Source organism: Rhamphochromis sp. 'chilingali' (assembly GCF_963969265.1).
Source record: "Rhamphochromis sp. 'chilingali' genome assembly, chromosome: 13".
NCBI lineage: Eukaryota > Metazoa > Chordata > Actinopteri > Cichliformes > Cichlidae > Rhamphochromis > Rhamphochromis sp. 'chilingali'.
Genome location: NC_137940.1, coordinates 35,022,984 through 35,092,533, shown reverse-complemented (window position 1 = coordinate 35,092,533; position 69,550 = coordinate 35,022,984). Strand labels below are relative to the sequence as shown.

At 39.8% G+C, this 69,550-nt stretch overlaps 7 protein-coding genes across 10 annotated transcripts in view; 3 read left to right on the top strand and 4 right to left on the bottom strand.

The window, feature by feature from the left end:
• The window catches only part of atp1b4 (ATPase Na+/K+ transporting subunit beta 4), a 5,883-nt gene extending 557 nt beyond the window's left edge, over positions 1-5,326 (top strand). Inside the window, exons 1-9 of one of the 3 annotated variants that reach the window (XM_080901405.1) lie at positions 1-99; positions 233-289; positions 808-1,024; positions 2,549-2,677; positions 2,798-2,902; positions 3,241-3,440; positions 3,946-4,002; positions 4,102-4,194; positions 4,291-5,326. The exon at positions 1-99 is cut by the window's left edge and continues 64 nt beyond it. In XM_080901405.1, coding sequence (XP_080757531.1) covers positions 236-289; positions 808-1,024; positions 2,549-2,677; positions 2,798-2,902; positions 3,241-3,440; positions 3,946-4,002; positions 4,102-4,194; positions 4,291-4,452 — 1,017 coding nt within the window. In that variant the 5' untranslated portion in view covers positions 1-99; positions 233-235 and the 3' untranslated portion in view covers positions 4,453-5,326. The remainder of the gene's footprint in view (positions 100-232; positions 290-807; positions 1,025-2,548; positions 2,678-2,797; positions 2,903-3,240; positions 3,441-3,945; positions 4,003-4,101; positions 4,195-4,290) is intronic. The other 2 variants (XM_080901403.1, XM_080901404.1) reach the window with 2 other exon arrangements.
• A 4,926-nt stretch (positions 5,327-10,252) lies between these two features.
• On the bottom strand, positions 10,253-20,908 carry lamp2 (lysosomal-associated membrane protein 2). Of its 2 annotated transcripts, none has more exons than XM_080900390.1 (9): positions 20,753-20,908; positions 17,899-18,011; positions 15,986-16,196; positions 15,726-15,887; positions 15,278-15,636; positions 15,070-15,180; positions 14,680-14,734; positions 14,426-14,593; positions 10,253-10,905 (listed from the first exon to the last, which is right to left on the bottom strand). In XM_080900390.1, exons 1-9 carry the CDS (start codon positions 20,790-20,792, stop codon positions 10,763-10,765), a joined length of 1,362 nt encoding a protein of 453 aa, XP_080756516.1. In that variant the 5' UTR covers positions 20,793-20,908; the 3' UTR covers positions 10,253-10,762. The 2 variants fall into 2 exon arrangements, with proteins under 2 accessions (XP_080756516.1, XP_080756517.1); XM_080900391.1 differs by lacking the exon at positions 10,253-10,905 and adding an exon at positions 11,117-13,338.
• Positions 20,909-22,116: 1,208 nt separating this feature from the next.
• cul4b (cullin 4B) lies at positions 22,117-39,095 on the bottom strand. The gene is made up of 20 exons (XM_080900259.1): positions 38,134-39,095; positions 34,696-34,811; positions 34,503-34,606; positions 34,348-34,417; positions 32,894-32,967; positions 32,642-32,804; positions 32,339-32,428; positions 31,471-31,553; positions 31,320-31,387; positions 28,421-28,539; positions 28,138-28,330; positions 27,920-28,024; positions 27,726-27,836; positions 27,529-27,614; positions 26,507-26,614; positions 26,305-26,418; positions 26,108-26,213; positions 25,844-26,016; positions 25,611-25,763; positions 22,117-23,260 (listed from the first exon to the last, which is right to left on the bottom strand). The coding sequence occupies exons 1-20, from the start codon at positions 38,597-38,599 to the stop codon at positions 23,165-23,167; spliced, it is 2,598 nt and encodes an 865-aa protein (XP_080756385.1). The 5' UTR covers positions 38,600-39,095; the 3' UTR covers positions 22,117-23,164.
• A 2,455-nt stretch (positions 39,096-41,550) lies between these two features.
• Positions 41,551-44,888, top strand: mcts1 (MCTS1 re-initiation and release factor). The gene is made up of 6 exons (XM_080900698.1): positions 41,551-41,736; positions 43,178-43,330; positions 43,823-43,920; positions 44,026-44,159; positions 44,258-44,325; positions 44,415-44,888. The coding sequence occupies exons 1-6, from the start codon at positions 41,726-41,728 to the stop codon at positions 44,494-44,496; spliced, it is 546 nt and encodes a 181-aa protein (XP_080756824.1). The 5' UTR covers positions 41,551-41,725; the 3' UTR covers positions 44,497-44,888.
• c1galt1c1 (C1GALT1-specific chaperone 1) lies at positions 44,484-52,750 on the bottom strand. Its single transcript, XM_080900697.1, has 2 exons — positions 52,598-52,750; positions 44,484-48,289 (listed from the first exon to the last, which is right to left on the bottom strand). Exon 2 carries the CDS (start codon positions 48,276-48,278, stop codon positions 47,325-47,327), a length of 954 nt encoding a protein of 317 aa, XP_080756823.1. The 5' UTR covers positions 48,279-48,289; positions 52,598-52,750; the 3' UTR covers positions 44,484-47,324.
• Positions 52,751-59,749: 6,999 nt separating this feature from the next.
• Positions 59,750-62,621, top strand: urp1 (urotensin-related peptide 1). Its single transcript, XM_080901153.1, has 5 exons — positions 59,750-59,875; positions 60,071-60,199; positions 60,301-60,341; positions 60,569-60,674; positions 62,397-62,621. Exons 1-5 carry the CDS (start codon positions 59,773-59,775, stop codon positions 62,426-62,428), a joined length of 411 nt encoding a protein of 136 aa, XP_080757279.1. The 5' UTR covers positions 59,750-59,772; the 3' UTR covers positions 62,429-62,621.
• Positions 62,622-62,673: 52 nt separating this feature from the next.
• On the bottom strand, positions 62,674-68,266 carry clic2 (chloride intracellular channel 2). The gene is made up of 6 exons (XM_080901152.1): positions 67,973-68,266; positions 65,823-65,932; positions 65,156-65,281; positions 64,964-65,064; positions 63,985-64,166; positions 62,674-63,316 (listed from the first exon to the last, which is right to left on the bottom strand). The coding sequence occupies exons 1-6, from the start codon at positions 68,024-68,026 to the stop codon at positions 63,155-63,157; spliced, it is 735 nt and encodes a 244-aa protein (XP_080757278.1). The 5' UTR covers positions 68,027-68,266; the 3' UTR covers positions 62,674-63,154.
• Between the last annotated feature and the right edge of the window lie 1,284 nt (positions 68,267-69,550).

Genomic DNA, 69,550 nt, shown 5'->3' with positions numbered 1-69,550 from the left:
CCCAAAACTTTTTGACAAATAATATTTTTTTTCCTCTGGGGGCCAATAGGGTTTTCGACTTATTAATCCGTGTTTTTTTAATTGAAAAGAGAACTTCAGGTATGTCCGACTTTTCATTCATCGATAGAGCACAGATTGTGTATTTCAGATAGCTTGGCTTTGAATTGAAAAGTAATTTAATGGACACCGTGGATTGTGGTTGGTTTAACTGGCACCTTTTCTTTCTGCGAAGAATATGGAGCCCAGTTCCACAGAGGGAGGAGCTGAGGAGAAGCTTGTTAGAAGTCTTGTGAGTGCTGAGATTATTTTATTCTTTTTTTCCCTCTGGCTCATGAGCGTTTTTGATGAACCTCAAAGTTATCAACCCCGCTCCCATCCTCCCGTAGCAGCAGATTCTTATAAAGGCCTCTCTCTCGCAAATGATGTGTCCCGTGGCTCCTCTGGGATCTGTGTGTCCTGGCCTCTGGATGCTGAGACTCAGTAACAGCTGGCTGTCAGAGTGACCCTCCAGTTCTGCTGTCTGCAGCTGCTGCTCCAAGCAGGAGGGTCCACTCAGAGGAGGTCAGCTCTCCCAACGAGTGCCACAAGGTCACCAGCGGGTTTATAATTTGCAGAAACGGAGGACAGGACCATCAGTTCATTAATATGCAGAGCGCTGTCTGGCAGTTTATGTTATCGGTCATACTCAGATCAGGAGGCATGCCATTTTTTTCCTGCAGTAATTTGAAAAGCAAATAGGTTTCACTGTAGAACTCAGCAGTTTAGAATATGTGTGGTGAGGGCTTTTTCTCTTCTTCTTTCCACCAGCCTCACAAAGTGATACTCAAGCATGGCCAAGAGCTGGAGGAAGAGCAGGAGGAGCTGGCCGAGCATCAGCCTCTAGAGCAGGAAGACCTCAACTTTGAGAGATGGAAGCGCAGGCCGATTCCCAAGAGGACGCTCCACCAGAAAATAGACGACCTGAAGACATACCTGTGGAATGCAGAGACCAACGAATTCATGGGTCGCTCTGGGAAGAGCTGGAGTGAGTTGATGAAGAAAGAAAAATTCTCTGCTGTTGGGTTATGGGGAAGGGACATTTTGTATCATATATTTTTTAGTGCATATGACCATAACAACACTTTTAATGTTGAGTGCAACACAGTTAATCATCCTAAATAACATGCAAATGTGATGGTTCAGTGTGTGTGTGTTTTTTAAGATGCACTCAGCGATAGTTTTAGGGTGAGAAATGTCTTTCCAGTCCAGTGACTGAGCTCACTGTGCTGCGAGTGTGTGTGTGTGTGTCCTCATGCTCAATGTTTACATAGGTGCATGGATGATTCAGAGTGTCCCGACAAAAACAGACTGCCTGGGGACGATTCCCCAGCGGGACGCACTGTTCAAGGCCTCACATTGGCCAGGAAACACATTCCTCTACATCTTACCATGCTCTCCACAGCCTCTTTCCCAAAGCCTTGGTGACCTCATTGCTGAACTTAACATGCTTGTGGCCTCTCAGTTGCAGTAAAACACGTAGAGGTGTTCATGTTCTTTTCCCCCGCCCTGTAAATCTAACTGCCAAATCGAGCTTTGGGCGCTGGAGAACTTTTTTGGCATGAGCGACACACTGGACGAGTTTGTTGAGTCAATGGTGATGGAGCAACCTCTTGGTATAACCAGGGTAGTTGCTATGTGATGCTGTTGAGCCCCCTCTCTTTTCACACAATGGCAAACACGATCCAACTGTGTGCAGAAAGAACTTCTAAGGAAAGTGTGTGTTACTTGCATAAGCTGCAATGCCGGATCCCCGGGCCACATAACCAGTGTGTGTGCACACTTGTGGAAGAGTGGGGCCCATGTGTCTGCTGAAGAAAGACCCCGAGTTGAAGTCTGTGCTGCGTGTCCTGTGAGACGAGTGTGTAAGAGGGGACACAATACCAGAGTGGGGTGATTGGGGTTCCTTGGAGCTGGCTGTGCCTCTATGGCTGCAAAAGGACCTTCACTACGATGGCAACCGGAGGTTCACTGTGTTCCTGAGTGAAAGGACAGCTGGGAGAATTCTCACTGAGCTCAAACAGAAAGGCCTTTGTGGCTCAGGGGATGCAACGCTGGCTACAGCTAGTCCCCTGTGAAATTGCCCACACAGCAAAAGCCATTTTATTTAGGACACGTTTAGCTTGATTAGTAGCTAATGGACTGTTAATTGAAAATTGCAGACCAGTGCTATTTCTCAGGATTTCTTTGGCACAAGGTCCGTGCTTTAGCTAAGTATGGGTTTCATACCAAAGCCAGTGGAGTTATTCGCAAATGCAGACACGAGGGGACCACAGTGCTTTTTTTATTCCTAAACAAATTAGTGACCGTCCTGATCAAGGACAGTAGCTGGAGTCCAGACAGACCAAATGGTTTGCCTGAGCAAAGTGGGAATTGTTCATGGTTCGTTATTCCCCTTCACTCAGATCAGATGTAATTTATCAGGAGCTGTGTTGTCTGTTATGTAATCCACATTTGTGCAAGTACTCCCTAATGCCTCTTTTTATTTTTTTCCTTCACTCTCACCATTCAGGCCTCATCCTACTCTTCTATGCTGCACTTTATTTGTTTCTTGCAGCCATGTTTGGCGGCTGTTTGTTTTGCCTCATGTGGTCTATTAGTCCCTACCACCCCACCTTCAACGATAGAGTGATGCCACCAGGTAACTATAACTCCAAACTCAAACCACCTCCTCTGTTCTCTGTCCCTCTAGCTGTCCTTCTGTCTGTTGCTTCTCCCTGAATCTCAGCACAGTTGACTGTCTCTGCGTCTCCACTGGCAGGTATGACGATGGCCCCGCACCTAGAAGGCCATGAGATTGCTTTTAACGCATCTGATCGCAAATCCTGGAGGAAGTACGCCAGGTCTATGGAGGAATATCTAAGACGTGAGTGATGCGATCGAGGTGGGGTGGTCAAAGCTGGGAGGTCTGACAAGGTTGTTGAGTTTGTTTAAAATGAAGAGACATGGAATGGGTTAATCCTCATCTTCACTGCCTTTGTCCCTCTTTTTTCTATTTGGTCCTTGCAGGGCATGCTGGGAAGGGAAGCCTCTTTGTGGGCAGAGGGTTGCTATTCAGTCCTGGGTGTTTTTTTTTTCACAATCATCTTTTGTCAGGCTTTCTTAATCAGAGGCCTGCGCCTGGCAGGGCACTGCAAAGGTTTATTTATGCCCTCCTCTCTCTCTCATTCTCCCTCCCCCTTTCTCTCTGCTCTGTACTTTCAGCGTATAACGATGCTGCTCAGCAGAGGAAGAATATTCCCTGTGATAAGGAGACATACTTCATGCAGGACGACTTGGACGAGGCTGCAGAGCGGAAAGCGTGTCAGTTTAAACGGTCCTGGTTGGGGCAGTGTTCAGGGCTGCAGGACGCCAACTTTGGCTATTCTCAGGGAATGCCATGCATCCTCCTTCGAATGAACCGGGTAAAAAAAGATGGATTTTAAAATATCAAAAATCCAGATTACTGTACTGTGAATCAATTTTACTATCAATTTACTGTGTGAGTGACATCTTGTGGTCATTCTAGGTAAGACAGAGAGAAAGCCTTTTGTCATTGGGTGCTTATTTCATGCCTAATTAGAAACATTTTTGAATGTTTTCACATATTTATTTGTGATTTTTCTTGCAAACAGAAACAGTCGGTGCCCCACAAAGAGGGCAAAGGAAACTCACCATCAGCTGTGCCTTAAAAAAAAATCTACTTATCTAATTCAGTTTGGGACAAAGATGATACATAGCGTGTGCATGCAAACAATGCAGGATGGAAAAACTACAAGAGAGAAAATGAGGCTTTGGCATATTAAAAAAAATGGAATATTTCACTTTTAAATGTAAAGACATTGTCAGATGAATCCACAAAGGTGCATCTTTACATTTGTGCTTACAGAGTGAGACATTTTCCCTCTTACTCTTGTTCTTCTTTAATAGATCCTCGGTTACTTACCTGGTCAGGGGAAACCGATAAATGTGACCTGTGGCGTTAAGGTAAAGTTTTTCTTTCTTGATTCTTTGACTCATGACTGAAAGTGTATAAAAATAAGTAAGTCTGTAAAATAGACTTACTATTTTAAGTTTCTCTCTCAGAAAGGACCACCAGAAGTCTTGGGAAAAATTGAGTTTTTTCCCAAAAGCATTTTTGAAAACAAGTATTATCCATACTACGGGAAGCTGAGACATGTGAGTGAAAGTTTCATGATTGTCGGGGAACTGCTGCAGCAGCAGTCGAATTTAAAACACCCGTCGGGTCTTAATCTTCTGTCTCTCGTCTCTCAGGTAAACTACTCTTCACCAGTCGTGGCTGTACGTTTTACGGGCGTGCAGCAAGGCGCTAACATCCAAGTACAATGCAAACTGAACGGAAAGGGCATCATTAACGATTCTCCCACTGACCGCTACCTGGGCAGCGTGACCTTCTCCTTGGAGGTCGGAGCGTAAGGCGAAGGTGTCGCAGGACGCTCACAAGACGAGGCAGGAAAACATTCACGAGACAAGATTTATACTGAACCGTTATTTTCCATGAGATATGTAATTTGCCCCTGTCCTCGTCTTTCACTTAAATATCTTCTGCTGTGAAACAAAATCCTCAAGAAGTAGGTATTTACTCGTGTTTTTTGTTGTTTCTTTGTACCACGAGTGTGCTACTGGCACCTGCACCCACAACAAACAGTGCTGAGCACAGGAACGAGTGCCTAGAGCGAGTTATTCCTGTTCGATTCCTGATATTTTGTAATGATTAGTGAGATTAACCGCACTAAATTACACTCTGCCCATTAGTTAGAGTTTCTGGCTATGCAAATCCAATTATGAATTAAACATTAATAGGGAACTAGAGTTCTTTCAGGTTAGATCGTACGTTTTTGTGCACATTTTTGTGCGACCAAGTGTACTAATTTGTTTTGCATTATATTTTTCAAACATGTATATTGTAAGAATTCAAAGAACTATCATGCAAACACTGAAAGCAGGACTTGTACTGTACTTACACAGTAAAAAAAAAAAAAGACATAATAAATGCAAATACATGATTACTATATTTTTGTTGAATAGAGCAGTATTATACATTTATGATAAAGTATCACTTCTTCTTTTGTAAAAAATATTCGCTTTGGAAAATGAAATACTATACATGACTGATCAATAAAGAGACGCACTGTGCTGTGAAATAGTTTGTCAAAGGTCTGCACCGTTTTAATTATGCTATAACTATTTTGTGATAGTATTAATCATGCCTGAACTGTGCTACTAAACTTGGTATCAGTGTTGTATTTATTCCTATTATAGCTCTTACAATAAATACAGTGTTCTGGTATGTACTGCAAGTTTTCTTCCACATCACTAACAGCCTGCACAGACTCTGACATGTTGCTACAACATCTAAATTGATTTACTGCAGAAGTCTCATATTTTTAAAGAATGTCGTATTATACAGAGGCAGCTGCTATAAAACAAGGTTATAAAGTAAACACTTAATGCTTCCCTAAGAAGTAAGATGCTGCTGCTCAAATGTAAAATGCACTTGATTAACCACAAACCAAGCAAGAAAGACAGCAGCAGTGATCTTAGAGAAGTAATTATTGCTGCCCATCAGTTTGGGAAGCGTTTCTAAACAACTTTAAATCCATCATTCTAGAGTGAGACTGATTACGTACATTCAAATTTCCAGTACCAACTTTATTGGCATCTCAACAGCTGTGTTTTATGCTGGTGTCGAACAAAGAGGCCAATCAACACGCTTACCATCCACTGGAGGGTAAGTGTAAGGAATCGGTTCTCAGACTTTTTGAATCGTTAACCACAAAAATTTAATTCTAGTAAAATGTGTAATTGGAGGTATAATGAGGACCCAAGCACAGGACATGGAAGCAGGTTGAAACATTGGCTAAAGAAGCCCTGAAATGGATAAGGGTAATACAACTGCAGGCATCCAGGAACTGAAGAGTAATAAGAGATTAACACGAGGGGGCTCTACCAAAGGGAGGATCGTGTTTTCATTTTATACTTCGCTCTTAGCTTTTCATGCCCCAGTGCAGCAGCTCTTTGTCTCTCTTTTTGTCAACAACACACTGTGTTGTTGACAAAAAGAGGGGGTACCACTCAAATGTTGTGTCTACATTTTTGCTTCAAGTTCAGATAAACTGTCAGAAACCCATTTATACAAAGTCAGCATTGATACTCGTCTCCATATCAGTTCAGCATTGTGCAACTCCAGGGTCAACTTGTTTTCATGTCAGTAGCTGGCATGAGAGTCACGGCTGTGCGTGCTTGTTACAGGTCATAAAAAGCAGGTAGCCAATCAAAGTCAAATGCACAGTTTAGGCCATTTGATCGTTCAGCAGTGTAAATGTTTACGCCCGTTAACCTTTGAATGCAGTTTAGTCGCAAGACTCTCGAGCTTGTAGGGAAAGTTCCTACGACACTGGCAATAGTCACCTACAAGTTCTAATGATGTTATCGAGCACATGTTTTAATTAATTATTCAAAGAACACAGAGAGGGTAGATTTTTTTCTTTATATAATGTTCCTGAAACGTTAAAAGTTAAACTAAGACATTCTCCCTGCAGCATGTTGAGCATGGCTTGGAGTACCAGATTATACTCTAATCTTTTATGAAACATTCCCACAATGATATTAAGGTGGGAAAACATCCTCCAAACAACCTTATGAAATGAAAATGAAAATTAACAGATTGCGTTAGAGCAGTGGTGTCAAACATAAGGCCCAGGGGCCAGAAAAGGCCCAGCAAGAATGCCAATCAAGCCCACTAGATGGCTTTCTATAGCATTATAAAACATTTTAAATTTTATAACATTTCTAAATGATAAAGGCCTCCACCCTTACTACACCAAAGTAATTAACTAAAAGATGATCAATTAAAGGAAAGAAAATTTCCAGTTTTTCTGAAAAAATAAACATTTTTCTGTCTGTTAACAAAAAAAACCAAACAAAAACGTTCTATTTTATGACAGGACAGTCCGGTGAATGAGCAATTTCACACATTTATTTCTTAGCAGCAGAGATGATTTGCATTTCTTTTTCGTGTGTTGAGATATCTCAGGGATTACATTTGAAGGTAAACATCTTAACCTGACAGAAAGGAGTGTTTTGCTGTTCTGGCCCACTTAAAATGAAAGTGGGTCGTATGTGGCCCACGGTATAAAATGACTTTGATATCCCTGCATTAGAGGTGAGTATTAGAGTAGCAGCTCATCAGGTTCACAGGTTATTTTAATTTCTTAAGTACTAAAAGTAGAGTAACACGTTTTCTTGTCACCGGTTGACAAGAAACTAAACTAAGCAAAATTACAACCCACTGACAAATGTGACCTTAAGCACAGGTTGGGTGGAGACCCATTAGGTGTTCAGTGTGTCTGAGGTTAAATGAATCCTGACCATGAAGCCATGGTGGTAGACAGGTTGACTGATGAGGTCAGGCATGAGTCTCTGTGGACTATGATGTTTGCAGATGACATTGTGGTCTGTAGGGAGAGAAGGCAGCAGGTGAAAGAGCTTGGAGAGATGGAGGAATGAAGGTCAGTGGAAGCAAGACAGAATACATGTGTGAATACGAGGGAGACAGGTGTAACAGTGAAGCTGCAAAGAGTAGAGGTAGTGAAGTATTTGAAATACTTGAGGTAAACCATCCAAAGCAATGGGCAGTGCATGAGAGAGGTGAATAGAGTGCAACCAGGCTGAAGAATATCAGGGCTGATTCATGACAGAAGAGTAGCGAGACTAGCTCTGATGCATGGTTTGGTGATGGCGGTACGGCCAAAATGACAGGAAGCCGAGCTGAAGATGAAGGAAAGCGCAGGGTGAGTGACTCTGAGACAAATTTAGAGAACAAAGCTGAGATGGTTTGGATGTGTGCAGAGGAGGAACAGTAGATATATTGGATAAAGGGGGTTAAAGATGGAGCGACCAGCTAGGAGGAAACGAACGACCACAGAGAAGATTCATGGATGTAGTGGAGGAGGACATGCAGAGGGTTGGTGTGACAGAGGTGGAAGATGCTCAGGTGATCCGCGGTGGCGATCCCTAAAGGGAGTAACTGACAGGAGGAGGAGGTAATGTTTGGCAACGTTGTGTGAACATTTTCTGAAACATTTAGTTTTGCATGATTACGATGGAAAAAAAAAACAAACAAAAAAAACCCCAACTCCCCAAACATTTAGAGGCCTGATGTTTATGAAATGCTCCTCTAATTTAATATTAACCTAGGTAGAGTGCTTCACCTGAAGTATTCTGAGGATGCTGTCAGGCTAACAAATACAACATGATCTGGTTTCACATCCATCTTTTAAGAGTTTTGAACTAAATGGTTTGATTATCATAAAATGTGGACTACCAATCCATCCAGAGGGTTTGCAAAGTCAGCTGATAAAATGTTAAAACCATCAGAGCATAAAGTAGAACAACATTATCACTGAAGATTTTTTTAAAGCAGGTTATCACCAAAGACTTTAAAGGGACCCTGCTTTAAGCATCAATAGGACAGCAGTCAGGAGATGAGTTTTTCTAGCTAAGTCTGCACCTTGACAAGTAAAGCGAAGTAGAAACAGTTAAGAAAAAAATAAATGACAATGATACAAAACAAGAACCAAACTTTATTTAATTTGTTCCCCACTTGTGTCAAACAAGCTCATCACATCACATTCTTCATCAGATGGAGACAAGCTTCAAGCAAGCAACTCGAGAGGTGCACAACAGAAAGGCACGAAACTGTCGGGGAGTGACCGGACGCTCAGAATCACATGAACGAAACGGTGCGACTCGAGGAAACGTCGTCTTCACACCTGAACTTCACCTGTCGTTAGTGTACTATGACATGGACGGGGTAGTATGCGGTTTGATCCGGGTGATCGGTGTAAGCCTGAGTCTACTGCGTTTGAGCTTTTTCAAATATCACAGGGTTACGAGGGGACATCACCATGATTAACTCACCAAGTACTCATGTGTAAACAAATGTTCATTTCAGGAAAATATAAATCTCCTACCGTGAGTGAGAAACAACATTAAACCAGAAAAAACAAAACAACTAAACAAAAGGTGGTCCCAATGCTGGTTAAGTGTCCTGTTATCGTCCCTTTAATTGAGCTACAAGTGACCAAGTGTGTGCATCAAAAAAGAGGTTCATGTTACATGGAGCGTAATACAATTAGAGACTCAGTGGAAAAATATGAATGTCTGGGAAATTAATGACAGTGGCTCTATTAGCTTGCTTGTACATTCATGTCATCAAAAATCAGTGTCATTCATTCTATACAAGAGTAATTTACACATACTATTATACAGCACAGAAACCGAGAGCAAAAAGCCTCTCTGGGGTGGCGGAGGGAAGGGAGGAGGAAGTGGAAGGCTAATCGCAGCCATAAATTTAACTTTTAAAACATGCAATCTATAATCAAACGATGCAATATCGATCATAAATGTTTTGGTACTCTATTCAGTCACTGGCAATAAAGCAAAACGGAGGGGATAAATTTGAAAGGGGGTTTGCGAAATAAGCTGAAAGGTTATTTTATTTTTTTAAGACGCTGTCTCACGGGAAACTGAAGAGAGCATAAATCTGGGCAGGAGAGTGCTGGGAAGGTGTTTTTTTTTTTTTTTTTTTTTTTAAAGAGCTGTAAGGGGCAGAAGACGCAGCGGGGTTGAATTATACGGACTGGTAGCCAGTGCGACTCTTCCTCCGACCAATCAGGTAAGAGATAAGCACAAGGATGATTAGGAAGCTGAGTGCCACGCCAACTGCGATGGGCACCAAAAAGCTCAAATCAGAATCCAGGAAGCACTCTTCAGCTGACAGAAAGAGAGACACAGAAAGGACAGGTTAGTGCTTTAGGAGGAAAAACACTCAGAGGAAGTTTGGGTTAGAAATGCAGCAGGAAGCAGTGAGAAGAGGAAACCGCAATCAGCAACATTACAGTAGTGTTGATTTTGGTGGTAGTGGGGATAAATACGTCAACACAAGGATTTGAGTCAGTGTAATAGTTATTAAAGTGAGTGATGGAGGTTTGGAAGATACACAAAAACGCCTTTTTGCCAAATCCAATTGATGCCGCTCTTATACAAAGCTGGTCAGCACAGCTTAGCATAAACACTAGAAACTGGTCATGTCAGCATCTTTAAAGTCTGCTCATTAACAGGTTAATCTGAAAAGACCGTTAATACAACCTGTGGATTTTAATATGTACAAGTTGTTTGTTGCCATGAAGAGAAAAAAAAAATATATATATCTCTATCTATCTATCTGAATCTAACCACCGCCAGCCAAGAAATTAGTTCAGATTTATTCATTCTGCTTAATTTGTGCATCTTAAATATTTAATTTAAAAAACATTTTCTGCAAGAAATGGTGGCACTACTGTACTGCCTGGTTTACATGGCACTCATGGTTACATTAGATCAACATCACAGCCTTTATTCTAAGGAGCTGGCAGTCTCTGCATCAGCCGAAGTGCGGCCGAGTTCAGGGTAGGAATCGTGTAGAAAACCAGCTTAAGTGATCTTTTGAGCTGCTGGCACAGACTTCAGTTAAATCTAAAGATGCAGTCTCAGCGTTTCCAGTCTTTACGCGAGGCTAAACTGTAGCTTCAAATTTACAGACAGAACAGCGTCAATTTGGCTCTCAGCAAGAAGAGAATCTGAACACCTATCAACACTACATAAACACAATGATAGTTTTTCCCCCACAATTAGTCAAAGGCAGCAACTATCCTTTGTATAGCTGAAAGCTCTAAATGAGAAATTAGAAAGACTGATAGCCGGTGGCCATGCTTCTCCTTCTTCCGATGAAGTAGGCCAGCAGAACAATAAGAATGAGAACAAGCAGGGCAACTCCGACAGCTATGGGAACAAGGAAGCTCTCCCCATCAGCCAGGCATTCCTCAGCTAAACAGGAGTGAAGAGAGCAGAGAGGTGAATGTCTCACAGGCTTAACATAGGACATAAACATAACATATGGTTACTGAAAGGACAGCCGAAAGATAGAAGTGGTCTGACACGTAAATCTCCCAGGTATTAAAAGCATAAACATTTACTCAAGTGGTTCAACAGCACATTCTTTTATTTCTGTAGAAAACACTAAAAAGCTCAGTTGACACAATTTGAAATCCAATTTATTATAGCTAACAGCATGAGAGAATGCAGAGGAAATCAGTTGCATCCACATAACACACAACAACTGAGATTGTCTTGCAGCGCAGATTCCCTTTATGTGTGTGCGCACGTCTCCTCCACGAGTGGAGGGAAATTAAGCAGCCAAACATCACGCAGCGAGTAAGCAGTGAGTTACTGAATGCACAGGACAAAGTTATTGAGCAAAGCTTGTTAGATGATTTGACAAGTGTCTAATTAAAACTCTTGATGCTGCAAAACCATCATCATCAAGGCAACTTGTACAAAGCTGAAATACAAACTGCAACAATCACAAGCAAAAGTCAAAGCTCTTAAGTGCCATTAACTATACGCATATACAGTGACCTGGAAAAAGCAGAATTTCACAAGCATCTTGGGAAATAAAAAAGTAATGATTTGTGGCTGCGACCAAATGAACAATAAACAGTACTCTGCTTGAATTAACATACAGCTACTGTCGTGTCACACAGCCTGCCTGTCATTACAAAGAACACATTCTGTGGCCTGCAATACCCGACTGCTACTCTGATCCAACTCCCTGATTCGAAAGGTCCTGAAAACTTACTTTCAGCCTCTTTAAAAATCCATTTAATGTCAAGTTATCACTAATTTCAGCACACCAATTAAAGTTATCCTGGCAGTTGTGTGGTTGTTTGCACATTTATTAGAATAATCGGATTAAACTACAGCCTGAGGTCTTAAAGAGACAGGTAAGCTGAAACCTAACAAACAGTTTGGCATTTGGAAAACTGGACTGACTTTAAGAGTTGTAGCACACAGATTAACCAAACATGATATGAACGTGTCAAGTTGTGAGCTAGAGAGATGCACGAGAATTGTGCAACACGTCAAACCATTCCTGCACCATTTGTCGTCATTCCTACTCAGTTTCGTGACATATCTAAAGATGCAGAGCTCTGAACCCAAAGTTTTCAGGGGCTTTAACACCCACTGATCCAGCAGCAGCCACCTGTAGAGCTCAGGCCAAAGCCCAGAATTTTACACAGGTGAGATCATGTGACAGCAGAGTCAACGTAAGAAAAATATAAAGAGTGTTTAAGTGCATTTACATGCAAATATCCCCATTTCAGAATCATCTGTGCTGAAAGTGAATATCTACATAATAGTATGATCCCTTTTCTAAACACAATGCCAAAATGTCTTCTGAGTGAGGAAGAGAGAAAACTGCCCCACACAACTTCCGGTTTGAACAGAGCATGTGCAAATTTAATGACTAATGATGGCTTCATCACAATAATCTGTTGGTGAGCCATTGTTAAAGTAATTAGCGCCATGTGTGCTTTTATATGTTCAATGCCATAACCAGGACAAATATCTTATGTTTCTCCTGCTCTACAGGGGCAAACATGGACTAAGGCATATTCATCTACAGCCTTTTAAAAGGAGCAGACATTCATCTGTGTTAATGAACTTCCAGGGAGGGGGGGGGGGGAAAAAAAAAAAAAAAAAAAAGCTGCTGTGACATTGAGGTTTTCAATTGATTTCCACAAATTCTCAATGGGGGTTAAACAAGAAAAATGTTTTAAAGACAAAAACAAAAAGGGGAATGTCTGCTGAGCGAGTGCAGGATCCTACAGAAACCAATTACATGGTCACATCTTGTGCTAGAAATGTGGAAGACGTTCAGGGGGCTTCGTTTATGAAAAGGTAGACTTTGCATGACCAGATATCCAATTTGAACAAATGCTTGATAGATCTTGCACTTGCCCATTAACCAATAAAAAAACAAAACAAAAAACAGAAAAGACATTCAGGTGAAAACAAAAACATGAGGAAAACAAAAAGACACCACAAACACTTGGGGGGTAAACAAGTCTGGTCCTTGAGAGAAAATCCTGCATCTTTATGAAAACCAAAACTTTACACCTCAATGATCAGACAGTAAATTTTGAGTCCCCTCCACACTGATGCCATTTCACAAAACTGTAGATTTAGTTTTAGACCAACTCCTGAATGTGAGACCATGAAGTTAAAGGACCAGGCTTGGGAACCCCCATAACATCACAAGATCGACTGCAATATGAATTTAAAGAGTCTGATATCCAACGTAAGTCTTTCTTCGACCAATCACATAAGCAATCACTACAATGAGAATCAAGCCAGCCAGAGCAGCGCCAACAATGATTGGGACTAAGATGTTTGGGTCGTCCACTGAACATTCATGGGCTGCAGATAAAGAGAGAGTCAGTCAGCAGGTAGAACAGTGCGTTTGTGATTTAACAAACATTGTGAGACAGACATGTGACGCAGCAGGACAACAGGTCAGATTATCTGTAGTTTGTTTTTCGAGCACACGACACCAAAATCTCATCTCTTTCAACTCAAGACTTAATGACAGATGTTATTGCAGATGTTTATGAAGTAATTAGGTGGATGAACCAGACCTCATTTTCATGATGTTTAGTGCTTTAATTTAAGACTACAAAGGCAATAAAAAGCACAGCTTCCTTCAGTGATGTCAGTAAACTGCTTGCATGTATAAAACTCTGGGGCAACCTGATATTTAAAGTGCTAGCATGCCTGTAGTTCTCAAAAAGAACCGATATTGATAGTATTTACTATTCGATATTGATTTGCAACAGCACAGAGCTTTACCTCCTCCATCTGGAATTTCAATGCAGTCACACAGATGTTAACCTAGCCAGTGCACACATGTTTTATAGTTGATGGTTAATAAGTCATTCTGTTACAATGAAGAGAGCAGCAATGGCTAATCAGCAGCAAACATGTGCAACAATGAGTGATAAATTAACAGGATAACACAACTGTGTCTAAAGGTGCTGTGTTTCTCTTAGATTGGATATGTTAAGTCTTCCAGCAATTACATTACCTCAAACATTTTATCAGCAACAAAAGTGCAATGCACCAAAAGAAAAGCACTGCACGGGAGATTTGTCAGCACTATGAAGAGAACCTTACAGAGGCTGCCCCTTTTTTTTTTTTAAATTATGCAAGACAACTTTTGTTTTAAAGTCACTAATCTTATGAAATTGAGGTCTGGGTCCAAACTCTAACAGGTAAAACTAGCATGTCACAGATCCACAACTATGCACAGTTGTGCGAGCCTGGTTTGGGAGAGGATGATTACTGAACAGTTTAACACCAAATAGAATTTCTTTTTTTAATGTCTTCCCTAAATAATAACCTGTTAACCAGCACTGATAAATCCATTAAAAAAAAAAAAATTCTTGCCTTATTCTGATCATGATCAGAGCCACTGTCTGTACACTAGGAGATTTCAAAAATAACCTACCTGTACTGAAAACACCTTTGTTCACTCCGAAGGGCTGCACATGCAGGCTGAAGGTGTGGATGGAGAGTGCGTCGGTGATGTTGAAAGTCTGCTCCTTGTTACACATGTAGGAGCTGCCGATGGATGCCTCCCACAGATTGAGGCTGGAGTTCTCCACAGAAAAATTACCTTCAAGGAAGAAAGACAGCACATAGTTTGCCTTCTTCTCAGTGCATTGCCTGGTGTATGTGATTATACGAGAATCGTTTAGTTACCAGAGCTCGTGCTGACACTGATGTTCAGATCATGCAGGCGGAATTTCTTTGTGTCCTGTAAAAGTTTAGAAACAAAACGGGAAACTGAAGACTTCGTTTAAGTCAACGGCATTACCCGTCACTGACACGGAGATTTAAAATAAAAGCATTTTAAAAGCATTTTTCCTCTTTAATTAATGAGTTGTATAACTTTAGGTTCTCATACCTCCTGTCTGAAGTAAATACTCATAATACAAGGTTACATAACCACCTTTTACTTTTTTGTTTTCCTGGAAGTGGAGTTGTCATGTTAAGGACAGTAAAATGGCTAAGTATGTGCAGTGTGACCCTTGGTAAGTTTGGCAACATTATTTACCACATAGATAAATGATTTTACCTCTGAGGACTTACATTGGTAAAGGTAAACCTGATAGTCATTTTTTTAGATGCCAAAGTAAGCTCACTGCTGTTGACATGACATGATCCAGAGACATTGGCCATATTGGGATCCAAATTCATTTCCTGTAAATTTTAAGCCAGACAGAACAGAAGCAAAATCAACAAATGATAAATTATCTGTCAAGGGGGGGGGTTACAAATGTGAGTATATGAAACCTACCTCGCCCTTAATACCAATGCGCAGGCCAAAGTTGGCCAGCAGACAGACTGTGCCATTTTCAGTCCTGATGCTGTAGTTCCCAGTAGTGGGTACAGGGAGAGTGGGTACTGGGGTGGTAGTAGGGACAGGCATAGTTGTTGTGTTGGGGGCAAGTGTGGTTGTGTTGGGGGCAAGTGTGGTTGTGTTGGGGGCAAGTGTGGTTGTGTTGGGGGCAAGTGTGGTTGTGTTGGGGGCAAGTGTGGTTGTGTTGGGGGCGGTGGTAGGGACAGTTGTAGTTGTGGCATTAGGGGCAGCAGTAGTAGTGGTATTTGGACCAGCAGTTGTACTTGAGATGGGTTCATCTGCAGGACAGGAGCTTACTGTGCGAGGAGAAAACAGAAGAACACGTTAACAGAAATGTACAAAACGCTACAGCCAGGATGAGCTGCGTCACAGGTCGCGTACTTACTTTCAGAACTCTTGTTGCCATCACTGATAAAAGCCTGTATTTGCACATCCCACAGCGTCATGTTGACGTCACCACTTTCGATCAGGTCCTCACTTTTGCACGAGTAGCAGGTATCCATGCCTATGTTTTTAATGTCAAGAAGCCCTCTTGCCACAGTAGGTTCTAACAAATCCAGAAAAGTCCAAAAAGTCAGCAAGATCTATCGCCAAGTTTTAAAAAAAAAAAATAAATAAATACACATCAAGAGATGTAGACGTTACCTTTTGATTTAGAGTTAGGGAAGTGGACAGGGTCGCCGAGATTGTAGGTAAAGGTGACTACGTCCGCCTCGTAAACTTCTTCAATCTTGGAGAAGGTTATACTGAAAGCGTGACCCTCTCCAAAATTAAGCATCAGCCTTGAGTTCTTGGCATCACATGTACTTTTAGTTGAATTGGCGTCATCAGTTAAAGCAAACACAGCTGTCTGAGTCTGAAAGACAGTGTAAATGATCATAGGAACTTAATCTGACACACTTGACAAGTTTAACATTTAACTTGTAAGATGGGCAAAACAGAATACATTTCAAATTAATAACAAAATGGATCCACAGCTAATCAAGCAAGGGGTAAGCTCAGACAGTATAAGATGGATGCAGGTAATCAGAATGGCTATTGTGAATCCTCAAGTTGAGTGCTGTCACAGTCACAAGCTAGGCTGAATAGTCATTCTCCAGGGTTCGGTCATTGACTAGCCTTTTGTGACCAATTACCAAAATAAACTTCAATCACATGACATTAGTGTTAGAAACCATGAAGTTATCATGAAAGCATTTCTTGATGTCACTGAGCAAAGGACATGTCTTCAACCAGGAGGCACCCCCTGCTGGTCATTAAAGAGAAAGCTGTGTCAAGGCATTTCTGCTAGGGCTTCACTTTTTAGATTCAGAAGCTGCATCCATCTTCTATACAATCTATGAGCAAAACAAGAAAGCTTCTAATTTTCAGTCTGTGATTACCGACCACCTCCAATCAGCTTTAGATTTTAAATTATGCCAACATGTCCATATTTTTTCCCCTTTTTAAAAACACAAATACAAGTAAAACATACAGTCAATGCCAATGATCAGCACAAAAGCAGATTCTGAAAACCACAAGTCAAAATTAAGGAACCAGTTCTGTCGTGTGTTCATAGAGCTTAGACATGAAGCTTATTTAACACTTGCAGCTACTAGCCAACAGTAGCCTAGTCTATTAACACTTGACAGGAGTTTGTGATAGCAGTTTAACATTGGTTAAATCAAGACTAGCAACATGACTAGCACCCATCCTTCATCTTGCAGGCTTCAAGAGCAGTGGAAATTCATTTAAATTTCACCTGCCCTGACAAGCCCGAACAGCACAGAGTTTGTAAATGCTTCTTGATTTGCAAACAGGGTCTCTCCCCTCCTCATGTTGATTACAGTCTTTAGAGGCATTTTAATGGACTGGTGTTGACAAATGTAGGAAAAAGTACAAGTTTTAAAACAAAAACATTTGTGGGGATCTGTTTTATTATAGCTTGTCTTTAAAAAAAAAAAAAAAAAAAAAAGTGTGCGTACCATGTTTACTTATCTTTGTGGGGACCGAAAATTGGAATGTTACTATACTTATGGGACCAACAGCCCTTACGGTGACAAAATGACTGTCCCAACAAGGTTGAAGGCATTTGAAACTCAATAGGGTTTTAGTGTCAGGGTTACAATTGTCCTAAACCTAACTTTAACCTAAGGGTTAAGATTAGGCATCCTTTTTATGGTTAGGGTAAGCAGCTAGGGAAAGCATCATGTCAATTAGATGTCCCCACTAAGATATGAAAACTGTGTTTAAAAAGTAGCATTTTGATAAACAGATCAGATTGTAGGGTTTAAAAGAAACAAAAATTAACTTTAAGAGATTACTTAAACAACACCTCACAAGACAACACTGCAAGAGCAGGATATCCACCAGGAAAACACCAACTAAAATACTGAATAGCAAAAAATGTTTTTTCAGGGAACCCCTCATTTCCTCTTCACATGACTGGAACAAAAACACTGTCACAGCTAAAGTGGTCTGATAAGAGCCAAGCTGCTATCACACGTCAGCACAGTATTTATATGGACTGCTGTAGACTTAAGAATCGTGATTCACATCGCTAAGACAAAAACACCTACCTGGTTGTCAAGATCTTCATAGGTGACCGAGAATGTGAGCTCCAGATTGGCATAGAGGCATAACTTTCCATCTTTTGTGACATTGAACTCAATGCCATGTGATAGCTGGAACACTGGAAAGAAAAGGAGCATACTTAGTATTTTTTTTCTTCTGTACATACAATTCTTACTCATAAGAATCATTAATTGTGACATTTTATGCTTTAAAAGGTCGATGAGGGGGATGGAGTCAGTCCCTGCAGACCAACAAGTGGGCAAAGTTATGAAGATGACATCACTCACAGGGTCTCACAAAAGCCACACCAATCCACCCTAATAAAAAAACCACACACACACACAAAAAAAGTCCAATACCAAGTGTGTTGTCACTTTCATGTGACTGGTCATGTGTTCAGGAAGCAGAAAGCTGTAGCTCATGGAAAATGACCAAAAAAAAATATAAAGCAAAGCACATTGCAATAAAAGTAAAGCAAATGTGTAAGAGCGCCATGGAGCACACACTATAACAATTTCATAATTTAATGATTAATGTTGATCATGTATGTCTGCTGTGGTGGAACTACAACACTGATAAGATGGACTACAAAATCACCATGTTGTTTTATGCAGGTCATGTAAACATAACTTTCTTATCAAGGCTGGGATCTCAGATAAGACGTTTTCTAAGTAAGTCGTTCATCCTGTCCAACCTCATTTTGTCATCCTGCTGGAGAGAACACCTATAGTAGGTCCTGCCTTCATTACAGCCTTCTCTGAAGGAGGTTAAACTCATGACAGATGTACAGCAACAGATGTTACTAACGCAAGCCTAATCATGGCAAACCGTAAATAATAATAATAATAATAATAATAATAATAGTCACCCTTAGAAGCAGCCAATTTTTAGTCACAGTAGCTTAGGCCACCAAGCTTTAGGTTTAACACATCCTATTATTGAGGGCTGAAAACCTATCAGCAGCTTATCACATGACATGATCCCCCCCTTAAAAAAAACAAAAAAACAAAACAACATTTGAATTGAGACTTGCTTAAACTTGTTCTGCGTCACCCATCAGTTAAACTGAGTTTTCCTTTCTAAAAGATGTTCCAGTTTAGTATCTGTTAAAGCAAACAATTTTTCTTTAATATTTAAATGCCAACAGCTATTATTGCAGGGTAGCCAGGAACCTTCGGAAGCACATAAAAATTTAACTCCAACCTAGATTTTTAACCCCCCCCCCCCCCCAAATCATGCGACTCCAGTGCAAAGGAGTGTCAGCATTATTGTGTCCAAAGGTCTCAGTTTCCAGTCCTGGCCTTTTCAAAAACACACAATATAGTGGCCTTGAGTAATATTTCTCCAAGTTTTATAAAAGTATTTCAAAGTTTCTCTTTGGACATGTCATTCATGTTTAATCCAGTTCTTAAAGCGGACCATTTTCAGAGAAATGCTTGTCCTTTGTGAAACCAACTGACACTGACCTATGAATCATCCAAGCATGACAAACAAGTCACCCGACTCAAGAGATGAACCAGTGTGCTGTCTACACTGACAACTTAAGAGTTGCTTTGTGAACACATTACTGGTTTACAGTCATTTGAAATCATTTTATGGTGAATTAATGAAAAACCAAACTCCTCCCACACAACTACAAATACAGACTTAAATGTTCAAGATACTCCGGACCACAAAAATGTGCGTGCAATTAAACAAAGGCCGAAGTCCAGTTATACGCCAGCTGTGGTTTTAACCGCATGCTCTCATCATCTCAGGTCTGCAGGTAATGTGATAAACCTATAGAGTCCACAAGACACACAAGTGTTCATGAAATCTCTTACAGGCAGATATACAATCTCAGCTATACCTTAACAAATTTCAGGGCACTGAAATACCCCCTTTATTATCAGAGTAAAAAGGTACACAGCATAGTTGCAACAGGGCCCGATAAGGTGGCATATTTTCGTATCAGCCTGCAATAGATGAGAACTTTCCAGAAAAACTACTAGACAAACAGCGATCTATCCAGCTAAGCCCAGTAATTAGAAGTTATCGTCACTTAATCAAATAAGCGTCTGTAAAATCAAAGACTCTTCAATAATCCAGATCTGTAGTTCTACTCTGCATTTGCTTAGCTTTTTATGCTACACTTTAGCGCTACGGTAAATCGTTTCAGCTTCACGGTCACGTGCCAATTTCCAGCAAACTGTCAAAAAGCTAATGCTAACTATCGGACCCACGGCTCGTTTAATGTCGCACTTTCTATTCATTTCTGCTCTTGTAACCTTGATCTGTTTTAGGCCAGTATTATTTAGCAGAGGATAGGACTCCGACGGGTTTAGGCTTCATGATTAACTGGAACTTTCGCTTCTAAACCTGGTGTTATCTAATCACCAAGCCATCAGACGCTAGCAATTGTTGTCCAAAACATTAGCTGCAAAATTAACTCGGAAATAGCTACTTTTTATTTTTGAGTTTTTTGTTGCCGTTTTTTGTTTTTTCCCCCCTGGTAATAAAGCAGCTATATATGTGTAAATCTGAAAGCTACATGCGACCGCTTGGCTGCGTTTCAGTTTAGTGTTGACGTATGTAACAATTAGCCATGAAGCTACGACGGCTAACCATCACGACTGAACCGCTTAAGGCCTGTACTTTATACTCACTCTAAGCAAACACGTTTGTGTCAGTGCAGTTGAACACATCTTCAACTACGTTTATACTCTGCAATTTTCCTTTCCAGAACAGCAGTAAGATTTAGCCCTGAAGCGACAGGCCCGGCGCGTCCCAGAAGTTTAATCACGCCACTTCTCAGAAACAGTGAGCGATTTTCCCCCCCAGCCCCCTTCTTTAAAGTTAAGCTATTTTGAAGACACTTACCGATTCCAAACACAAAAAAGAAAAGGCAGCGAGACATCATGGCTGGGCCGTTTGCAGGGTCAGCCGCTGGAGAGAAAACAACCGACGGAGACGCTCAGTCAGTGGTGTTTGGCTGCAGCTACCACCGACGATACCAGGAAATGACAGTCATATGACAGACGCTGACGTGCCAGCCCTATAAGAGGTGTGGAGCCAGGCCCACACCTAAATCTCGTTGATGGACTAATTATTGGCCCGTGTGCGTTTTAAAGCTCACACGAACCTAAGTGTTTAATAGCGCCTCATAAAATCTTCACCAATGATTTCATACTATTATAATTAGGGTGACTAGATACCTCCCTTTATGCCGGACTCGGCTTCTCAGTTAACGAAAGTGAACTTTCACGAGAAATACGCTGCTGTGCAAACGTTTTGAGCTAACCTGCATTTCTTTACATTTTGGAAGTTTTCAGAAGTGGTCTTGAGTAATAGTTTTCCAGGCTTTCTGAAGATCTTTCAGAGTTTTTATTTGGACATTTTGTTAAGCCACTTAACACTGACTTATTAATTGTTCAAGCATAAAAAGGGACCTAACTCGAGGGATAAACATGACAACTTGGAAAAGAACCAATTTCAAACTGTCTTTAGGCAGCTTGTTATTAGCAGCCTGTCAAAAAATGCATATCATTTGTTTTCGTGTCTTTAGCTGGATCTATAAAAAAATATAAAATTGGATTTTTAAACCAAAAACGACATTCCAATTCTCAAAGACCTGTTAGCTGAAAAGTTGGCATATCTCGACATGGTGAGCAATGACCTTTGACAAAGATTTGAGCAAATTGGACTAGTGCAGGACTAAACAACCTGGAGGCTTAAAACTATCTACAGTCAATGGTCACAATCTGAAACTCATGTCCTTAAGAAAAGGAAAAAAAAAATCCTCTTATTAACTTCCATGTATGTTTACTGCCTCAATAAATCACAGCACCTATTTATTACCATGCCTCAAGACCTTTGCGCAGTACTGTATGGCTCAAAAAAAGAGATGTTATTTTCTGTGGATTGATGGATAACCATTATTGCAAAACAAAAAAAAAACAAAAACAAAAACGTGAGCAGACAATATAGAAAATGGGATTATAGAAGCCATCCCATTAAAAACAAACTTTAGCTTATATTTAAGCTTACAAGGTGTAAATTGCTTTAATATAAAATATTCCATCTGTCCATCACATAATCAGCATCACACCGATAACATCTGTTTAACTTAGACTCTCTTTCCAGCTTTAGTACCCAGCCTCACATAGTCATACGCTGAAATAGTTGGGATCTGGTCACCCTAAATATAATTACACGTGTTTGAAAACCAGTGATTGAACATGACATAACCCACTGAAACAGTTATTTTAATCTGAAGAAATCTAACAGACTCATACAAACAACGGCATATCTGATCAATCATTGTCTGCCTCATATGTTGAGGCGTTTTCCATCCACTTTTCAGTAAGCCTGATAGGGAGACTTAAGAAAAAAAAGTGTGTAGTAATGACATTGAATGTGGACTCTCATCGTATTGTGCTTTTACTAAGGGTCATCAAAAACCTAACACAAAGTGGACTGCCATGTCAGATTTTTTAAAATGCTTTGTGGTGCATGTACAAAAATGACCTTCAAAGAAAAAGCAAAAGAGAAACTTAAATGTGTTTACTTATACAAGTGGGCTGCCTTAGCAGCTTCATTATAGCCTATAACAACAAGAAGTGCTCCATTTTTGGCACATTTTGTGTGATTACAAACATCGCTATATCACTGGGCTACATGGCCTTGAAACTGTAAAACTTTGCTGATGCAGGATCACACATTTGCCACAGAAATTCCCAAAATTTCCAGTTCCCTACTTTAAATGTTAGTCCCACTTTTGACACTGACAAAAGAAACAAGCATCAGTTTAATTTTTATCCTTTTTTCTCTCTCAAACATGTGGTACATTTAGAGCATTGTTAGGTGTGTTAGCATTTGCCTGGGATACTGGATGAACAAAAAGGAAGAAAAAAAATAGTGACTTGATAACAAAGAGCATATTGATGCAAACCAAGGACAAAGAAGAATCTAAGTTTGAAAATAAATACTTTTCCTCTCCATTTAAAAAAAAAAAAAAAAGAGCAAACTGAACAATATCTGTGTGTCTTCTTTGTCCCAGCTCTCTCAGAGGCACTGACAAATATGGACAATATTCTCTTTTCAATAGGCATGCAGTCCACAGGATCACAAGACCCCTGACGAAAAACCCTGTGGAGCTATAGCCATTCAGTTGTCGGTCGCTGGGTTGAAGATGATAATGGATAACATCCACTGGAGCAGACGATTTAAGAGACCGAGCACTCAGAACGGCTTTCATCCTGACTGGACCACCTGCATCCACCTTTCTTTCATCTAAGCCACATAGTTGTACTGGTTGGAGTTCTCCTTGTCACGCTCCATGTAGTCCCTGTCAATAAGAGACTCTATCCTCTTTTTCAAGTCAGCAGGCTGAGAGGAGAGGACAGACAGGAGGCACGAGTTAAAACATGAAAAACATGCCAGCATTTCAAGCTATATTTTGAGGTGTGATATAGAAAAAAAACAGAAGTGAAAAGGCAGATTCATGTTAGTCTTCCCAAAATTTATCATAAAATAAAAAGTAAATTAAAACACCTTCTCCTTTTCCTCTAGACCTGCATAAAGGTTATAGTTTTTTTTGTTAGTTTCCCCCCTATTTGATACACGCTGTTACACTGGAGCAGGGGTCCCCAATCCCAGTCCACGAGGGCCGGTGTCCCTGCAGGTTTTAGATGTGTCCTTGATCCATCACAGCTGATTTAAATGGAGAAATTACCTTCTCAACATGTCTTGAAGTTCTCCAGAGGCCTGGTAATTTCATGTGATCATGTGATCCAGGTGTGTCGACCCAGGGTGAGATCTAAAACCTGCAGGGACACCGGCTCATGTGGACTGGGATTGGGGACCCCTGCACTGGAGGATGCTGATATTAAACACTGCCAAAGTTTAAAACCCCGATCCCCTAAGAGTCATATTCTAAATTTGGTCAACACAGCGTAACAGCAGCGTCTAACATTGTTCCTACACAGAGCTATGGAGACCATTATCTATAGCGCTTTACTCAGTCCCTAAGGACCCCAAAGCTACATTCAGTCATTCACCCATTCACACACTCACACACTGGCAAGCTACATTGTAGGGGGCGCACTGACAGAGGCGAGGCTGCCGGACACTGGCGCCACCGGGCCCTCTGACCACCACCAGTAGGCAAACATGGGGTTAGTATCTTGCCCAAGGATATTTGGCATGCAGCTAGGAGGCAGCCTGGGATCGAACCACCGACCTTCTGATTAGTGGCTGACCTGCTCTGCCGCCTGAGCTACAGCCACCCCATGTTTTAGCAGGATCAAAAACATGTGAGACAACTGGTCTCTTGACACTCTTGTTTGTGGCGTAGCTGCTTCTTTAAAAAAACAAAAACAAAAAAAAACAACCATGGAAATTCCAGACTGTACAGTTCCTCTAGTGGTCACCTGAGGCTGGCACCCAAAGCAAGCCAATTCCTATAGAGTCACATCTTAAAATGCCCAACTTTTCAGCATTAAAAACAGATTTACAGCCTTGTAGATAAACAAACAAACAAAAAAATTCTCATGTAGAACTATTTGTGTCTGTGCGGCACACTGGTACTGCATATGGTTGCAGCTTATAGTTCTTATGAAAAAAAAAAAAAAAAAAAAAAGAATAAAATGAACACTACAGTGGACAAAAAACACCAAAGTTAAAGCTTTTAAATGCAAAACTCAAAACCAATGGGTGACCTGACAATCATGTGAAAAAGTGCATCTTTATAGGAATGGAGAGAGTCCCCTGAAAACTTTTTCACATGACTGCATCTTTTATCCTGTACGTGAAGAGCAAACGTGTTAAAATACAGAGAACTTCTTTGCCGTGAAGTGAAACTTTCAATGCAGCCACTATCTCGGCTTCTCATTTTGGCTTCTTGATCTCTGACTATTTTTCCCCACTCCTTCCTCTTTGTGGTAAACACTGAAGTCACCCCCTATCATGTCCAAGCAAACTTTTAAACCGAATCAGCAATCTGTCACATCGAAGCGTCACTGCTGTCTGGCCAAGTCCTAGTGGGTTTTTTTTTTTGGTTAGATCTAGTTTAGCTGAAATTGTCGACTGTGGAAGAGCGGGGGTCTGTCCAGCAAATGAAAGAAACTTCCTTTACTGGAGGACTGAAAGTAGACGAAAAAGGAGAGGGACTGAAATGGTAAGTGAAAGTAGTGAATACCCAATACAATATTCACATGTAGGAAGCCCCACAGCTTGGAAGGTTTCAAAAGCTACATTCACTTCTCATTATTTCTACTACTAGATCATGCATTAAACCCAGTGTAGTCCTTCTGTATGTTAAAAATACTGGCAACTACCAGTGCTATTTCAGCCTCCTAGTGGACACACCTATCAACTTAAAATTGGCTTATTTTCAAGTTATTGCATTTACAAGATTTTCAGAAAACTAGACCTTCAGTTCGAGGTCACTGAGATTCAAATTCATCTGAGACTTGTAGTAGTTACACCTATGGTATCAATTTTAAAATCCTACGTTCTCAAGTTATTGCATTCACGAGATTTTCAGAAAACTTGACCTGAGGTCAAGCTCGTAGATACACTTATGGTGTCAATTTTAAGGCCCTACGCTGACTCATACTCGAGTTATCACATTCACAAACTTTGGTGTCCGCACCTGGTGATGGCATTCCCCATCAGCTTTTACGACCGAGTGGTAAAAAGAAAAAAAACAAAACAGAAAATCATTTGTGATTATCACCTTGACGGGGAACTTCAGCTGACTGTACACTTCAGACATCAAAAGATTATGGGTCAGAGTCTTCCTCATCTTCATGATCCGCACAATGGCAGCATCGATCTGGTACTGACGATCCTGAAAGACTCTTTCTGTGGTGCTGGCTTGCTCCTCCACCTGAGTAAAAGAGGCGAGTTAAAAATAATTTTCCGATCCTTGAAAGATAATTTAGAAAAATACGGTGAGAGCAAACATACTGTTTCTTTCATCTGGATCTGGTTTATTTTGATCCTGAACAGCTTGTGTTTGAAGTCGTCATTGCAGGAAAACTTGTCCCCATCTTCTACATCTTTGCTTTTTGGGATTTTGGTGAGGACACGTGCTTTACCACATGCAAGTGACTGAAGAGTCCGCCGTAGCTCACTGTCCTCTGTGGAAAGGCCCAAAGATCAGTGTGGCTGGGAAAAAAATAGAGGATGCCATTTCTTCATGAAAAAGTGCTTTAATGTGTTAATACAAACCTATTCCTGTTGCCACTTTGATCTCTTCCAGGGTGAACTCCTCTCCCTCATTAAACATCAGTAAGACAAGGGTTTGGAAAAGTGACACCTGCAGCTCCTTCTTGCCCTTTTGCAAGAAACATCAAGACGATTAGCATTAAACTTGGCTCACTGAGTGAGCAAAACACACAAGGTCATTCTTAGAAAAGAGTTCAAACCTCTTTAAATTCAGCTTTTAAGACACAGTGGCCTAACGTCGACTGCCACTGCAGCTTCCTGCCACTGTGTTTGCCCAGGTAGAAAGTCTTGAAGATCTCCTGCAGTCGCACCATCTGGACAAAGATAAGAGAGGTGTTACAAAGCGACGCTCGTTATATTGAAAAGTACAAAATCAACCCTCAGTATTTGCTCAGGACTAACCTCAGGTGGCAGGTGCACTTCCATAGGGACGTACGTTGGCCAGTAGCCCATAGTGAGGATATTCACTGTCAGCTCGATATTGCCGGGAATGTTTTGGCACTGCATATACTACAGAAATACAAAGACATGAGTTTATCTACCCACAAAGAAGTTTTAATCTTAGTAAACTGAAACTAGCAGGAAACTGAATCCATTAGCAGGATTTTAGACTGAAAACAGGCAGTGTTGGTGAGGGTCCACCCTTTCAGTTTTATTGTAATTACACAAGTCTGAAGACAGAAAATCAAACCAGACTGTAATTATATGAAGAAACTGAATTTTACAACACTGGAAACTAATTTCACCAAACCCTCGTTTACAGAGCTATTTTAGTAACCAGGTATTACAGAGATACTTCTATTATAAATGGCTCTATTTGTGTTTATCATCCTCCCGCTCTGTTTCCTTTATACATGTCAGATACTTTGCAATACTTTAATGTTAATACTTTCAGTTTTTATTCATCTTTATACATACAGTTTTTTCCCCTCAAAAAAATGATTCAGTGCGCCTTATGTATTAATTCTGCATCAATAGCAGGGAAAGTTTGTTGTCTGCATTTTAATACGTCAGAGTTTATATGCACATCCGTCCTGGCTGACTGTAGTTGGTGGTTGTCTTTCTGACGCACCCACAAAACAAAACGTACATTAAGCCAGCTGCCTACTGTCTCACACCTCTTCCATGAAACACGTTGTTTAACTGGAGAACTGGTGCAAACCAGACACTATTCTCAGACTGAATGTGCCCCAGGTTTTATGTTATGCTGACAGTTGAATTACATCTTACAATGTCTATATTTCAAGCCCTCAGGGAAAGCAAAGGTAGGCTAACACTTTGGTTGCATTGTCGGCAATTTTTTTCTTTTTGATAAAACTTCAATGAAAAGATTTGTCTTTTTTCACCATGTAATGCTTCAATATGTGTGAACAAAACCTTTTCCAAAATGTCATTTTTGCCTATTTATGTAGGCAAAGTGTTACCTGTTTGAACTGCACCATGATGTCCTTAGAAAGCTCCATGTCCTTGAACATCCCCTCCAACTTGCTGGTGAACGCTGCTCCACATTCTGAAAAACAAACGTTGTGAGTCAAAGTTCAATCAGTCACTGTCAGGATTCCATCATGTAGCGCCTGTGTGCACACGTGCTAAGAAATGGCACTAAGCTATGAAAACTGACCGTGTTTAAGCTTTGACAGCATTGATTTTTCAGCATCAACAGAAGCACTTTTTCCAACCAGCAACCTCTTAGCCAGGTCCTTTTTGTAAAACGCCTCGAAAACATCTTTTCCTGCAAGGACATCAAAGTCTCACAATAAAGGCCGCACAAAGGACAAAGTACTGTACTTACACAACTGTTACAGTAAACATTACCATAGATGAATCTAAAGATAATCATGATCTTATCCAGCATCTTCTCCAGCTCTTCATCCGTGGCCTCTTTGTTTCCTGCCCTCAGCTTTGAATCCACATGTTTTGCTATAGAGAAATGTTGATTATTATCATGTTGGCAGAATTATTGTTGTTGATTGTTATTATTTTTCTCTTCACTGTGTGGCAGTTATGAATGGGGAACATGCTTAGTTACAGACCTATGAGCTCTGCAGGTTTATTTGGCCGTTTGTTGATGAATGTTTCAAAAGCTTCCTTCATGGCATTAACAAATTTCTCATTCTTCATGAAACACACGTCGATGATTAGATCCACTTTATCTTTAAAGTCCAGCAACTCCTGCACCATGGTTTTGTCTTTTTCCGGATTGATTACGATCGTGCTTCCAAAAGCCTGAATTTGTATTTTCAAGACATTAAAAACAATTAAAACAGTGAATTGATTCTGTCTTCTCTTCAGTCTTTCATTTAAAAGCTGCCATACCTTTATGTATTCTATCCAGTGCTGCAGGAGCACGCTAACGCCACCACGCACTCGACTGAAGAGCTGATAGAGGAGAGACAGATCCTGAATTCTGTTCTCATCCAGCAGGTTGGTCAGACCTGCAAGTTTCAAATAACAGCTAGAGGTCAATCAAGACTCAGTATGAGGTTCAGACAAGACAGTCACATATCAGGTACTTCCAGAACAGTCACTTGTGCTTCACTAAGAGTAAAAAAACTAGGACAGCAGGTTGACTTTAATTTCATTCCCACCGACTGGATTCATTGGAATCACTCTCAGACTGATTGCCAAAGGTTTACAAATAACTGCAGTCTAATTTTTCATGCAGATTGCAAACATGTTGCAATCAGTATCAGTCAGTCTGCGCAGATGAGTGAAAATCGCTTGAGGTCCATCTATTTGCAATAGAGGACTCGACTTAACTGGTTGCATTCTGGTTATATTCCCAGAATTCCGCATCAAAGTTACTTGGCACCGATGTCATTCTGCATTTAAACTGCCATCCTGCAGTAACTAGAGAACTATTTGTTAAGGAATTTTTATTTTAAATTCATGATGTTCTGGCTAAACTCTGAATGTAAGTAGTGAATACGATTTTCTTTGTATGTAGACGACAGCAGATTTGATTTTTTCCCTCTTAACTTATCACAGTTCATCTCTGTATTATCACAAGCAGATTGCATGCAATTGCTAACTTGACTCTGTTCAATTGCATAGTGATAGTCCTGTTGCCATCTAGATGCACGAATGTTGTTTTGAAGACACTGACTGATTGGTCAGAGTGGTCATAGACCTGGGGTCCGTTCTTCGTACCTCGCTAAGTAAGTTAGCTGGATTTGATTGTTGACGATTTCGCGTGATCTTGGATCGTTCGGTTCTCTGAAGCTCATCCGGGACTTGCTGTCATAGCAACAGATCCGTAAGCGTAAACCTGCTCGGGAGCAGGCTTACTTTATGTAAACAGGATTAGATCGCGGCCACGCAGGTATGTCCGCTTCATTTATACGAAAGCAACAGCGATATTTTACCACTAAAGATATCAATGTAACTAAAGATAATGCAGTACTTGATTCTTGTATTGATTCCATACAGATACACACAGGTCATTTCCTAAAAAAAGGGAAATGTACTATTAATCATTCTATTTCATGTATTTGATTATTTCAGATGTAATTCATATTTTAGAGTAATAATAGTAAATTACTTCGTGTAATCAAGATGAGAGACCACGGCTATAAAAGCGAAGGTGGATTTGGGAAGTCTGTCGCAGCCATGTCCTGTCCGTATACGCGAGCCACCCATTGCGGAAGGTGCAAGATTGATAAGGAGAGTTTTCAGAATCCAGCGTATATTGCGGGATAGACAGGATCCTTTAGCTCAGCGCGACAGTGTGCTCATTGAGAGATATCGATTTTCCCGTGAGGGTATTATTCACTTAACCAACTTGTTGACGAGGGGGTGCAGGACCACCACCTGTCTTCTTCTGCTCTGCCCTTTTCTTGGTTGTTGTTATGAACAAACAGAGTATTCCAGGGTCTCTTTCCAAGAGACTAAAAGCAATATAAGTGATAAATATTACCATTCTGTAGAATATTCTTATTTCACTTTTACTTGTTCCCATGTTCTAGTGGGTCCTGTTGTGGCTCTAATGTGAAAGAGGATATAATGTAATATAATATAATATAATATAATGTAATATAATATTGGATAATATGGTGTGATATGATAAATCTACCCTACCGCCTACTGGTGTTGGCCAGAGGGGCCGATGGCGCGATATGGCAGCCTGGCTTCTGTCAGTCTGCCCCAGGGCAGCTGTGGCTACAACCGTAGCTGCCTCCACCAGTGTGTGAATGTGAGAGTGAATGAATAGTGGCATTGTAAAGCGCTTTGGGTGCCTTGAAAAGCGCTATATAAATCCAATCCATTATTATTATTATTATTATTATTAAATTACTTACGAGTTTAATTTGTCAGCAACTTCCTGCCAGCCCTCTCTCCTTGCTTTTGCAGCCTTTGCAGTGTTCCCTTGCGTTTTAATTAAACTCTGAAACTCCTGAAATCCCTCACTCAAGAGTTCTTGCTCTGCTGCCGAAAAATACCGAGCGCGCTCCTTCGACATTTTCGCCGACCAATCAAAGGGTTGCCGATCAATGTTTCTACTATCGATGCATAGCCCCTGTTAAGCCACCCAGTGATCTCACATTACTTCATCCAGCTGTACTAATCGTCAACAACAGGTGTGTTCGGAGAACCGGAATAGCGAGCTCAGAGTTGGCGCAATGATTTGATCTTGGATGTAGTAAGCGAGGTACGAAGAACGGACCCCTGGTACCCATTTTTGAAGCTACCATATCGAAGCCATGGCATCACAATCACTGCACACAGTTACAATAGGTCTCTTTCTATACAAAGCGGTGAAAGACAAAGAGACTTAAACAAAAAAGTTACAGGCCACTAGATATCTGCCTTAATGAGGACTTAAGATTTGCCTGCTTTTTTGTAAACCTTGTTGTTCATTGACTTTAATTCAAATTCTTCACAATGGAAATTACCTATGTAATTTATTTAAATTTGACAAATATTGTGAGCTAAAAGGCTGTCTTTATATCCCAACAGCCTTTTAGGACCTAGAACTGGTCCAAGTTTGAGAACTACTACTCATATAAACAACATAAAAACAAAAAGACTAATGCAACATTATATGAAACTAAAAATGTCTTAAATCAGACACACTGAAGAGAAAATCTTGTTAAAAAATTGCCATAATTTAAAATATGCTGTAACAATGACAAAAAGGTACATTTAATAAGCTAAACCCTCATTTGTTTTACAATAATTTATTATTATATAGTGACCGCTTATATTAAGTGTTTACCTTTTTGCAGAGTTGCTGTGAGATGTTCACCAAGCAGCTGCTTCTCCACAGCAAGGATGAGCGGTTTTCTGAGAGGAGGAAAAAACTCAGGTTACGCATTGATCTCTGTCACCGTTTATTTGCTAAGTGAACGCTTCAGTCCGACACTCACTGTGTGCTCTGGTCCAGGTACGTGATTACTCTGTCAGCCTCCTCCTCCAAGCGCTTGTTAACATGATGGAGATATTCTGGTACCTAAAAAAACACATTTACATTCACACCACAGCTTTTAATGCTTATTCTGTAATGCAGATGAAAACTACCCATCGAAAGATTACATAACATCATAAAAAGTTGTTTTTCTTGCATAGAGGATAATTTGGCAGTCTTCACAGAGAGGTTTGTAGTTTTATTTTCCCTACAGTTTCTTCAAATTAAACTATAAGAATTGAGCGTTTGCAAAACAAAGTCTCTGCGCTTCACCTTTTGTATAAAAAAACAACAACCAAAAATCCACATAAACTAAGCTTCCAGTTGCAAAGTGAACGTTTTATATACTTTCTGCTTCAACCAGGCAAATGTTTTTTTTGCTGAGCTAAAAGCTTCACTCAAAACACGTTTACGGTGCCAGACCTGCTTTCTGCTTTACTAATGCTTAGTTCAGTGGCTACATCTGTGTTCCTCCTCTTCTATAATGAATTTCCACATGTGGTTAAATGGTTGGCTTTTTGTAAAATTTCTAACAACATCAAAAAATATTGAATCCTTTCTGAGGCATTAGTTGCTTATTTATTCCTTAGAAGAACCAAATGTGACAAAAAAGCTTCAAATCCTCACATCTGACAAGACAAACCCAGGGAATGGTTGGATGTTCTGTTAGAAGTAATTAACAAGAATTCTAAGAACAGCTGCCAAGGATTTTTCATGGGTTACTAAACTAATGACTTTAAGTATTGGTTTAGTCAGCTGATCAATGAATCGTGGATAACAGACGACAAAATAAAAAGAATGTGTTCCGAGTATGAGGTTATATAAATCACCTCTCTCTCCTGCATCAGCCTCTGTCCCTCTGCAGCGTACAGTCGATTAGTTTCCTCCAGAAAGCGTTGCTCAAAGGACTCTTGATAAATCTGCCAAGGAGGCCGACAGAACACAGGTTTCATTAAAAATATCTGACAACAGGAAACAGACACTTTATCACACCCGTGTGCAGGTGAGCCATGCAAACAACACACTTTTGTTGTGGTTCAAATAAACGGAGGAAATCCAAACAATCTTCAAAAACACATTTAGACCGTCACTACTTAATATCTGGGTTATTATTTGAAGAGTTGCCCTATTACCTGAAGGTCAGAGAGCATGCTCAGCAGGCTCCTCAGCAGACTGCGGTCTATCGCCTCTCCGTTTCGCTCCCTCTCAATGAGCAGCAGAATCCCGTCGATGGTTTTGCTCTGAACCTTCAGATCGCTGATGATGTAGAACCGGAACAGCTCCAGACCCATGTCCCTGAAGACCACAACAACCCGTTCACCATACAATAAAACAGAAATCAGCCCGAGTACGAAGCTAAAACCACAACATGGCTGATCACTCACCAAATCGATGGCAGCATGGAATTCTGTAAAACGTAGGTGCGATCCAAAAACAGGAATATACTCCTAATCATGATCTGTGGAACAAAGATACACAATTAATCACGCTTTCAATGTTCAGATGACCTCCTCCAATCTTACATATGAAGTTTAAAGGTCCTACAAAGCCTGCTGAGATTTCTCAGATGTTGCAGCTTCATTGTTGGTGGTTAAAAAGTTAAGAAATGGAACAGAAATCACTTTAAGACGGAGAACAGATCGTTAGCTCTTTCAGTTTGGGGGAATTTTAATTCCCTGAATATCCATGTGTTGTTTAGGATGTGAAGAAATCAGTCAGAAATCAGGTTGTGCACATATTTCTATACTCATTGCCTTAGCTGTAAGCAGACTAATGTTGCGCATAGTCTGTCCCCAGAGGCTCATTCTGAACCAGAGAACAGCAAATCAAATTGATAACTCATAGGCAGCAAGTTTAAGACACACATATGAGACAAACATAACTTGGCTCAGGATAAATACTCAAATAAATGTATATGTTGTTCAGTTAATAACTCACTGATTGAATTTCAATCAATATAAAATCCTTCGAGCAATAAAATACGGTATTACAACCTTGGGCCAGTAAAACTAAAAAGTGGGTCTGTGCAATCCTTCTTACTGTTTAGAGTAGTAAGAGCGCTGCAGAGGCAGTAAGAGTAATGTATTGTGGTATTAGTGTTAGTGGAAGGATTTGATAACCTGCAAATAGTAAATTTATGGAGAACACATGGGTTAACTGCTGCTGACTACCCGAAATGTCTAAACTATCATTATGGGCTGGATGGTCTGTTGTGTGGTGGCATTATAGGAAAATTCTAATTTTTAACATTACATTTGTTTCTCTCTCTTCGCTGTCAAATACTCTAGTTAGCACAGATGCATCTGCTCCATACTGCTGTATGTAAATTGCCTACTATTATTGAAGTTTCATATGCTTGTTATGCTAGTTTTCAGAACCACACCCACTTCCTTCGATACCTGATCACTTTCACTTAAACAGCTTCTTTATTAAGTGTGTGATTAAGAAACCGTTACTGCGCCAGCAAGCTGGATGCCCTGTAGCGATTCAACTTTAAACACTAGCGTAGGTAGCAGACTTGAGATATTCTATAGTAATGTCGTAAATTTCCATCTCCTCTAGCGTTCCTCACTCTGCTGGACTGGCTGCTTGCAGGCATTGCACAACTAACCTCATACAAAACCCAAGATAGTGATATTTGCAAAACAGTCCATTTACAGGGCCGGGGTGGGGGGTGACTAATGACAGATGCATTTGAGTTGCACTACTTGGAATGTAAGAGCCAGAATAGTTTGTCTCTGTTTGTAATATTTCATTTACAAGCCCCCCGACCAACTCTATTATAAATCAGTTTTAAAAAATTGCTATGTTTAACAGTTTTTAACAGTATAAAACATACCATTTGTCTACAGTGATCTTGCCAGCACTTGTCAATTTTCTTCAGGAAAAGCACGCTGTCCAGGGCATCCGTGAGAACAAAGTTAAGGCAACAGTGGACACAAAATAACAACATCTTCTCTATGCGATTCAGCGAGCGAGACCGTGAAAGGATATTCTCTGAACTGATCAATTTGTGCCTTGATGTGGTCTTCACACACGGCCCTCAGCTGTTTGTACAACTTGGCAGAGATCTTATGGAAGCAGAGGTTTTCCACAGCCTGAGGGGAGAAAACAGAGCTGTCGGAATAATGATAACGGCACAGTTGCTGTTTGCAGATAGGGGAATTCAGCGGGTCTGTCTGGATACCTGGTAGAGCTCCTCTAGATTGTATTTGATTGACGTGCTGTTCTGTATGGCCTCCACCGCCTCCTTCAGCTTCTGCCAGGTCTCCTGCGTGTAGTTCTCGGGCAATTTGGGCTTTTCTGTGAGAAAAACAAAAACAGAACTGTGTTACCAGTCTCACTCATACTTAGAGGACTGATTATGAGAAGGCATAATCAGTCTGTCTAAATGCAAGTGAATACGTCTGTGATAACTTTTTAGACTGACTGTAACTTATTTTTGGTAAATTCCCAGTTAACTAGAATTACTTAAATTCCAGAATTTTCATTGGTGAGAGAAAAATGCATTTACCAACCAAGAAAGATAAACTCATTTGTGAAATAAGTCACAACCAAATTTGGGTTCCTCAACACAGATGTCCCTCTCTTGTTTCTATGTCCGTCTGCATGTGGTCTCTCACGCAAAATTACCATTTTCCCACTCTTGTTTTGGAAAATGATTCACTCTGCTCAGCTCAAGTTGCACACATGACAGATTTTTACGGATTATTTTTAATATACATTTAAAGAACGTTATCATTATGAAAACAATCTGGTTTAGTTTTGGGGCAAAATACCGAGGTTGCCACGGTGATACGAACCCCACTTTGTAACGTACATGTTGCTAAAATGAGGAGTACCTCTAATTGAAATAAATGTTACAGTTCATGTTCACAAACGCTAACAGACTTTTTCACATTTGCTGAGACCACACTGCAATACTCCTTTTAAATTTTTCTCTTGATTCTCTCATTTCTGTCTTATAAATATATAAGACATCCCATGAGAGCACTTTAAAAAAATATGCTTTTTTAAATGTTTGTGCAAGATTCTCACAGTTTAAACTTCTTAAATTTTTTTTTAACTCTGTGGTTTGATTTGCTGTTCTTGTGTTTTTGTCTGGTCACCTTAAAGTCAAAGATGGTTTAAGTACTTATCACAGTATTAATCTGTTTTTTTCCCACATACTACACCCGGTCCCAGTCTTCATTTACTCATTGTTGGCCATCTATAACAACTGTACCATACAAGCTGAAACCACAATATGAATTTTAGTGTATTAAAAAAAACTGCACCTCAGTTTTTCTCAGTTTACTGACACTCGGCCAAATATTGTATCATCGGGTCTGTGACACACATTTGCACCAACAAAATGTCAAACCTAAAGACTCCAGATCAGGTATCTTTAAAGTGAAGATTTCTTTGTTCTCATGGAAGAAAAATGGGTTGGGGTGAGCAATCAATAACGCAGTTTACAGTTTATAGGGCTGACGCAGTGTTTACAGAGTAAACATCTTTACTAATATATATACAAATATATTTCATATATACAAAATGGGTAGTTTTTTAAAAAACTTTCCAGCAATGTATCTGATAACTTAGTTGCCTCAGCATCACTGTCTGTAATAACTGAATAAAATAAAAAACAATATTTATTTATTTGATATTTGTCTTGGTTAAAACTTGCTGCCTTTGTTTCTACAGCTTGAATTATTTGTTTAACACGTGTAAGGTAGGATGCTACTCTAACACTGGTTACTTACTGGTGTCTTGTAATCCAGTGTGGGCTGAGCCTGAAGACTGCAATAATAAAATACAATTAACTGATACTCTGCTATGTGTGCTGCAGCCCAGATTTCAGGGTTTTTCCTGGCTTAGAAAAGATCATCAAGGGGTGACAACCAGAGCTATTACAGTGTTGTATTCTTCTTATTAATTTATTATTACTTTTTATTCCATCTTGAATTTTCATTTTAAATTTTTGTTTAAGCTCGCTTAGTTTCCAGAGCCACTTTGCTTGACTGTATGCCATTATTATTATTTGAGAATGTTTAGTTTTAGTTCATTTTCAGTGTTTGTTTTAGTCTGTTTTTATATATTTAAATTTATATAAATTTATATATATATATATATATATAAATTTATATATATATATATATATATATATATATATATATATATATATATATATATATATATATATAAAACATTGCTATGTTAGGGATCAATAAGCCACACTTCCAGGTTATCATTTCAAAATTTTGAATTGGGTTCTTTAAAATTCTCAACTTAGTTTCAGCCAGTAAGTCAAGATTTCGAGATAATAACTCCTAAGGTCAATTTAATGTTCACTTTTAGTTCAAGCTACCCACACAAGCGGTTTGATGAAAGACTAATCGATATTTTAACGAAGACCCCTATCATACATGACGGTACTGCACGCATAGGGAAAATATGGCCCGAGGACAAAAACTGCTTGGCTCCTGATGTCTTTAAAGAATAATCAGACCCGAAGCTTCTGGGAAACAAAATACAAAAAAGATTTATGTTCTTGGATTTCAAAACAACGACTGTGAGAAGTCAGTGCTGTTATTTCACTCATGTTGAACAGACGGCACTCCACTGCAAACAACTGCTCTGTGATGAAAAGCAACACCTTCAACCTAATGGTAAATATATCAAAATACCAGAAGGCCGTACAGCCTTTAAGTGGACTGTTTTATTTCAGATCTAATACTTTACTTGAATCCATTAATAGAAACGCCACCAGTGGCCCAGATGGACTTGAGGCTGGCCTAACATAGTTTGTTTTACAGCCCATCGATGGCATTGAACCCTGCAATAATAGTCTGTCAATGTTTACTATTACTTTTTTCCCCTGGCCACTTTATAAACAAACGTATTTTATGCTCAGGCAAATGAAACTTTCAAAAAACAGTTAAAGAACATGGTACACCTAGTCATTAATAACTGTCGTTTGGTGGGATGTCCACATACCTAAGTCCTCTTTTTTTGGTATGTAAGTGGAAATGGGCCTCTACTTAAACAAGTGATAATGTCCTCCAGTGTTCAACTTAACAGGCCAACAGATCAGACGATTACTGCCCCACAAAGAGAAGCCAATTTAATTATTTTAGTGGAGTACATGCTTTCCCTCTCTTTAGACTCACCCCTCCATGCTGCAGGTACTGCTGTTGGAAAGAGAGGATGGCTGCTGTCAGCTCGCAGCAATGTTTACCAGAAATCTGGCATATTTAAAGATCTGGCAGCTTTAACTTTAGCTCCTGATTTTGGATAGGGGCAAGTGAAACCCATTTATAGGTTTAAACTATCCGTACAGGTGGTTTGATTTAGCAAAATCAAAGGGACTTATTAACTTATTTATAGTTACCAAGATTACTAATCAAGGAAATACACATTTTTCCCAAGTTTGCCAAAGCCCGTGATATCTTTGTCCTATGTTATGGTACAATTTTCAAGCATTAAACTCATAGATAGCTGTTTAAAATGAGCTCTAGTCTCTGTTAAATGTGTCGGCCAGCTGGGACCATATCATTGTGATATAGCAGGGATTTGTAAGTTTAAGGTGTGTTTTTTTTTTTTCTTTTTAGGAGCTTGGACCCCATCATCCACCAGTGTCTACCTCTGAAGTTCTTGATGACTAGTTTCTTGGCAGCACCGGGTTTACTGTTGGAGAAGGTGGTGGATCCTGCAGTTTTCGTCAGTCCGTTTGCGTGGTGCCCCACGCCGCCGGGCAGGAACATGGCTTTGCTTTTGTTATTGGAGCACGAAGCAGCAGCAGCAGCAGCCTCCTCAGCCATTTTCACATCGAGTCCAATGAAATCCACTGAATCCTCAAACCTCAACTTCTTCTGAATGTGCAGCGGAGTGGGAGAGGAAGAGGAAGAGGAGGAGGAGGAGGAATTCAGGGTCTTTGGAGGCGAAGAGGAGATCGTGTCACTAGTGTCTTCCCTCTCCGAGCCGTTTATTTTCCTCTTTTTCGTAGATGTGATGTTACCGCTGTCGGTTTTGACATCAGTAGCCGCGGGTCTAGCCTCCTGGGTTGGCGGTGGTGGGGGATTAGGGGAAGATAAACCTGTTGGAAACATGAAAAAACGGGAATACTAATTCTTAACAGCCAGTCTTCTGATCGGAAACTTCCAGGGTCGCCGGGAGGGGGGAAAAGCTCAGCGTCCGAGAGCTTTTATCTGCCTTAACGCGGAGAGGTTAAACCAAAGTCCTCTATCCTGTATAAAACAGACAATAAATCACAAACTACAGAAGCTCCACTTGAACCTAGCCTCGTCGCTGTCTTGTTATTGCTGGCAGGAGACGAAAGATGGTTGGCTATTGCTTCCTCTTTTGCCTCGCTTGTCTAAGCGCGTCGTAAAGTCGTGCAGAGAGTGAGCGGTTTGAGGAAAGCGGCTGTTAATGAAAAATATTTACAGGAGAAACGCAGAAACTACGAGAACACGCTCACATGGGAGGAAAACAGCCGTCGGCGAACACGGGAAAAATCCGCTCAGAAAAGCTAGTCCGTGACCCCACCGGAAGTACTTTGTACAAAAGTAGTTTTTGCACAAGCGTGTTTCTTTTTTTCTAAACCAACCCAAGCGCTGTGACCGTTTCGGCCACAAGATGGCGCCCAGGCTCGACGTTTGACGTAAGTGTCACGCAAACAAATCTTTTAACATCTGCAGGAAGCTCCTGAGGATGTTTTACCAGTCGGTGGTTGCTGGAGTACTTTTCTATGCTGTGGTGTGCTGGGGGAGCAGCACAGCAAAGAAGGACTCATCCAGGCTGGAGAAACTGATCAGGAGGGCTAGCTCTGTGGTCGGCATGAAGCTGGACACTCTGGTGACAGTGGCAGAGAAAAGGACATTAAAGAAACTGATGGACATTATGGACAATGCCAGGCATCCTCTGCACACGGCCATAAACAATCAGAAGAGTCTGTTCAGTGACAGGTTGCTTCTCCCAAAGACAAGAACTAACAGACTTAAAAACGCCTTTGTCCCACACGCCATCAAACTGTTTAACTCCTCTCTGGAGGGGAGAGGAAGGGGAAACAGGAGGACAAAGGAGGGGGGAACAACTAAGCTGTAGTGCCTCTGCACCTCACTGTGCAATACCTTTTGTGCAATACTTTTGTAAATAGTCAACGGTGCAATAGACTCAATACTTGAAATGTGCAATTCACTTGTATTTTTATTTTTATTCCTATTTATTCTATTTATCCCCTTCGTATATTTTATTTATATTGTCTCTGTATTTATATATATGTGTGTGTGTATAACTCTGTAACTTCTGTCGGTGCTGTGCTTTTTTGGAAATCGAATTTCCCAGAGGAACCCACCCGAGGGATTAATAAAGTTCTATCTTATCTTATCTTATCTTAATAAATAAATAAATAATGCAATCGATGAATGAAAAGGTTTTGTACCGAGTCAACCTTTTTTATTATTATTTTTTTGTTTTGACCCATGACAACTAATTTTCTTGGTTTGTTTGCCCTATATGTTTTGAATGGTCAACTACTTGTAATAAAGTTAATTTCAATTTAAAAAACCAAACAAATCAACAACAACAAAAACAAGGACAGATAAGTTTCAAACTTCTGCTTCTTTGTTATCCGATATTTTTTTCTTTATTTAGAAATGACGTCAGTTCAAACGGCACCTTCTGTAATTCCCACACTGAGTGCAGTCAATCTTTTCTGGGAAAGTACCCATGAGTTTTGGCACGGGATTTGTATATTTATCTTGGATTGTATTACTTGCAGCTTTAACTTTGGCTTGAAAAGCTTACTTTGTAATATATCTCACAATATTTCTGGCAGGATTTTATATCTATAAATGTACAAATTTCCAATTCATTCATTTTGGTTTTGGGTTTCTTTTTTTCTGTCTTCCCTGATTTTCTGTCCCCCTTATATTAACAAAGTTAAATATTTTAACTACAATGTTCTTTTTGCACTGTGGTGCGAATGTTAAAGTAACCAGAGTGAAGTATATATAAACTAATTTTTTTTTTTTTTTTTTTTTAAAGTTGAGATGATCATGGGATTTGAACCAGTAACCTTTGGCTATGAAATGATAGTGCTAAGTAACCATTGCACCAGCAATACTTTTCCAATAGAATTTACTAAGAAAGACTTGACTGTATTCAAAATCGATATTGATTATAGATTTTACCGCGCAGAAACTCTGGATGTTCAGATAAACATCTGTGATACAATATTTTATTATTCAAGATGAAATTATGAAGAACACACCATTTATCATACAACTATTTCTTAATGAGGGAAAATTACAATTCATGAAAGACTTTCAATATAATACCATCGCCATCTTAAAATTCAAACAACAAACATTGCTTTATTAAATGATTATAATATGCTACAATATGTGGTAGGTGACTGGCTTTTCTTTCATTTTAGCAACAGGTATTTCACAGAAAAGAAGATCAGACACCAGCTAGGCAGGATAAGAAAGACAAACGCAACAACATTGTCATCCCCTTTGTAGCCGGTGTATCAGAGAAACTCGGGAGAGTTTTCTCCAAGCACGACATCCCAGCTTACTTCAGACCCAGCAACACACTCAGACAGAAACTGGTTCATCCCAAAGACAAACTTCCTAAACACAAACTTAACAATGTAGTGTATGCTGTACAGTGTAGCGAGGAATGCCCAAATCTCTACAATGGAGAGACCACCATATATATATATATATATATATATATATATATATATATATATATATATATATATATATATATATATATATATATATATATATGTTTATAATATATATATATATATATATATATATATATATATATATATATATATGTTTATAATATATATATATATATATTATAAACATTTTAAAAACTGAGTATGTGTATAGTTTTAACAACACCTATATATACACACATATATATATATATCGGGACTTTGTCGTGATAAGAGAAACGGTTGTGTTACGAATATTACCTAGGTAACAGGATGACGCGCCTTTTGACCTGACTTGCCGTGTGACGTGAAAACTGTTGCAAAGTGGCGCAATCCACGCACCGCTGGCCCTCCACTGCTGAGCAGGCGTGGGGTTGCATTAGCTTTACTTGATAGATGTTCTTGTGACTTTTATCTTATTTCCCTGAACGTAGTCTAAAGCAGACACCGTGACATAATTTCACCCACTCGAGGAACGCTGTAACGACGACCAACGACGATGTTTAAAAAGTACGTTATTGGTTATTTTAAGTGTTGTAGTTAGCAACAGCTAGCTCACTGATTAGCATCCTCGAATTTTTTAAGTGGGCTCAGCTAATAAGACAAGCAGGCTCGACTTATGATAATATATGATATATTTTGTTGCCGATATAAAATTTAGGCTGCGGCGGACTAACAGAAAATAAAGATTGTTTAAGGGTGCTGTGTGATGTCTGAAAATATGCAGACGCATGTGGTTTGCCTCTTATGACTGAGCTAAATGAATTACTTACAGGTCCTACTTGTCGCTGTGTACTGAAAGAACATGAAAAGTGACATTTCAAACACTGAAACTAGAAGTGTTTTGAAAATATCCATGACCATTATGTTAATAACTTTAAGCAGATTTAAGTCGAATTTTTTTATTTGAGCTTACACATATTGGCGACGAGGGAGATGGATTGATGGACAGATCGAGGTACAATTACGTTATATGATAAAATCAGGTGTAAGTCGTTGAAGTAAACAGGCCAAGCAGGACGCCTCCTTAATCACTTTTATCTGCTCTCTTCTCATGCTGACTGTGTACTGGGGGATAATAGGTTTACTGTTTATAGATGCATTTGGAGTTTGAAACATACCTCCTGTGAGGAATGCATGGAAAAGTTCAGGGCTGGGGTGTAATCAGCATATGAGAACATTTGTTGCCAACTTTTTTTCAGTTGCTCTCTTTTAGGGATTGAAACGGCACGTCCTCCTGTGTCACACCAATCCTTTGCATGTCTTATAGTATAAATCTATGAACCTCCTATGTGGTCTTGCTGTTTTCTTTCTACCTGCCAGCTCTATATTCAGCATACTCTGACCAATATATCTACTGTTCTTCCTCTGCACATGTCTAAAGTATGCCAGGCATACCATACATCATAACCTCAAGTTTACAATCCAAGATAGCGGCAGTGAACGTAGTAAAAGTGTAAAACTTTCAATCTCCCACTACCCCAATTTCCCCCCACTCCTGCCTCTTCTTCAGTTCTCTTGTGTACCGTCTTTAGTTTATGGTGATTGACTCCAGGGACTTAAACTGATCCACTTAGTTTTAGAGAACTCCCAGCTATGGGGACCAAAAGCCAGCACACTCAAAGGGGCCATTCCAAACCTGGATAAATGTGGGTTGTGTCAGGAAGGGCATTCAGTGTGAAATCTTTGCCAGATCAAAGATCACAAAACAGCTGTTGTGTTGACAGCAAATATTTTATTCAACACGATGTATATCTATAATAATGTGTAACATGGGTTGAGAGATATTGGTTGTTTTCTAAAACCATGTTTAAAAGGTATAAATCAAATTCTTAATGCTTGCATACGTTCCTGATGTTTGCTACAGCACATTGACTAAATACTTTAACTTAAGGCTCAGTTTCAGTGTTTTTTTTTCTAGTGTTAAACATGTTACCTTTTCTCCTTTCAGATTTGATGAAAAGGAAAATGTGTCCAACTGTATCCAGCTGAAGACATCAGTGATCAAAGGTATCAAAAATCAGCTGTTGGAACAGTTCCCTGACATCGAGGCATGGCTCAATCAGATAATGCCGAAAAAGGACCCTGTGAAGATAGTGAGATGGTATGATTGCTCATTTTAATATCTGTTATTTTTATATGTGGTGTATTTTTTCTAGAACACAAACCCAACTGTGAAAAAGTTGGGATGCCTTGTAAAATCGGAATAAAACAGAATGCAGTAATTTGGAAATCTCATAAACCCATATTTTATTCTCAATGGAATATAGAAAACCCCAAACTGTTGAGGAGGTAGAATTCTGTATCAGACAAGAACGGGACAGCATTCCTCTTCCAAAAGTCCAGCAGTTCTCAGACATTTAGAGACTTGTTAAGACAAGAGAGGATGCCACACATGGTAAACATCGCCCTGTCTCAACTTTTTTTTGGAATATCTTGCTACGTCAATTCAAACATTTGATGTTTTCTTTTCTCTGTGGTGAACAATAAGATTTCCAAATCATTGCATTCAGTTTGTATTTACTTTCACACAACCTTCCGAATCCAAACTGAGTTTGTAGATTCATCCCTACATTTGTTTCTTTATTTATTGCAGCCATGAACACATTGAAATCCTGACAGTGAATGGAGAGCTGCTTTTCTTCAGACAGAGAGAAGGACCTTTCTACCCAACCCTCAGACTGTTGCATAAATGTATGTGAGACCTTCTAATGCCGGCTTATTGCTCGCTGTATTTTAATTTCCGCCTTCTGATGACCTTTCTGTTTTTTTTGTTGTTGTTGTTTTTCCTTCTTGTAGATCCTTTTATTCTTCCACACCAGCAAGTAGACAAAGGGGCCATTAAATTTGTCTTGAGTGGAGCCAACATCATGTGCCCTGGGTTGACATCGCCAGGCGCTAAACTCTACCCAGCTAAGGCTGACACAGTTGTCGTATCCTTTCAGACATGATGCTCTGTCTTCTAGGTTTAAGCATTTATTCTATTTCATGTGAACTCCCCCATTGGTTTGTCTTTAATAAGTGAATTCAGGCAATCATGGCAGAGGGGAAACAACATGCACTTTGTGTTGGCGTGATGAAGATGTCTACAGAGAACATGTAAGACTTTACTGAGTAAATCCCTCACTAGTTGCTGCTGCTTCTTTTTCCTTAAATGTGCTCAACCCGCCCTTTTGTTTTGCAAACAGAGAAAAAGTCAACAAGGGAATCGGGATTGAAAACGTCCACTATCTGAACGACGGACTGTGGCACATGAAGACGTATAAATGATAACGCCAGCCATTTGGAAGATGTACGGAGCTCCTGATAGCGAAGCATGAGCTGCCAGTCAACTGTTTACACCTAGAGACTTAGCTGTGTAATCTACTGGAGGCTTTGAATCAACCGTCACTGTCATGCAAAAATAAAAGAAAGAGCTTGCTTTAAAGTGTATCTCAGTTGGCATTTTGTATTGCGGGAAAACAAATTGTAAAATGAACCACTTAAACAAAACTTGAACATGTCAACATGCTCTGATGTGCAGTTGCAAGAAAACGTTTGTGTGAATGCTTTGTGATTAATAAAGGTTTCTTGATTTGATTTCTCATGAAAACACAGTCTGCTCTTCATCTAAAGCCGTAATTACGGACAAATACAATCTGATTAAAAATGCACAAACAGTTGGACTCTTCCTGTCTTTATTAAACGGGGCTGGAAAAGAACGTTGAAATTAATAACTTGAAGCTCCACAAAATTTTTCTCATCCCCCAACTGGTCAAAGTACATTTCCTTCCTACTGCCGCCCAGTGCTGTGGGTACTTCCTCTTTAGCTGTACTGTTTACTTCTGTATGTTTTATTATATTACCCGAGCCCCTGAGCATCAGATAGTGGAGTGTTGCCACATGCATAAACATTGTCGTTTTAAGCATGCAGACCCTGAAATAACCAGGAAGCCCCATACCATGATGCTCCCTCCACCGTGCTTCAAAGCTGGTATGAGGTCTTCCTCTTTGGTCTTCCATTAACACAAAGACGGATTTTTCCAACTTCTCTAGAAAAACAGTTGTGATTGAAGACAAGTCCACATAAACCAGACTTCGTGAGTGCGGTCTTTATTTTTATGGATTGGCACCACTACAGGGCACAAATCCTATATCTCCTTAACTGTAATGCCTGACTCCGAGTAGCATTGGGAGAAGCGATTAGCTCAGAGATTCTTACCTTTCCCAGCCTGCACGGAGAGCATTTTAAATAACAAATCTGCTTAAAAAAATATTGAAATGAGCTATTTTCAGTTGCTTCCTTGTGGCAAGTAGTCACCACAACATGCAGAACATGCCAAATCAAACACAACGTTTGATTTGGCATGTTTTGCAACACACCCTTAAAGGGTATTTACACTTATTTGATTTACTGGAACTGAACCAGCATCACTTTCGTGTTAACCATTACAGCATCGCAATAAAGAAAGAGAAACTGGAACGAATTATGTGTTATTTCTATCATCTTTATTTTCTATTACTGCGACTCTGATAAAGATCAGACCACAATTTCTTAGTAACCAATTCAGAAATCTTTGGAGAAACTCACCTTTTCATAAAGCAGCATTTAGTGATGCAGTTTGTCACCTCAGGGTACAGGATGTGAACATATTTACATATAGAGCAAAGGCGTGTCAGTGTGCGCAGACGTTAGACCTGTTATTCTGCCTCTCTTTATTGCATGAACCTTGCCATATCTACATGACAGGTCAAATAACATTCAAATATCCACTTAGAACTGATACTGTTTACAGCCCTGCAATAAGTGCCCCTTTAAAAGATCTAATAAAAAAAAAAGTTTAAAAAAATATAAAGTTCTTTAATTTAACATATGCTCTATTTCAATCCATCCAGTGCTGCCATCTAACTACCAACACTTTCCAGTTGCTCCAACAGGTTTTTCCATCTATCTCCAGTAGAGCGTACCTGGAAAACTTAAAAGGAAACATTCGGATCAGATGCCCATATCACCACAAATGACTGCTTTTGACATGAGGGAGCAGCACCTCTACTCTGAGCTCCTCATATCCCCAATGCTGAGCGCAGCAACCCTACAAAGTAAACTCACTTTGGTTGCTTGCATTCAGGTCACCAAGGAGTTTGCATGTCCCTGTGATCCAGGAGTTTGTGTTGTCAGGAGAGATAAACCCTGGTAAGCTTTCCCAGAGCAAACTAAGAGAAAACCAGAGTAAGAGCAATAAAAGAAATTGCCAGTTTAGCCAGACCTGCCAGGATTTGTGAGGCGTAGCAAGATAAAACCCAGAAGAAATAACATGGATCTGTTGTCCCGGGGGGCCCACGAAGTGTGGTTGCAGGCACTGAGGTCAGGAGCAATCAGGACTGTCAGGGGCCTGAGTGTGTTGATTCCCATTCCCACAAATCTTTGCTGGCCCATACAACACAACAAATCAAATTAAGTTTCTCTAATAATTATTTTTTATTTTTCTTTTATTATACAAAAGTCACCTTATCCATTCACCTTGACTCCCATGTGATTTTAAAAGAAATGTGTTTTAACACTAAGATAGCCTTTAATTTGTTTATTTACAATGTCTTCATATGTTGAGATAACCAAGTATAACATTGCCAAAAAAGAAGAAGAAAAAAAAGTGTAGTAAACTTATGGCTGGACTGCACAATAATTGATTCAATACTGATTATTGGTGCTCCAATACATTCTTCAAATCAGAAAGATGATTCTTAAAAAAAAAAGAAAAAAAGAAGAGGTTCACTTGTAAAGAGTTAAATAATTAAACTCTCATTACTTCATACCTTTAAGACCAAAAAGAAGACATACATAACCATACAATGGTAACTAAGCTATGGAGAGGACACATTTTTGATATGTTACCTGTCTTGGTTGCCTTCAAAGGATGAAACTTCTATTCAATCACACAGTAAAGGAATGGGCTGCTGATTGTGCCAAGTGCAAAAGGTACAAATTTACAGAAAAAGGTTAATCCTACCCAGGATCCAGTTTTATAAACAGCTTTAGAAAAACATCTCCCCAAAGTTACGTGTGCCGTCACAGAAGCACCACAGTTAAAATACCACGTAAAGCTTGAAGAACTGAAGCTCTAATCGTTGTCCGAATCTTTAGGGGGATAAAACGTTAACCAATCGTGAAAGTCGTGCCCGTAAGGACGAAGTCTGTAAACTCCAAACATCATAACGTGCATCTGATTTGGGGACATCCCGCCGTAAGTGACCGCCATGTCAGGGCAACAGCCCTCCACTACATCAGTGGGATTGTCCTGCATGCTCTGTTTTATCATGTTGACCACATTCTGCTTGTTGAACAGGCCCTTGCCATGTCTATCTTCGCCATTTTCCGCAAACACACCGGCATATTTCAGGCACAAGGCCAGCTGCTTGTCTTCACCCATCTTCCACAGTGTGTGGGTTCTTTCAGGACATTGGCCTTCATCTTTGAACATGGTCATCAGCCTTTTCAGAGCTTCATAGCTTAGTACAATCCCGCTGCTATACTCCACATACTCGAGCTCTCCTGACTTGACAGCATTTCCCAGGTAGAAAGGTTCATTGGGATCCTTTGCGAGAATGAGATATTTCAGATTCTCAATGATGGCGAACGTGGTGGGTTGGGCCACAAAGAACCAGCGCAGGTCCCCAGCATTCTCATACGCATGTATGAGAGCTTTGCGCAACCTTGCCCAGTCATCTTTTTCATTCAGGTCTACCGCTTCAAGTGCCTTGGAGCCCTCTGAGGTGTAAAACACAGCATTGTCACAGTGTTTGCTCCAAGTGTCCAAAACGGTGGCCCAGTACACAAGAGTCTTGGGCTGTACCATGATGATGCAGTAGACCCGCACTTGATTCTTCAAGTCCTCCACTCGACTGTCAGAGAGGCGTTTCAGCTCGTCTTTAGAGGGAGCATAAATATGGTGATGATGATGATCTTCTGTCGACGACTCAGAGCTGAAATTAAAGCTGCCCAGGAACGACAGCACCAAGCAGAAGACGCCTCCCAATAGCATCCCCTTCATGAATGAGCACCCATCAGACAACATGATGGCAGACACTGGAGGAGTAAGAAAATTCATTACTAGGGCAAAGACAAGCGTTTAAATATTATCCTGAAACCTAAGGGCTGTTATACAAATGTTTTTAACCATTTTTTTAAAGGAAGGTTTAAAGCATAAAGCAGACTCTTTAAAAAAAATCAAATGCACAAACCTACTGCTTTAAATATTAATTGTGCTTGTTTGAGTAGTCACTGCCAAAGACCCATTTGAACCAGGAAATAGGCTGTAGATTGTGTTTAATTTTTAGCTGTAGTAATGAGGATTTCTCCACTTTTGGGATAAATATTATATCTATCTTAGTCATCTGTGATGCTAACTAGGTTTTTAATTGTTCAGCAGACAAAACAAGTGAGCTGAACAGCTTTCATTTTATTAAATTGAGCTTCATCTGGATAATAATAAAACTTCTGATGCCTTTTTTGGTGCTTGTAGAAAAACCATACTGAATGTGGCACAAATTGTGGGGAAAGCAAACCTATCTAAATGAGTATAAATCTGAAAATATACTCATAACTGTAAAGAAATGCCACATAGGGATCACTTCGGACTCAACCTTTATGACTATCCTATTGAATTAAATCGACAGTTTTGTTCTTTAAGATCTTTAAACATAGTAAACATACCTTGTGTGCCACAGACTGCTCCCAAACACGAGGGGACAAGTAATACCTCTAAAACACTTAAGTTGGCTTTATTAAACATTAGATCTCTAGCTGGGAAAACATTTTTAATTAATGATTTAATCACTGAGCATAGCCTTGATTTTATGTTTTTAACTGAAACTTGGTTGGACCAAAGTAACAGTGGAGCTGTTCTCATCGAGACGACCCCTCCTAACTACAGTTTTATCAGTGAGGTCAGGGCGAGCAGGAGAGGAGGAGGGGTCGCTGTCTTATTTAATGAATCATTTCAATGTAAGCAGCTATCTCCTGGAAGTTTTCAGTCTTTTGAATATGTGGCTTTACAGCTGAAGGCCCCATCCAAAGTTGTGTTTCTTAATGTTTACAGGCCTCCCAAATACTGCACAGACTTTTTTAATGACCTCAGTGAACTGCTGTCTGTGATCTGTGTTGATTTTGACTGTGTAATTATTGCTGGGGATTCTAACATCCATGTGGACAACCCTCAGGACAAAGGGACTAAAGACCTGAGTAACACTCTGGGCAACTTTGGGCTGACTCAGCATGTAACAGAGGCCACACATAATAGAGGACACACTCTTGACCTACTGATCTCCAAAGGCCTGAGCATTTCAAAGGTTACTGTGTCTGATGTGGGCCTGTCTGATCATTACTGTGTTTTCTTTGAAAGTAAAATCTCAGCCCACACAAATATATCAACAACAGTGATCACAAAACGGTGTATAACTGAACACAGTAGTGAGATCTTTAACCAGGTCTTCCCATTAACACCTGACCTGCCCAGAGGGTCAGTCAATGAGCTCGTCAATAGCTTCAATGCTAACATGTTAAATGTAATGGACACTATTGCTCCCATTAAGGTGAAGGTTATCTCTGGAAGGAAAAAGTCTCCATGGAGAAACTCCACACTGGTGAAAAATGAAAAAAGAGAGTGTAGGAAAGCTGAGCGCAGATGGAGAAAAACAAACCTCCAGGTTCATTATGACATTTATAAAGAGAAACTTCACAATTATAATTTACAACTGAGGAGTGCAAGGAGGTCCTACTTCTCTGACATCGTCACTAAAAACAGCCATAATGCTCGGGTCTTATTTTCTACAGTTGACAGGCTAACAAACCTCACTGTGTCAGTGGCAGCTGAACTTCATTCGACCATGGCCTGCAATGACTTTGCCAAATTCTTCACTGAAAAAATCCAAAAAATTAGACAAGCAATTGGTACATCAACAGCAGATCCAGGATATGTACTGTGTCCACCAAAAAACTGTTTAAACACCATGAAACAGTTTCAACCTATTAACAGCAAAGACCTGGAGGACATCTTAGGTCAACTGAACTCCTCCTCCTGCTGTTTAGATGTCCTGCCAACAAGTTTTTTCAAAAAGGTCTCAAAGACTTTAGAGTCAGACCTGTTACAGATCGTCAACTTTTCTTTATTATCAGGTGTGTTTCCAGAACCACTAAAAACTGCTGTAATCAAACCTATACTGAAAAAGGACAATCTTGACAAGACACAAATGAACAACTACAGGCCGATCTCAAATCTCCCATTTTTAAGTAAGATCATTGAAAAAGCAGTTTCTCAACAGCTCAGTTACTTCTTAAAACAGAATAACTGCTACGATGCCTTCCAGTCAGGTTTTAGACAGAACCACAGCACTGAAACCGCTCTGACCAAAGTGTTCAATGACATATGTCTGAATACAGACAGTGGAAAAATGTCAGTCCTAGTTTTACTGGATCTCAGTGCAGCATTTGATACAGTTGACCACAACATATTACTCAAACGACTGGAGAACTGGACAGGTCTTTCAGGAACTGTACTAAACTGGTTCAAAACATACTTAGAAAACAGGAAATACTTTGTATCAATAGGTAACTTCACATCTGAGCAGACAAGTATCACATGTGGAGTTCCCCAAGGTTCCATCTTGGGACCCCTTCTGTTTAATATCTACATGCTCCCACTGGCACAGATTATAAACAACAACAAAATAAACTATCACAGCTATGCAGATGACACACAAATATATATCACAATGTCACCAGGAGACCGAGGCCCTGTACAGGCTCTTGGTAAATGCATTGAGGAAATCAATGACTGGTTGTGCCACAATTTTCTCCAGCTAAACAAAAACAAAACTGAGGTAATAGTCTTTGGCGCCAAAGAAAAACGATTACAGGTCACCAGAGAACTTGAATCTATACACCTAAAAACCACAAACCAGGCGAGAAATTTGGGTGTAGTGATGGATGCAGACCTAAACTTAGAAAAACACATTAAGACAATAACAAAGTCAGCTTACTATCACCTCAAGAATATATCAAGGATAAAAGATCTGATGTCTCAACAGGACCTGGAAAAACTAGTCCATGCATTCATCTTTAGTAGGCTTGATTACTGTAACAGCATCTTTACAGGTCTACCTAAAAAATCAGTCAGACAACTACAGCTCATTCAGAACTCTGCTGCTCGAGTCCTCACTAAGACCAAAAAAGTGGACCACATCAGTCCAGCTCTGAGGTCCTTACACTGGCTGCCTGTCCGTCAGAGGATAGACTTTAAAGTTCTGATGCTGGCCTATAAAGCTCTGAATGGTTTAGGACCAAAATACATCAATGACCTCCTGACCCAGTATGAACCATCCAGATCCCTCAGGTCATCTGGATCCGGTCTTTTATCAGTTCCCAGAGTCAGAACCAGACACGGAGAAGCTGCATTCAGCTTTTATGCTCCTTATATCTGGAACAAACTCCCAGAAAGCCTCAGATCAGCTGAAACACTCAGTTTATTTAAATCCAGGTTGAAGACTCACCTGTTCTCAGCTGCATTTGAATAAAGCACCAAATCCACACTTTTAAGCTTAAATTTCAAAACTTACATTTAACTACTGATTTTATCTACTGTTCTGATTTTATCTGTTTTGATTTTATATACTGTTGTTTGTTTTTTTGTTTGTTAATTAGTTAGTTAGTTTATTTGCTTGTTTTAATCAATTTTAAATCATGCTTTTTATTTGTTCTTGTTTCTAATGTCTCTGTAAAGCACTTTGAATCACCTTGTTGTTGAATTGTGCTATACAAATAAACTTGCCTTGCCTTCTCCTCTTTGTGTCTGTTTGAATACACGCAGTATGGTATAACGTTACAGGTTATTCAAAGGAATGGGAGTGGTTCCTGGCCATTCAATCATATCTCTGCCTCAAAATTGTGTACTGTTGCTCACTCCTGCCACTTTATCTCATGTGCAATATCCCATCGTATGGAGGAAAGACCTAAACAACTCTATCAAGGCTTGTCAAACACATTGTTTGACGCAATCAGCTTGCACTTCTAGTTTGACGTGTCTTCACTACATAGAGACTCTCAGCTTTACATTAGGTTATTTATAAATTAATAATAAAAATGATTTAAAAAAAACAAACATCATATTTGTTTAGAAATACTTCGAGACAAACGACAAACACCCAACAGGCTAGCAGTGTTGTTGTCAAACTGCGCAAAATCATTCTAAATCGCTGATTCAACGTCGATAACTTTATAACAGCACTGGGAACCAACTGTTAGCTGTTAGCTCCCTGCCTTCTCAGTCTTACACTACGAGGCTCACTCGGGGGTCTTTCTAGCACCACCAGGACAACAAGCAGAAGGAATTTACTGTACCTAGAAGCGTTACTACTGTCGTGCTTCCTGTTGTTCTCCTGTTTGTCCAGTCTTTATTCAGCCAGCTGTCCTGTTTGGAATGACTACAAACGTCACCCAGCAGTAGAGCCAACTGTTCTTCTTCTACGACCTCAATAAAGCAGACTAGACGCTACAGCTGCGTGACACTGCCACCTACTCGTTGTTCACTACGCGTGTCACACTCGTCTTCTTCTTTGGTGGCTTATAACCCATATAAGGGTGTATTACGGCAACCCACATGGCGGCAATTTTGCACTTAATTTCAAAACCCAGTAGCAGACGTGGGCAGATTAAATACTGACAGTATCAATACCAATGACTGATGTTGAGAATAGCACAAAAAAGGAAGCTGATGACAATGACATACAGTATAAAAAGTGGGGGTTATTTTAGTATTTATTTACTGGGTCTAAAGAGCTGCATGCTTGTAGCACGAGGCAGTCTCTGCAAACTTAGTCTACAATGCTAAGAAAATTCAATAGAGAGAGGAGGCATGCAACTACAGCGACATGGTGTTTCTTTAAGAAGCTTCAAAAGTGTTTTAATCAGCAGAACACAAAGACAGTATTAAGGAAAATGAAGACATATGATCGAGAAAGGCCCTACACCAGACAGAAGATTAGGGACGTGACTAGTTTCAAGAACTCCTGTTAGTGTTTGTAAGGACAGCACTGGCGTTGAACATCACATCCACAGCTGCAGGATCCAAACTGCAGAATGTGCGACGGTGATGCTGAGACCACACCTTGCAGCAATCTGTTGACAATGTAAGTACAGTGTACTGGAATAAAAGTCAGGAAGATGGTTGAGAAGAAAAGGGCTAAGGTTCAGTGGGACTTCTGAGTGAAGGTTTCATTTGGCCTTTTGAATCCCAGAGAATAAATAAGATAGCTTCCAGGTGTGCTGGCTGGAACAAGTGGCAGAAGCAACCCCCCTATCCAAACCTGCGAAGAGGTGCAGAAAAGGAAGAGAAGGAGCAACATGACACTGGTGAACTTTGCACCAGTGTCCTTTTGCTTTTGTTAAAGACTAACATAGGTGTCCTCTTTGCTTCCTTTTATTCCATAGTTCCTTCTGCTCAAGTCTTCTTTAATATTGCTTATGACGCACATTGACATGAGACAAACGAACACTGGAGGAGAAACATATAAAACAGAAGCTTGACATTAAAAACAACTGGATAAACTCTGGGGGAACTGAACACACAAGAAATGAACTTAAAGTAGAAACTGAAGCTAAATAAACACCAAATATTTAAGACCTCTAGAATGATAAATTATATAGACTTCATGAGTAGTTAAAGTATAGAGGAACTAGAAATGAGGTAGGTGTTGTCACTTGCTGCACTCTTCCCCCCAAGGGGACACCACAGTGGACAATGCACATATTTAAACTGGAAAATAATTTATGCAACCCTCCTATTTATCCAGTTTTGGCACCTTCACTAAGAGTGTGTCTGCTTGTGTTTCCTCCCAGGTGCAAACCAGGGCCTTTTTGTACTCGAATGTGATAACCACTCAGCTGTGGAATCACCAGATAGAAAACCAAACAATAAAACTAAAACTCAGCTTACTGTAACCATGAAATCATGAACCAAAACACAGAAGTTAAAAGTCCCTAAACAGGTACCAAATTAAGAAAATGCATTTAAAGTTGCTCCTGTTCAGCTGTTGACCAGCTATAAGCACTCAGATGCCTCTCATAAAACATTTTATATCCTCTCTCTGGGACACATCTTCAGTGATACTCCTTGGATCATGCGGTGTTCCGGGTCTTTTGACATCAGACACCATGGTCCTGGTCAGCCAACCAAAGCCCTGAGTTGTGTCCTAGTGGCTTTCTCTGTGGCTTCACAGACACCTTCTGGGCTTTCCTGTAATTCACGGTTGTTTAAGGACTTAGAGTGACCATCCTGCAAAACCTCTGCAGCCAACCCTCTATCGGCTCACTCAAACTCTTCCAGCCTGCTATTTCTTCATCAGCTCTGGGTACTTTGCATATTTCTTATTGTTTGCGTCTTCCAACCTTCTTCCCAGATCACAATAAGCTCCTGCATTATCGGGGTTTTATTGTCTTGGAGGTGATGATCATGCCTGGGTGGAGTAATGTCATGACAGTGTCTTGTGGAGATTTCATCATGATCAAAACTTCTGAGTTTTTCACGTTAGACTAGGCTATATTTGACTGTTTCCAGTCAAATAAAGATGTAAAACAGTGATCTAAATTCCACATTATGGGAATTAACAGATAACTGATGTATTCGTTTTTACAGCACTTATCTTTTATTTTTTCTTTACCTTTTTTTAAAATAATTTGATTTATTTGTGCATTTGAAACTGAGCTTTTGACCTTAAACCTGAACCTTTGCTGTGTCTTTGCTTCTTTCCATTCATTGCTCAGCTGTCAGATGCATCAAATGTTGTTTTCAGCTGTAATTTCAGAGGCATGAAGACAATAAATCACCTGAGGCCATGCGCACTCATCTCAGCATGAGGAATCTTTCAGTTTGACAAAAGCCACCAGGCTCCTCAAACAACAGAAAACTCTAAATGTGCCACTCTTGTTGAGTTTGCCTTTGATTTACAAACTCAAATATATTGTATTGTAAATTTAAACTTATAAGTAGTAAATAATTTATTTATAATTTATTTATTTATAATAATAAATAATAAATAAATAAATTCTTTAATAATTTATTTAATTTATTTATAATTTAAAGTTTGATTTAATATGGATGATGCAGTTTAACCTTGTTCTAATGCAGACATCCGTTCATTTTATTCAGAGGTGCAGGGGAGGCTAGAGCCTATCCCAGCTGTCACAGGGCAAAAAGTGGTTCACAGCCTGAACAGGTGGCCAGTGCATTGCCAACCTAGCACAAAGAGACAATCATTCCTGCCAATAGAGAGTCACATATTAATCTAACTCTATTTCCTTGGACTGCAAGGAATCAGGAGAACCCAGAGAGAACCCATGCATGCTCCACAGCCAACCAGTGGATCTGAAAGACCTTCTCACTGTGAGGTGACAGTGCTAACCCCTGCATCGCCATCTTACAGTTTTTGCCCGTTGCTTGAACACCATGAACCCATGCCTAGACTAAAGTAACACAAGTTGAAGCTTTTGTTACCATACCTCAAACACATGTACCCCTACCTTAAACAAAAGCGCTGCTTTGCACCCCAGTTCCAATTATGCAACACACCTACTCCTTTATGCAACACACATGGTCCTGCATGCTACACTCCATTTCATACATAAGACACTTCGCTCACAAAATGAAATTTCAGGGTGCCATTCGGAAAACACATGTATCCAAAATACAAAACACATCGGGTAATTGCAACCACTCAAATACACGCCTGAAGGCACTTACTTGCAAAACCGAACACCAATTAGCCAACTACAAAAAGCCCTCAGCGTAGCCATTTCAAGAACTTTGCAAGCATGGATGGAGGGAGAGCAAGAGGAAGAGGAAGAGGTAGAGGAGGAGGAGGAAGAGCAGGAGGAGGCCGAAGAGGCCATGCACGGACCCATATTTCTGATGAAATAAGAGCAACTTTGGTGGACCATGTCATCAACCATGGCCTGACTATGAGGGAAGCTGGGCAGAGAGTCCACCCACATCCGAGCCGCTTCACAGTGGCATCTGTAATACGAACATTCCGACTAGAAAACAGGTATGTCTTCACCTCCATACCTTCTGCTCTACTCAGATGGTTTTATAGCACTGTTCTACAGTATATCACATTACCATATCAAGTGTACGGGGTGCTAATGCTCCTTTTGCAGCCAAAGTGGCTGATTCCTTATATTGAAGTACAGTGTTGTACAGTGGATGACACAGTACATACAGTAAAGTACTGTAAGAAAAATAAGCAAAGCCATGACAGTATGTGGTTGTATTCCTCCAGAATGACTCGAAGACCTTCTGGGGGAGGACGCCAACGCCTGTTCACACAACAGCAGGAACTTGCCGTTGTGGACCTAGTGAGGGCAGACAATGCCATCCGTCTCCACCAGCTACGACGGAAAATACTTGCAGACAGGCGAGTGTTCAGCAACATAGACCATGTGAGCATCACCACCATCAGACGCATCTTGGGTAAACACAGCATCACCATGAAGCAGCTCTACAGAGTCCCATTCGAGAGGAACAGTGACAGGGTCAAAGGACTTCGAGCTGAATATGTACGGGTACGTGTAACTGTCCCTTACATTTACAATAGAGTATTGGTGAAGTCCAGTAGCAGCTGAATATGTACCATATCAGTACCACATGGATCTATTCTGAGAGCTACACAGGTACCTGTGTGATGGGGTGAGGGTGCTGTATGTGTAGCACTGTAGTACAGTGATATGTTCCCCTTTTTTTCAGAGAATCTTGGCCATGGATGGAGCTGCACAGCCTCATGAATACATTTTCATTGATGAAGCTGGATTCGACCTGAGCAAAACAAGACGACGGGGTCGTAATGTAATTGGCCAAAGGGCAATTGTGCACGTCCCAGGGCAGCGCGGGGGAAACATCACATTATGTGCCGCCATATGCCTTCGAGGGCTTCTGCACCATCATGCAACACTAGGTCCATACAATAGCCAACACATACTCACATTTCTAGATGCTCTCCATGATATAGTTGTACAGAACAGAGCAGATCAGCCCAGGTTTGTGGTGATATGGGATAATGTCAGTTTCCATCGGGCTGCTCTGGTCCAGGCCTGGTTCTCCAACCACAATCAATTTGAAGTGGTATACTTGCCCCCTTACTCACCATTTTTGAACCCTATAGAGGAATTTTTTTCGGCTTGGAGATGGCGAGTATATGACCGCCAACCACATGCCCGCATGCCTCTTCTGCAGGCAATGGAACAGGCCTGCGGCGACATTCAGGTGACAGCAATCCATGGATGGTTTCGACATGCAAGAGGATATTTTCCCCGGTGCCTAGCGGGAGAGGACATAGCTTGCGATGTCGATGAGGTCCTGTGGCCAGACCCCAACAGACGGCGGGATCCATGAGCCCACTTATGCACAATTGTCATGGTTTTTTGTGTTTACAGTATAGTGTTTTTTCTATTGCAGTATTATTTTGTTGTTGTTGTTGTTTTTTGCTTTATCTGAATTCATGGTACTGCAATGTACAATATTGAGTAGGTCTATTTGCGTTTTTGGTTGTTTGAAAATGTGTCTCCTGTAAATGTGCCTTCTGAATAAACAATGGAAATCAAGGACTGCAGTGTTTTATGTAAAGAAGACTAGTGTGTTCCCCCTGCTCTGTCAGTGTTTGCATATGATGCAAGTATGTGTCATTTTGTCAACAGAGTTACATTTTGACAAAGGAATGTTAGGTTTTGACAGCAGAGTTTAGGTTTTGAGAGTAGAGTTTCAATTTGGCACAGATGTGAATGGTATATTTCCCAGTGTTGTGTCATGTGTACTTGTGTGTACAGTTTTGGCACAGAGAGCGGAGTTTTGCAAAATGTGTTCAAGCAGTGGGCAAAAACTGTAACATAGGCTGTGACATCCAATATGTACAAGTATTAGTTTACATACGGCAGATGCAAAACTATAACTTAAATTAAATTCCCCCAAATCATTTTGCTGATCTGAGTTGCCTTTAGTCAGGGTTCACTGTGAAAGACGTGCTGCCTGTGATCAATTTCATTTCCCCTGCTTGTGTTCCTCATAGATGACAAGTTGTTTGTTTGTTTTTTCTTCATCATAAAAACAGGAATGAAATCTTTATTACACAAACCTGAAACTACAAAGTATTATTGACTCAGGTAAGTGCTGCTCTGCAGAAACGGGTCCAGGTTTTCAGAGCGAGAGAAAGACATTAAAAAAAATCGAGTGGTGGAGAGCCAGCAGGCAGGTGAATCAAACTGTTCTCCTTCAAGCAGGAGGACTGCTTTAAAAAAAATATTGGAAAAAAATGTTAATTTTTTTTATGTGTGTCCATTAGAATGATTACTGTCCTTTTTTCTCCCCAAAATAACTTCTAGTGATTGCCAACAATGCATATTTAATTTTTTCTAATGATAATTTCCAACATTTTGGCATGTTGCATTTTATAACGCATGCATACGGAAGGGAGCAGCATTGTATTATAATTTATATCCAGCACTTACAATGTCACTTCCTAACATGAGCTGCACCTCATATTCACACAGAAATGGGAGAAAACTGAGTTCAAATACTTTGGAAGAACTTGAATTTGAAGAACCCGCAGTTTTGAAACATCTACATTTTCATTATCGGTCTAGATATAGACCGGTAATGAAAAGTATGTTCTTTTGTACACACAAAAATATTCAGATCACAGTAAGATAGTCTGTTTAAAGAAGAATTTTATGTGATAAGATACACTTCATTTATCCCAGATTTGATACATATCTTTTGCTACAGTACAAAAACCCCCAAAGCCAAATTGCTTAAATAAATTAATAATAATAATAATAATAATAATAATAATAATAATAATAATAATGCATACATTTTAAAGTTTATACTTCACAATAAGCTGGACTTAGTTTTCTTTATAAGTGACTTTTATTTTGAAAGGGTAGCAGTGTACATTGAAGCCTACAGAGATTAGAAATACTCATTTGGAAATTAAAACTGAAACAGCTGGTCTGATGTCTGTACAGGGATGACAAAAACAATGACACATGTATAACTTGTATTATGGTTTATAAGTCAAGTATTTTGTATATTGTATTGTATAAGTATTATTTATAAGTATTGACCTCAGTCATAACTGATGTCCTCACAAAGTGACTCAGAAACCTTCAGTGACACACTTCCACCAGCCCAGTGATCTCAGACATGAGCAATGACACGTTCAGGCAGCCCATCACGTAGAAAGGGTGCCATCACGGCGTCTCTGGACAGCCTCTGATTATTGTCGGAGAGTAAACATTTGTTTGGCTGCTCTGTACAAGCGCAGATAGGCTTCAGATGAATTGACAGGGTCCCCTAAATTGTGTCTATGACGCCTGATCCATCGCGTCAAGACCATTAAGAAGGAGGCTGGGTGAGATGATAGTGTATCGATCAGGTCGTGATGGATGGGCCCTGTGAATATATAAGTGAAGTTCTCGGTCGAGTAAAGGGAGATGAGTCCAGATCTGGTCATCAACACAGAGACACCATGCTTTCTGCAGCTCTGTTTTACCTTGTAGCTGTGATTTGTTCAGCAACATGGACACGCGCTCTCCCCCTTTACCCTGAGTCCAACCTGGAGCCACAGACAGGTAAGACACTTTTAAAACTGTTTTCTTCTTTTCAGGTTATATTTCTCCTACTGATTTCTTCGTGCCATTTTTAAATCTCTTGACCTGATCTCTTGTCACCCAACACTTGGACAGTCACATTGTAACTTATCAATGAGATGTGTGATAAAAAAAAAAAACGGAAAAATGAATGAGAAATATGTTTCATCTGAACAGATTTCATTCAGAAACTAGTTTCAGAAGAGGAGGACGGCACCAATGCTGCAGAAGGCGAACAGAGAGATGTGAATAATATTTATCCCCTACTGGTGCATCACAATGGAGGGAGGGACTCATGGAATAAAGGTTAGAAAAAAAACATAAATTTGCACGTAAACAGGAAAAAAATCATCAAATTTTGTGGTGAAAGCAGATTGTACAACTCTAAATTTTATAACTCGTTTCAGGGGTGAAAGATTCAGCACAGCAGGATAAGTTTGCAAACATGGTGAGTTTGATCATCTGCACATTTGTACACTAATAAGACATAGACAGAGAAGTCTTTCACAAAAACAAGTGAAAGATGCAGAAATGTTGAAACAATGAGAAGCTCAAAGTATCATAAAATAAAAAGAGTATTCTGAATGTGTGGGTAAAGGCGAGTTTATGCCAGTGAAAACAGTGTCCCTGTGAACGCAGGGTCTGCATCTAAATCATCATTTTGCTTATTTTTAGGTCGAGGAGCTGAAAGAAGTTGTACTGAAATTGGCTGCCGCTGAGAAGCTTCGGTCACAGGGTTTCCTCAGATCAGAGCAGAGCCTCCCGAAAACGAACAAAAGAGGTGCGTGACTCACATGCCACACCTGCTCGGCCACCGAAACGCAACGATCGAGTGAAAAAGGATGTTTAATTTCTGGGATGGAGTTTTTAACACAAGCTAAGATTAATTATTTACACTGTAAACAATGACAGATGTATAAGCTTTAAGCATTTAACACCTTTTATAACACATGTAGCATAGCTTTTGCATGATATAAAGACATTTTTTATTAAGGTGAAACAGTACAGGTAGAAAGGTTAAAACATTTCACTAATAGATATTGCCATGAAACTCCTCCAGAGGATTACACGCATTAGGAATATTAATATTATTTCTACTGCTACTACTATGGTGTTTAATAGAAGGCAAAGGCAAAAAGATAAAGCTATAAATCTCCAAAACTTTATGTCTTCCTTCATATTTGCTAAAGCCGTTCAGTGGGTTGATTGTTACCAGGCTGATTTTATATTTGACTATATCTAGACTTTCCACTAATCTAGATGATTTGTTCAACCTCAGCTGACTGCAGGTTTCACCAGCCTTATAGACAGTACACTATGGTCATAAAAGACCGTAGCGTCTCCTGCCTCTATAGTGATGATTCTTACTTTCTCAGTGTGTCAGTCAGTGTTTGAAATTCTCTGTGAAAAGTGCTCGTGATCATTAATCAGTTTAAGCCACAACAGTTTGCAAATCATCAATGAGAAAATGAATGTAAAGCTGCTGATTTTGCTTATTTTACAACTTTACTGTTTATAAAGTGAGCGAAACCAGCAGTCAGCTGAGACTGAAGATGTGGGTTGTATGAGTTGAATTTGCAATGAAAATTCTGCTGCCAGGTAAACAAATGATCTTTCTAACATACGCAAGTTATACTTTCTCTATCTACATTTGGACTCACTTGCATAATTTCTTCAGAACCAAAATCCAAATATTGGATAAAGCGATAAAGTGATTCTGGAAATCCCATGTTATAAAATAATCTATAAGTAAGACCCAGAATGATATCTGAACATCCCCTGTATATAATCATTCAGGATATATGCATGGAAATTAAAATGGAGAGTTTTGTTGTGATGAGTGCTGCTGAAGGGAAGATTTCTACCTGAAACAATGAAAAAGAAATCTCATCTTGACATTGACTTGAATTGGCTTTATTGTAAACATCCATACATATTCACTAAAAACCACCAGGAAAAAAAATGTCTAAAAGATATCACAGTGAACCTTCTAAAGCCAAATACCAACATACAGCTTTCTGAAATGTTATATTTAAATATGCAATAACTATGATGCTACATAGTTTAAATACAGTGCACCAGTAGATAACATGCAAATTTCAAACTTTAACATTATCAGATTTTTTGTTTGCATGCTATCTCTTCGCTGCTGTATCACTGGAAATGTCCCTGATGTGAAATATCATCTTAACTTATTACTGAAATAGTAACTGAGTAAAACAACAAACAAATAAAGGTCCCCTTGCATTAAACAAAACAGTGTTCAGTATTTGTATTGTATCTGTAACCTCCCTGTGAATATTTAAGATAATATTTTATCCTGTAAACATGTGCACTACACTACAGAGGAGTAAGTAGAGTATATATAAGATATTAATGCAATTACAAAGCTCAGATATGTTCAGTTAGTCTAGAAAAACAAGAAAAACACCTTGAAGGGAAAAAACTGACAAATAAAAGATGCGAGTAACATCTTTTTTTCTCTCTTTGATGTCCCCGACAGCATGTTTCTGGAAATACTGTGTGACCAACTAGAGCTCAGAGACAGCAAGTACGATGTGGTTTCAGCACGGCCTGGTTTGAAGCGCTCTCCCTCTTCATCACCAGTTTTGTTTCCCACCACGTGGTATATTCATCGTCTGCACCGGATCAACAGAAGATATATTTTTGAAGCTGTAAAAGGTTTTTTTTGTGGCTGAAAATAAACTTGAATATCAGAAATGCCGTTTCGCGTTCCCTGGTTTTACCCGTGAAAGTTCAAATGAATGACAGAAACCAGATTATGACAAAGAAATGTGGTATTTATTTTCATTAGTGTGACAGTGTGTGACAATTCAGTGAAACTGTATTTGTACACAGTAAGATATACAGGAGTGTTTTACATAAAAATGAACTGTTTACGCAGCCATTGCTCACACTAACACAATCATACATATTTCTATGTGGCTGTTTTGATTGTAAAATGCAAAAAATATTGATATTTACACTATAAACAAAACTCTACTAAATATAAATCAACAATCAATTGCACATATGGCCTTTTTTTGTCTGTGAGTGACCTGGATAAACAGTAAATGCCAAAACATTTGACTTTGGCATGTCTTGGAGCTCTAAAGCTATATGAGCTTGAGGATTTTAGGGTGTCTGGTTCACTGCCACAGTTTATTTTTGAAGTTTGCAGTGCCCTCTACAGATCACCATCTCTACACACATGGTTACAATTGATTAAAAAAAAAAACACAGAACAAAGGAGTGAGATGTTTATTTCCTCTTGTTGGCCACGCTCAGGTAAGCCTTCTCAATTTCAATGTCGGCCGGGCACGTCTGTTTGAACTCGTCTCTCTCGTCAGCGTTTTTAAGGTATCTCCACACGCCTGTGAAATGGGCTGGAATCTCAAAGTTGCAGTACTTTTTGGCAGAAACCTAAAATAAATAAGTGGAGAGGAAAGTGTTTTAGGAAGTCCAGGGATCGGTTAAAACAAGCACTTATCTCATTCAAAGTTTAGTAGTTCGCATCATAAGTTCAGGCCTTCAAGATAAAAGAAGACAAATTTCAAGACTGTTAGATGTTTAGTGATGTATGAAAGTAAACCTAACACATGGGTCATGTACTATTCCTTTAGGTTACTAAGACAAAATATCAACGAGGATGCTTTTAAACAGTGTTACAGGCACATAAATGCTAAAAGCAGGTCACTTTAGCCAGTTGCTAGGTGGTTGCTAGGCAATATAATCATAGCATAATATTTGACATAGGCGAAAACCTTCAGTAGTTCAGAAGCAGAAGTGTGCCAAGTCTGGTTGCACAACTGATGGTCTGGGAGAAGTTTGCAGTCAAACACACTCATGAACAGAGATTTAGCATTTATTAAAGTGAGAAGATCAGGAAAACTATTGAGTTTCCATCTGAGGTAGTTTATTTTACTGTATTTTGCAGTTTAAATTATAATAATCAGGATTAAATAAGGATAACAAAGTGTCCAGCTATCTGTTCACACAGGGATTCTTCTGATCCACTTTAGATGATCAGATGATTTTTTCCTTCCTTCCACCTCTGTTTCCTTTCAGCCATTAGTGCACAGATGTCTCACCCTGATAACGTGCAGTTTGGGCAGCAGGTTGCAGTCAGCTAAGGTGAGTCTGTCGCCGTCCAGGAACTTCCTGTTGGAGACGGCGATGGTTTCCACTGAATTGTGGTCGATCTCCTCGGGGAGGGGGCTGTTCAGGTAGTCATCCAGACGCTTGAACTCCCGCAGCAGGTTTTTCTCTTGTACTGTCAGAAACACAGAGACAGGTTTCATGGTGTGTTTTAAGCACTGCTGGTCAGACACGAGAGCTGCGTTTAAAAGCAGTTACCAGGCACCTGTACTTTATGTGAGAGCTTCAATTTTATGCAGTTTTATGCATTTGAGGGAAATATTGTCCTTGGTACCAGTGACACCACTACTGTAATTTATGTAGTTCCAACCTACTTTGCATTAAACTTCTATCTAACGTGCAAAAACTCGGTTAGCATGTCTCATATTTTAGCACATTTGGGATGAATCTTGCTGATGCTGAGATGCACAATCTTTATACATGATGACAACGTCAGGTCAATGTGGTTAATCCTTCACAGCAGCAAATAAAAAAGGGGGCTGAATATTTTAGTACATATAATAGTTTATGTAAAACAAAATATATTTCAACAGGTTTTTGAACATGTTTTGAAGTTTGTAAAGGAATTTAATTGTCCAGAGGTTTGATCCAAATAGAGGTTTTAGGATTTTTCTCTTTATGAAAGCTTTATCTTGGTGTATGTGGACTGTCACGTTTCCATGTTTTGATTTGGAGGAGCTTTTTTCTTTTGTTTGCTTTGTGGGTGTGCGTCTGGTTTTTTTTATTTGTTTCTTCTGTTGTAGAAAAATTGAAAATATGTTGGGAAAAAAGTTTAGAGTGAGTGTAATGAGAAAAAGCTCATTTTAACTATACTGACTTGACTTGAACCAATATGCAAACACAAATGCAGTTCAATACTCTGCAACATAGCAATATTGTATCAATGCTGCATGTCTATTAAATCTAACTTACAGGCGTTATTTGGGCTGTTTTTGATAAAAGCGGAGAACTTTGCAAAGATGTCCGCTCCCACATCAAAGGACTCTTTGTTTACCGGGCTGAGATGAGGATACCTGCAAATCGAGAGCAGAAAAGAGCGCATCGGTTCAGTGAACCGTCATCAACATCATAAGATGTTTATGTAATGATTAAGCGTGACGGTACCTGGGAGGGGCCAGCGTTTGTTCGAGAAACTCTTCAATTTTGATGAAGTCTGTTTTGAGGGTGCCGTTGTAGAGGAGGAAAGGAGGGTTAGTCCCAGGGGCCAGGTCTTTGAGCTCAGCTGGCTTCCTGGAGATGACACAGATTGATGAACAAAGGAGAGGAGAGAATTTGAGTTGTCTTAAGCATACCAAAATAGTAGTTTATCAAGACTGTCAGAATCAAATATTGTACTCTAAATTAATGAGTCAACACTGGCTATTAGTTTAGTTATGAAAATACACAGTGATGGGAGGGGCTGCCTTTTTAAAGGCCTGTTTTGTGTGTGCTCTGAATCACTTAATTATCTGTATCCTTTCAAAGTTTCCAAACCATGTTTGCTTGGCACGTAGTGGCCCTGAGAAATTCATGCAATAAAGCCTCAATTAAAGGAGGTGATTGTTTGAAAGTGACACAGAGGTCTTTGTACGCTCCTGCCTCAAACTTCTACAGAACGGAGCGAGTAAAACGTCAATAGGCGTTCAATTGGATTAGATTACTGACATACACACACACACACACAAAAAGGTTCTCAATTTCTCCCTCGCTTTCCGCATAATTGAGTTTTGTGTGAAAGTCCCCACGACCAGATGCTCAGGAAGTGTTTTTTTTCCACTGGAGCAGTGCTTACTTCCTCATATCAACAGTGGTCACTGTAAACTTCACTCCTTTGAGCCACAGCACCATGAAGAGCCTCTGACAGAAAGGGCAGTTCCCCACGTTTTCACCGTCATGTCCAGCCTGAAAAATACAAGAAATAAATATCCCATGAGTCCAAAATGTTCTGTTTAAGTGACTTCACTTTTTCTCTATGATCTCATCTGCAGATTAATAAAGTTATTTTGGAGCTGAGAAGGTGCGTCTGGGATACACACAGTCGATTTCCTATGTGGAGGAGGGGAAACCCTGGCATTGTGTTGTAGCGGAAAAACAACCGACACCAACGCAGAGAAGTTTAAAGGTCCACCACATATTGACCATATGTTAAATAACAGTGTGAAATGTCTGGAAATGATTTGCTTAAATGAGAAAATTGATGACACTCTCAAGTCTGTGTGGTAAACCTGAAGAAAGCTAGTTGGCGTAGCTTAGCTTATAATCACTGCTAGCTAGATGTGTATTCGCCTCTTCACACCGAATACAAAGCAACTGATATGAATTTGTGTTGTTAGACACAAATTATGGCAAATCCACATTAACTTATGTGAACATTTAGGGAGCTCCTATCAGTCGAGATTCTCTAGATATCACTGACAATCTCAAATAGAGCACACACTCATTGCTACAGATTCTGTCAGCCTGAGGTTTAAATTGACTTCTCTTTTAAAAGAGAAAGAGAAAAAGGAGAGCGCTAAGAGAAAGTGAGAGAAATCAGATGACTTCTTGGTAAGTTTTGAAATACTGTAACTTGATTCCAGCTGTCGGTTGTGTTCGTCCTACTCATATTGGCTGTTTTGAGTGAATATTTGGGGGTTTTCAAAACCACTGCAGCAACTGGACTGACAGGAGTGATAAAGATGTGAAGATAAAAGATAAAGTTTTAAAGATGGATGTAGCCTTTGGGTCTGAACAAAGTTCTTTTTAAAGGCCACCAGGGAGCAATATATGTGGTTACAATAGCCTTCCCTGGGGACCTGTGTAAACACTCCTGGTGAGCTTATGGGCTTTCAGGCTGTACTGGATAAAATGTTAAATTCATTCTAAGTGTCAGAAAGGAAGATTAAACTCACTGATCAGTGAGCGTGTGCCACGTTCAGTATCAAAGCGGCAAGATGCCGACTGCAAAGGAGTTCATCTCGTATCTTTAAAACAGGACTTCACAATCCAACATGTGACATCACGCTGCTTCCATCTTTATCCTGTCTATGGTAACACGTGGTAACTTCACTTCCAGAAAGATCAGCGGTCAGCTGATGTTTCCATTTGTTTGAATTTGTGCAAAAATTGTAAAAAATATCACTTGTAGCTTTAAGCAGGTTTATATTCTGGGCTCTTATCAAGTCTCATCAACGACAACATGCCATTTTAGACTTTGTTTACATTCTTCATTATATTAAGTAATGAGATATAACTCATAAGTGCTCTTTAGAGGTATTTTTCTGCTACTTTTTGGACAGTTATTACAGTCTTTATGCTAAGATGACTGGATTATCTGCTGGCTCCAGCTCCACATGAGAGTGTTACTTAACTTTTCATCCAACATCTGGCAAGAAGCTGCACGTTTAAGTGGCTGAAATATGGCACGTCTACCACTCTATACTGCCTTATTTTGTTTTTGCTATTGAGCTGCCTTATTGCATATTTCAGAATACACAGTTTCTCTGCACTTGTGCCTCAACTACCTAAATCAGGAAAAAAAATCAGAAGAAAAAAAGAAGTAAGAAAAAAAAAAAGAGAAACTTTTGTGACTTTTAGATAGATGACTGTATTTGAATGTGTGCGTAACTAAGGTGGGTGTGTCTGTCCAGGCTTGAGGCCAGTCTCCATATGCTTCTTGCTCCTTCTGGGTGTGCTCTGATAAGTTGGAGAGTGTTTCTGATAAGAAACCAGCTATGGCCCACACCGAGGATACAAACACCCCAACATCTGCAGCGTATGGTATCTGGGGACAGCACCAATCAAAAATAGAGCTGCCCTCTGATTGTTGCTGCCTCTATGGCAATAATTGTGGACCACTGTTGTTTGACAACACTCATAAATGAGCAGCAAGCCTTTGTCAGAGTGCCCCTTTTCTTCAGAAGATTGTTTTGACAGGTTTAAAATGGACATGAAAGGACTGACCTTGATGAACAGCTCGATGCTTGGCTCCTTATCAGAGCTCTGTCGAAGTGCCATTTTATCCCCCAAAAGTTTTTGTTCTGTTTTATTTAAAAAGTCCAAGTGCTCCTATTAAAATTTCCCCCGAAGTCAGCAGTTGCAAAAATCCACAAAGCTGAAGAGAGGAAGCTGAGTGTGGTGCTGTCGTAGAGGCACTCTCCTCTGGTTTCACGTGCTTTCTGTGGTCCTGGGGAAGTCTCACACCTCAGGGCTGCCTGTGTTTGTCTGAGGGCTCCTTGGAGGCTATCGCTCTGAACATATTTTACAAGTTAGGGGGAGAGGGCGGATCCGAGTAATGGGCGGGGTACATGCCCCACACTTATATACCCAGAGCCTAGCTCTATGAGGAGAGAGCTTAAAATAGCTCTTCTGCACATTGCAATACACAGGAAATGATAACACAGGGTGACTCACACAAATTAGCACAATTCATGAGAGCTCCTCATTCCAACAGCATTTAAGATAAAAGAATTCGTTTAATGGAAGACATCCACTGTGTTTTAAAGGGCAGTAGTGAGACAGAAAGTATGAAATGTTTGCTTTAGTCATTAATAACATGTAAATATGCTTGAAACCAGTTTTTATACAACATATAGATGGCTGACTGAACCAGCAGCAGACAGATAGTAGTAAATAATGGAGCAATTTACCTTTGTGTGGATATTTATGTGGTACTTTACTGTATTCTACTCCACTGTGTGCCATAATGAAAATATTTTACATTCTACTTTTCACAAATATATGATTTTATTTTAAACAAGAACAAACAAAACCAAATAACAATCCACATTTTAGAAAAACACAACAAATGATAAAATAATACAAGTGACTTTTTGTTGGAGCTACATCCCCTCAAAAATGGCTTTCAGTATATGTGCTGTTCCTCTATGTGGAGGCTTTATCAGTATTTGTCTTCTTCAGTGCTCAACATTTACTCTGCACATTTTTTCAAAAACAATAGTATTAGCAAACAAAACAAAAGCTGGAGTTCATTAATGTTTAATCATTTGTATTATATCTGTATCCTTCTGATTAGGAACCAAGCAGGTACAGCTTTTTTATCACATCAAGGTGCTTAACACTGTAACTTAAATGGACTTTTAGCTGTTATTTCTCAGTGGGATCCCTATGTGACCCCTTTGGAAACTTAATTGCCCTCCCCTGCTGTAAGGTAAAGACCTGCGATATTAGAGGGAAAAGATGAATGTTGAGAAGATCCCTTTGATCAAGCATTTGGCGACAGCGGAGGAAGAGCTCCCTTTTAACAGAAATAGTGCCAGGATCAGGGAGGAGCAGGAACCTGCAATGACCTGGTAAAGAGTGAGTCGAAGGAGAAGAAAAAGGAAAGGAAAGGGGAGAGGATAGAGACACTGGGACAAAATACAAACTATGGGAGAGAGTGGACTAATGTTAATGGCATGCAGCAGTAATATATGAACACACTGTGAGAGATAAGATAGAGTTAATATGGTTTATTAAGTCACTGAACAGTATAGTGGCCTGTAGGGATGAATATGATCTGTGAAACACTGACTGGACAGT

Excerpts from the sequence above, each read along its gene's own strand:
- lamp2 (XM_080900390.1), bottom strand. The coding sequence starts at position 20,792 with ATGATGTCTCGCTGCCTTTTCTTTTTTGTGTTTGGAATCG. Across the intron at positions 15,637-15,725 it reads TGGCAACAAGAGTTCTGAAA|TAAGCTCCTGTCCTGCAGAT; the intron begins GTAAGTACGCGA and ends CTCCTCGCACAG. Across the intron at positions 10,906-14,425 it reads CAAAGGTGTTTTCAGTACAG|CTGAGGAATGCCTGGCTGAT; the intron begins GTAGGTTATTTT and ends ACTCCTGTTTAG.
- cul4b (XM_080900259.1), bottom strand. The coding sequence starts at position 38,599 with ATGTTTCCAACAGGTTTATCTTCCCCTAATCCCCCACCACCGCCAACC. Across the intron at positions 27,615-27,725 it reads GCTGTCAAAGCTTAAACACG|AATGTGGAGCAGCGTTCACC; the intron begins GTCAGTTTTCAT and ends TTTGTTTTTCAG. Across the intron at positions 26,214-26,304 it reads TAAAAGCTGAATTTAAAGAG|GGCAAGAAGGAGCTGCAGGT; the intron begins GTTTGAACTCTT and ends TTCTTGCAAAAG.
- mcts1 (XM_080900698.1), top strand. Across the intron at positions 43,331-43,822 it reads CCTGTGAAGATAGTGAGATG|CCATGAACACATTGAAATCC; the intron begins GTATGATTGCTC and ends TATTTATTGCAG. Across the intron at positions 44,160-44,257 it reads CTAAGGCTGACACAGTTGTC|GCAATCATGGCAGAGGGGAA; the intron begins GTATCCTTTCAG and ends AAGTGAATTCAG.
- c1galt1c1 (XM_080900697.1), bottom strand. The coding sequence starts at position 48,278 with ATGTTGTCTGATGGGTGCTCATTCATGAAGGGGATGCTATTGGGAGGC.
- urp1 (XM_080901153.1), top strand. The coding sequence starts at position 59,773 with ATGCTTTCTGCAGCTCTGTTTTACCTTGTAGCTGTGATTTGTTCAGCA. Across the intron at positions 60,200-60,300 it reads GAGGGACTCATGGAATAAAG|GGGTGAAAGATTCAGCACAG; the intron begins GTTAGAAAAAAA and ends AACTCGTTTCAG. Across the intron at positions 60,342-60,568 it reads AGGATAAGTTTGCAAACATG|GTCGAGGAGCTGAAAGAAGT; the intron begins GTGAGTTTGATC and ends GCTTATTTTTAG.
- clic2 (XM_080901152.1), bottom strand. The coding sequence starts at position 68,026 with ATGGCACTTCGACAGAGCTCTGATAAGGAGCCAAGCATCGAGCTGTTC. Across the intron at positions 65,065-65,155 it reads CAAACGCTGGCCCCTCCCAG|GTATCCTCATCTCAGCCCGG; the intron begins GTACCGTCACGC and ends CTCGATTTGCAG. Across the intron at positions 63,317-63,984 it reads CCAAACTGCACGTTATCAGG|GTTTCTGCCAAAAAGTACTG; the intron begins GTGAGACATCTG and ends TATTTATTTTAG.